The sequence below is a fragment of the Cibotium barometz genome, chromosome 33 (assembly GCF_041138505.1).
Source record: "Cibotium barometz isolate CiBa-2024 chromosome 33, ASM4113850v1, whole genome shotgun sequence".
In the NCBI taxonomy this organism is placed as follows: domain Eukaryota; kingdom Viridiplantae; phylum Streptophyta; class Polypodiopsida; order Cyatheales; family Cibotiaceae; genus Cibotium; species Cibotium barometz.
The window spans coordinates 10,388,971-10,461,059 of record NC_141078.1 but is presented as its reverse complement, the minus strand read 5'-3'; the positions used below and the strand labels follow the sequence as shown (position 1 = coordinate 10,461,059).

Here is a 72,089-nt window from a genome sequence, read left to right as displayed (position 1 = left end):
TCCGTCAGCAGTTGCAACTTTATCAGTTAGGTCTCCACGACCTTAATCACAAGACGGTCAAAATGCTTCCCCAGCATTCTTGACATAAAACAGCCATTTACAAACAGCATTTACAAACAGTTTACAAATACAGTTTCTATATTAACTCTCATTTTTCCACATTGTTCCTCATTAATCCACATTACTTATTCCACATTCCATTTATATGTGTACTCATCCAATCACCTCATTTTCCATCTCTTCACTTCAAATTCCTTCACATCACATATCATATATTCACATCCATATCCACATCCATACATCCACATCCATATCCACATTCACATCCACACATCCACATCTACATGCTTATCTCCATTTTCACATCTTCATTTATACATCCACATCCCATATCCACATTCATACATACACATCCATATCCACATCCATACATCCTCATCCACATCCACATTCACATCCATACATCCACATCTACCTGCTTACCTCCATTTTCACATCCTCATTTATACATCCACATCCCATATCCACATTCATACATACACATCCATACATCCACATCTACATCCACATACATACATACATCCACATCCACATTCACATTCACATACATCCACATCCACATTCCCATACATCCACATTCCACATTCACATCTATACATCCACATCTACATTCACATTCACATACATCCACATCCCCATTCCCATTCACATCTATACATCCATATCTACATCCACATACATACATACATCCACATCCACATTCCCATTCACATCTATACATCCACATCCATTCACATCTATACATCCACATCTACATCCACATTCACATCTATGCATATATACCTTCATGCATATATCCATTTTCACGTTCATACATCCACATCTACATTCACATTCACATACATCCACGTCCACATTCACATTCACATCTATACATCCACATCTACATCCACATTCACATACATCCACATCCACATTCCCATTCCCATTCACATCTATACATCCACATCCATTCACATCTATACATCCACATCTACATCCACATTCACATCTATGCATATATATCTTCATGCATATATCCATTTTCACGTTCATACATGCACACTCCCATCTCCACATCCACACATCCACATACATACATCCATTTCCACATTCCCATTTATATAACCCCATATACCTTCACATCTAATCTTTTACATCACATCCATTCTCGCCCTATCACAACCCATATACATCTTATCCTATCACATACACTTCTTACCTCATCCCCCCATACACATCTTAATTCATCTTATCACCTCCTAACTTATTTCATAAGCATCTTATCACCTCTTATCACACCTCTTATCACATCTCTTATCACCTCCTAACTTATTTCATAAGCATCTTATCACATCTCTTATCACCTCCTAACTTATTTCATAAGCATCTTATCACATCTCTTATCACATCCTATCACATCTCTTATCTATTTATAGAATACAAGAGAATTCTTACATTTGATATAAGATTTCTTTACACATTTATTTATGAATAAATTCTATTTAAGGAGATTAATACTTTCAAAGTAAAAATCAATCTTTTATGCATCTTCCTATGCATAAATTTATTTTTAATGAAAATGACACTTTTGAATTAAATTTTAATCTTTTATGCATTTTTCTATACATAAATTCAATTTAGATGAGAATGACACTTTTGAATTAAAAAAAATCAATGTTTTATGCATCTTCTTATGCATAAATTCAATTTGGTAGGAATTACACTTTTAGAATAAAAAAAATTTCTCTTATGTATCTAAGTTAAGCATAAAATCCATTTATGAGGAAAATCACACTTTTAGTATAAAAAGAATATCTTTTATGCATACCTATATGCATGAAATTCAATTATGATAAAAGTCACACTTTTATAATAAAATAATCAACTTTTATGCATACCTCTATGCATGAAATCCAATATGATAAAAGTAACACTTTTGATATAAAAATTTTTCCATTATGCATACTTCTATGCATGAAATAAAAATGCTAAAAATAACACTTTTGATATAAAAATTTATCCATTATGCATACTTTTATGCATGAAATAAAAATGGTAAAAATAACACTTTTGATATATAAATTTATCCATTATGCCTAATATTAAAATTTAATTTCTCCATGATTGTAATGAAATTCTTTCAATTAATCTAGGATGATAATTCCTAGAATATGGTAGGAAGTCCTCTTTTTATGCTTTGGATGAGATTATTTTATGCATAATTTTTATAAAAATTTTGCCATAGCTCCGCTGCTATGACTGATAAATCTCAATTTTTCTAAGAGATAATGCTCCCCCCAGCATTCTGGTGTAAGACAGTTCTTTAAGAAAAGAGGGTTTCTATGCAAGCTTTCAGTTTGATTTTCTTTTAAATACAACGAGTATAACTTAGATCAGTATCCCCAAAACTTCTTGATCGAATTTTTGAATTTCATAACAGAATTCTTTGAATTCTCTAACCTTGATCCACAGATCAGTTCGAAGGGTCTCAAACTTAGTTTCAAATTTGGCGAGAGATTTGAGAGTATTTTCTTGAACTGGTCACATCTTCTTTCCTCGAAACTGACGAAAGAGTTTGGTCTTGGTCATAGTCTGATTCAAGGTTCGAGTCTAATAAGATTTTTCCGGAACTATCTTTCTCGAAAAGAGGGTGATATTTCAAGTACTATTTTACTGAATTTTTTTCTTTGAGTATTCACTTAACTGATTTCTAAATTAGTTACGAATTCCAATGAGGAATAACTTAATCATGTATTTGAATATTTCGATCTCGATAGATTTCTTGAATTTTCTTTTTACAATCCATGAGAGTATAAAATGATAGAAATTTCTTTCTTAGAGTATTTATTTATTCATTTATCAAATACTCATAGATATTAAACATAGAATTAAAGAGAAATCTAATTTTGATATAAAAATTCTTTATGCATCTATTTTTGCACATGAAAATCAACTTCAATGGGAATAACACTTTTAAAATAAAAAGAATTTCTTTATGCATCTATTTATGCGTAGGTCAACCCCACAAAAGCTCAAACCCTTCTCACACAATTGGATTTGCACTTCTAGCTTTATGGACTCCACTAGGCTGGGAGCTGCGGAGCTGCTTGTATTATAGCCATCTGTCTTTTCAAACTTTCCAGCTCAGACATGAACATTGCAACTGTACTGGAAGCACATTCCAATTGAAGCAAAGCATATCTCTTACTTTCATACTCTAGTTTTGTTGTCCTCTATGCTTCTTCCTTTTCAATCAACCTAAATTTCACCTTGGCAAGCATTGCCTCTATACTAGTAGCCCTATATGTTTCACAGGAGTTTCTTTGAGCTTCTTCTCTTTCACTTCTGCCCACAAATGGAGGAGGCTTGCCTTTTGATTGCTCTAACATTGAGCTCCTAGCAGTGGAATAATCTCTCAATGGCCCATTGGTTGTCCTCCAATTGTCCAACTTCCTATTTAGACCACCCATTTGGCCATGCACAATCACATTCTCGCCAAAAAGAGCCCATGCAATTTTGTGGCCCTTTGGATCATTTTTGGCTACTTCGCATTTTTCAGATGCGAATCACTTTGCAAACTTTGTTGTGAATCCCCTGGTATACCTTCTGGTAAAGCAACCGCCCGGCACTCATGTAATGTGAGATCCCTGTTCCCACCGAGCAACGGATTCAAGATACTGGCAGCGGAAGTAGCACTTCTCGCGCGGGACAGGGGTCCCACATTCGGGGCCTCGCCCACGGATATCCGGACAAGAGACTAATCCGTCGGTTTTTCCAAAACCGAACCCGGAAAAAACTTCCCTTACCGGAAAGCACGGGCGATTCCACCAGGATAATTTTTTTTCTCTAACGAAGACAAGATCATTTCTGATCAAGCTGATCCAATTGTATCTTCAAGATACTAGATCAGATCAAGGAAGAAACTTGCACTTGGATCATTGGGATCAACGCTTTTTTCCCCATTCAAGAGGCACAGCCGTTGATTCCTATCCATAGAACAATTTCTGTCCGGGATTTACTTTATCTATCGTATTAACAAAAGTTGAGTCTCGATTTATGGATCCATCAGTCCAGCCTAACCCCATCCGATCCCATGGGTTAGCCAACCGCCCAACCACTGTAGTGATGGGATCCAATTTGGAATTTGGTTAGGTTTTGTCCCGGGTACCAAGGAAAAGAGTTCCAAGGCCCCCTAGCCGGAAGTTCATGCAAACATAAAATTAGGCACACCACTTACACACCTAATATGAAATTGCCTTATTCTTAGCATCAGCTAACTTTAAAACAATCCTTTAATGAAACCATAGTACCACTGATCACAGTCTTCCAAATTATCCGGTTGATTCTCAAATTTCCCATCATTCCTTCATCATCAGAGTATCTATGGCATCATTGGCAACTAGAACGCTCACCACCTGTCCACTCAGAGGCCGTTTCCATAGTTCCTAGCCCATAATACTCGGCAATATAATCATTTATCAAGATGGACTCTCGTTGAAGATCAGCAAGATCAACCAACAGATCCATATAAAAGAGCCATGGACTCATCCGTTGAGGACCAGCAAGGTCAGTCAACCAGATCCATGCCCGGTTTCACAAAACAACTCTTACTCCTTGTTCCAATATCTTCCTCGACGCACGCGTGGGTATCCTAGGCGACCCAGAGCCCGAGCACCGTATGGTCAGCACCCTCTAGGATCCTTCGCAGGTGACCTAGCGCTTCACTCATAGGCCGCTTCCTTGGTCCCTCATCCACCGTACCGGAAGCTCACCATTTTAATCGAACCGAGGCTGGTCAAGACCTCGGTCGACCTTGCTACGCGAGACGTCCTCCATTGACTCTCCGTCAGCAGTTGCAACTTTATCAGTTAGGTCTCCACGACCTTAATCACAAGACGGTCAAAATGCTTCCCCAGCATTCTTGACATAAAACAGCCATTTACAAACAGCATTTACAAACAGTTTACAAATACAGTTTCTATATTAACTCTCATTTTTCCACATTGTTCCTCATTAATCCACATTACTTATTCCACATTCCATTTATATGTGTACTCATCCAATCACCTCATTTTCCATCTCTTCACTTCAAATTCCTTCACATCACATATCATATATTCACATCCATATCCACATCCATACATCCACATCCATATCCACATTCACATCCACACATCCACATCTACATGCTTATCTCCATTTTCACATCTTCATTTATACATCCACATCCCATATCCACATTCATACATACACATCCATATCCACATCCATACATCCTCATCCACATCCACATTCACATCCATACATCCACATCTACCTGCTTACCTCCATTTTCACATCCTCATTTATACATCCACATCCCATATCCACATTCATACATACACATCCATACATCCACATCTACATCCACATACATACATACATCCACATCCACATTCACATTCACATACATCCACATCCACATTCCCATACATCCACATTCCACATTCACATCTATACATCCACATCTACATTCACATTCACATACATCCACATCCCCATTCCCATTCACATCTATACATCCATATCTACATCCACATACATACATACATCCACATCCACATTCCCATTCACATCTATACATCCACATCCATTCACATCTATACATCCACATCTACATCCACATTCACATCTATGCATATATACCTTCATGCATATATCCATTTTCACGTTCATACATCCACATCTACATTCACATTCACATACATCCACATCCACATTCACATTCACATCTATACATCCACATCTACATCCACATTCACATACATCCACATCCACATTCCCATTCCCATTCACATCTATACATCCACATCCATTCACATCTATACATCCACATCTACATCCACATTCACATCTATGCATATATATCTTCATGCATATATCCATTTTCACGTTCATACATGCACACTCCCATCTCCACATCCACACATCCACATACATACATCCATTTCCACATTCCCATTTATATAACCCCATATACCTTCACATCTAATCTTTTACATCACATCCATTCTCGCCCTATCACAACCCATATACATCTTATCCTATCACATACACTTCTTACCTCATCCCCCCATACACATCTTAATTCATCTTATCACCTCCTAACTTATTTCATAAGCATCTTATCACCTCTTATCACACCTCTTATCACATCTCTTATCACCTCCTAACTTATTTCATAAGCATCTTATCACATCTCTTATCACATCTCTTATCACCTCCTAACTTATTTCATAAGCATCTTATCACATCTCTTATCACATCCTATCACATCTCTTATCTATTTATAGAATACAAGAGAATTCTTACATTTGATATAAGATTTCTTTACACATTTATTTATGAATAAATTCTATTTAAGGAGATTAATACTTTCAAAGTAAAAATCAATCTTTTATGCATCTTCCTATGCATAAATTCATTTTTAATGAAAATGACACTTTTGAATTAAATTTTAATCTTTTATGCATTTTTCTATACATAAATTCAATTTAGATGAGAATGACACTTTTGAATTAAAAAAAATCAATCTTTTATGCATCTTCTTATGCATAAATTCAATTTGGTAGGAATTACACTTTTAGAATAAAAAAAATTTCTCTTATGTATCTAAGTTAAGCATAAAATCCATTTATGAGGAAAATCACACTTTTAGTATAAAAAGAATATCTTTTATGCATACCTATATGCATGAAATTCAATTATGATAAAAGTCACACTTTTATAATAAAATAATCAACTTTTATGCATACCTCTATGCATGAAATCCAATATGATAAAAGTAACACTTTTGATATAAAAATTTTTCCATTATGCATACTTCTATGCATGAAATAAAAATGCTAAAAATAACACTTTTGATATAAAAATTTATCCATTATGCATACTTTTATGCATGAAATAAAAATGGTAAAAATAACACTTTTGATATATAAATTTATCCATTATGCCTAATATTAAAATTTAATTTCTCCATGATTGTAATGAAATTCTTTCAATTAATCTAGGATGATAATTCCTAGAATATGGTAGGAAGTCCTCTTTTTATGCTTTGGATGAGATTATTTTATGCATAATTTTTATAAAAATTTTGCCATAGCTCCGCTGCTATGACTGATAAATCTCAATTTTTCTAAGAGATAATGCTCCCCCCAGCATTCTGGTGTAAGACAGTTCTTTAAGAAAAGAGGGTTTCTATGCAAGCTTTCAGTTTGATTTTCTTTTAAATACAACGAGTATAACTTAGATCAGTATCCCCAAAACTTCTTGATCGAATTTTTGAATTTCATAACAGAATTCTTTGAATTCTCTAACCTTGATCCACAGATCAGTTCGAAGGGTCTCAAACTTAGTTTCAAATTTGGCGAGAGATTTGAGAGTATTTTCTTGAACTGGTCACATCTTCTTTCCTCGAAACTGACGAAAGAGTTTGGTCTTGGTCATAGTCTGATTCAAGGTTCGAGTCTAATAAGATTTTTCCGGAACTATCTTTCTCGAAAAGAGGGTGATATTTCAAGTACTATTTTACTGAATTTTTTTCTTTGAGTATTCACTTAACTGATTTCTAAATTAGTTACGAATTCCAATGAGGAATAACTTAATCATGTATTTGAATATTTCGATCTCGATAGATTTCTTGAATTTTCTTTTTACAATCCATGAGAGTATAAAATGATAGAAATTTCTTTCTTAGAGTATTTATTTATTCATTTATCAAATACTCATAGATATTAAACATAGAATTAAAGAGAAATCTAATTTTGATATAAAAATTCTTTATGCATCTATTTTTGCACATGAAAATCAACTTCAATGGGAATAACACTTTTAAAATAAAAAGAATTTCTTTATGCATCTATTTATGCGTAGGTCAACCCCACAAAAGCTCAAACCCTTCTCACACAATTGGATTTGCACTTCTAGCTTTATGGACTCCACTAGGCTGGGAGCTGCGGAGCTGCTTGTATTATAGCCATCTGTCTTTTCAAACTTTCCAGCTCAGACATGAACATTGCAACTGTACTGGAAGCACATTCCAATTGAAGCAAAGCATATCTCTTACTTTCATACTCTAGTTTTGTTGTCCTCTATGCTTCTTCCTTTTCAATCAACCTAAATTTCACCTTGGCAAGCATTGCCTCTATACTAGTAGCCCTATATGTTTCACAGGAGTTTCTTTGAGCTTCTTCTCTTTCACTTCTGCCCACAAATGGAGGAGGCTTGCCTTTTGATTGCTCTAACATTGAGCTCCTAGCAGTGGAATAATCTCTCAATGGCCCATTGGTTGTCCTCCAATTGTCCAACTTCCTATTTAGACCACCCATTTGGCCATGCACAATCACATTCTCGCCAAAAAGAGCCCATGCAATTTTGTGGCCCTTTGGATCATTTTTGGCTACTTCGCATTTTTCAGATGCGAATCACTTTGCAAACTTTGTTGTGAATCCCCTGGTATACCTTCTGGTAAAGCAACCGCCCGGCACTCATGTAATGTGAGATCCCTGTTCCCACCGAGCAACGGATTCAAGATACTGGCAGCGGAAGTAGCACTTCTCGCGCGGGACAGGGGTCCCACATTCGGGGCCTCGCCCACGGATATCCGGACAAGAGACTAATCCGTCGGTTTTTCCAAAACCGAACCCGGAAAAAACTTCCCTTACCGGAAAGCACGGGCGATTCCACCAGGATAATTTTTTTTCTCTAACGAAGACAAGATCATTTCTGATCAAGCTGATCCAATTGTATCTTCAAGATACTAGATCAGATCAAGGAAGAAACTTGCACTTGGATCATTGGGATCAACGCTTTTTTCCCCATTCAAGAGGCACAGCCGTTGATTCCTATCCATAGAACAATTTCTGTCCGGGATTTACTTTATCTATCGTATTAACAAAAGTTGAGTCTCGATTTATGGATCCATCAGTCCAGCCTAACCCCATCCGATCCCATGGGTTAGCCAACCGCCCAACCACTGTAGTGATGGGATCCAATTTGGAATTTGGTTAGGTTTTGTCCCGGGTACCAAGGAAAAGAGTTCCAAGGCCCCCTAGCCGGAAGTTCATGCAAACATAAAATTAGGCACACCACTTACACACCTAATATGAAATTGCCTTATTCTTAGCATCAGCTAACTTTAAAACAATCCTTTAATGAAACCATAGTACCACTGATCACAGTCTTCCAAATTATCCGGTTGATTCTCAAATTTCCCATCATTCCTTCATCATCAGAGTATCTATGGCATCATTGGCAACTAGAACGCTCACCACCTGTCCACTCAGAGGCCGTTTCCATAGTTCCTAGCCCATAATACTCGGCAATATAATCATTTATCAAGATGGACTCTCGTTGAAGATCAGCAAGATCAACCAACAGATCCATATAAAAGAGCCATGGACTCATCCGTTGAGGACCAGCAAGGTCAGTCAACCAGATCCATGCCCGGTTTCACAAAACAACTCTTACTCCTTGTTCCAATATCTTCCTCGACGCACGCGTGGGTATCCTAGGCGACCCAGAGCCCGAGCACCGTATGGTCAGCACCCTCTAGGATCCTTCGCAGGTGACCTAGCGCTTCACTCATAGGCCGCTTCCTTGGTCCCTCATCCACCGTACCGGAAGCTCACCATTTTAATCGAACCGAGGCTGGTCAAGACCTCGGTCGACCTTGCTACGCGAGACGTCCTCCATTGACTCTCCGTCAGCAGTTGCAACTTTATCAGTTAGGTCTCCACGACCTTAATCACAAGACGGTCAAAATGCTTCCCCAGCATTCTTGACATAAAACAGCCATTTACAAACAGCATTTACAAACAGTTTACAAATACAGTTTCTATATTAACTCTCATTTTTCCACATTGTTCCTCATTAATCCACATTACTTATTCCACATTCCATTTATATGTGTACTCATCCAATCACCTCATTTTCCATCTCTTCACTTCAAATTCCTTCACATCACATATCATATATTCACATCCATATCCACATCCATACATCCACATCCATATCCACATTCACATCCACACATCCACATCTACATGCTTATCTCCATTTTCACATCTTCATTTATACATCCACATCCCATATCCACATTCATACATACACATCCATATCCACATCCATACATCCTCATCCACATCCACATTCACATCCATACATCCACATCTACCTGCTTACCTCCATTTTCACATCCTCATTTATACATCCACATCCCATATCCACATTCATACATACACATCCATACATCCACATCTACATCCACATACATACATACATCCACATCCACATTCACATTCACATACATCCACATCCACATTCCCATACATCCACATTCCACATTCACATCTATACATCCACATCTACATTCACATTCACATACATCCACATCCCCATTCCCATTCACATCTATACATCCATATCTACATCCACATACATACATACATCCACATCCACATTCCCATTCACATCTATACATCCACATCCATTCACATCTATACATCCACATCTACATCCACATTCACATCTATGCATATATACCTTCATGCATATATCCATTTTCACGTTCATACATCCACATCTACATTCACATTCACATACATCCACATCCACATTCACATTCACATCTATACATCCACATCTACATCCACATTCACATACATCCACATCCACATTCCCATTCCCATTCACATCTATACATCCACATCCATTCACATCTATACATCCACATCTACATCCACATTCACATCTATGCATATATATCTTCATGCATATATCCATTTTCACGTTCATACATGCACACTCCCATCTCCACATCCACACATCCACATACATACATCTATTTCCACATTCCCATTTATATAACCCCATATACCTTCACATCTAATCTTTTACATCACATCCATTCTCGCCCTATCACAACCCATATACATCTTATCCTATCACATACACTTCTTACCTCATCCCCCCATACACATCTTAATTCATCTTATCACCTCCTAACTTATTTCATAAGCATCTTATCACCTCTTATCACACCTCTTATCACATCTCTTATCACCTCCTAACTTATTTCATAAGCATCTTATCACATCTCTTATCACATCTCTTATCACCTCCTAACTTATTTCATAAGCATCTTATCACATCTCTTATCACATCCTATCACATCTCTTATCTATTTATAGAATACAAGAGAATTCTTACATTTGATATAAGATTTCTTTACACATTTATTTATGAATAAATTCTATTTAAGGAGATTAATACTTTCAAAGTAAAAATCAATCTTTTATGCATCTTCCTATGCATAAATTCATTTTTAATGAAAATGACACTTTTGAATTAAATTTTAATCTTTTATGCATTTTTCTATACATAAATTCAATTTAGATGAGAATGACACTTTTGAATTAAAAAAAATCAATCTTTTATGCATCTTCTTATGCATAAATTCAATTTGGTAGGAATTACACTTTTAGAATAAAAAAAATTTCTCTTATGTATCTAAGTTAAGCATAAAATCCATTTATGAGGAAAATCACACTTTTAGTATAAAAAGAATATCTTTTATGCATACCTATATGCATGAAATTCAATTATGATAAAAGTCACACTTTTATAATAAAATAATCAACTTTTATGCATACCTCTATGCATGAAATCCAATATGATAAAAGTAACACTTTTGATATAAAAATTTTTCCATTATGCATACTTCTATGCATGAAATAAAAATGCTAAAAATAACACTTTTGATATAAAAATTTATCCATTATGCATACTTTTATGCATGAAATAAAAATGGTAAAAATAACACTTTTGATATATAAATTTATCCATTATGCCTAATATTAAAATTTAATTTCTCCATGATTGTAATGAAATTCTTTCAATTAATCTAGGATGATAATTCCTAGAATATGGTAGGAAGTCCTCTTTTTATGCTTTGGATGAGATTATTTTATGCATAATTTTTATAAAAATTTTGCCATAGCTCCGCTGCTATGACTGATAAATCTCAATTTTTCTAAGGGATAATGCTTATCATTTAGAAAATAATTAAAATAATCTCTAATTGGATTATCAATCCATAATGGATTGAATCATTAATATACATAAACTAAAAGCATAGAAAAAAGCCATTAATTTGGCCTCAAGCATAGCTTAATCTTGGGTTAAGGAAAAGCTTTATGAAAAGCTTGATTTGGATTGAGAACGGTTCATGAGTATGACCATTTCTTGAGTGAGAGAGAGAATTTACATAAAAATCATTAGAATTTAAACATAAATGAAAATTAACTTCAATAGCATTATGTAACTCTTCACTACTATTCAAACTTCAATAGCATTAAAAAAAAACCATACCAATTAAACTTCTCAAGCTTGAGAGGGGTTGAGAAGAGAGAAACATTGAGAAATTATAGAAAGATCAATATTCACTAATTACCTTACAACTTGCTTGATTCTTTGTTCACGGTAGAGGCCCCCAACCAATCAATTGGTTAAGTATGTTGATGGAGCCACTAATGGGGATTGAAGAAAGAGCGAAGCTCCAAAAACTAGTGAATTATTAAATGAATTCACAGTTTCTGGCTTAGGTGGAGTAGAGTAACGATGCATAAACACTATATATCTTTCAACAAGGGGGAGGCTTCTATTTATAGGAAAAATTGAGCTCCTAACCAAACAAACTGATTCTAGAATTTTCTAAATCAGTTTGGTCAATATTTGACCATTTTTAGGTCAGTTAAGCTAGCTTTTTGGAACTAGACTTAAATGAGGAGAGAGGAGAGATGAAATATCTCAATTTTTATGAGTTTAAAACTCATTCAAGCATGTGAAATATGCACCTCGTTTAAAGAACTCCCTTTCCTTACATATGTCATATTTTTAATATTGCTCATAGTTTTTTACTAATAAACCTTGTACATTTTCAACTCTTCATCTTATGTGAAATATGCACCTCCTTTAAAGAACTCCTCTTCCTTACATATGTCATACTTTTAATATTGCTCATAATTTTTTACTAATAAACCTTGTACATTTTCAACTCTTCATCTTATGTGAAATATGCACCTCCTTTAAAGAATTCCCCTTCCTTACATATGTCATATTTTTAATATTGCTCATAGTTTTTTTACTAATAAACCTTGTACATTTTCAACTCTTCACCTCATGTGAGCATTTACTCATTTTTGGGTATTTTCTTTTTACAAGTTGGATTTATCTCCTCCCTACACATGGATTGATGCTATTGGTCCATAGGAACCTTAATTGGACCATAGTCTAAAGATTTCTGAAAATCTAGACCCTTAGGCTAAGGTTCTTTATAGCTATTTTCAATTAATTCCAATTGCACATTGGAAAATTCTTTTTGAATTTCTGTTTCAGGGGAACTCATCTGAATTAGAAGAGATATTTTTCTATCCAAAAATATTCAAAATCTGAATATTCTCTCTCTAGAATATTTTTCTCTCTCTAGGCTAAAACAGATAGAAACAAGGTCTTTATATTTCTGAAGAGGGATTGATCACAGGGAAAGATACTAGACATCAAAAAGGGGATGGGGGAGGAATCTTACATGTAAAAACTTTGGGTGAACCATGGTTGATAAAATCTTGGTACCCTTTTGGTGGCTGGCATTGAAGACCGTCAACCACTGACTCTCTGGAATATCCTTTCCACTGAGATGTATTGGAAGCTTGCCTATCAAGCTGAGTCCATACTCAGCGTTCAACTTCTTTGCCTATCTTGGGCTGCCTTAATATCTTTACAGATTGATTGCATTTGCTGGTCCATGTCATCAAGCATTTGTCTGGACATTTTGACTTTGATCAATGGGTCGGACCAAGTCAACGATGTAAGGCAATCTTGTCCATACAGAGCTTTTAATGGGCTCATCCCAATGCTTTGATGATAAGAAGCATTGTAAGTAAATTCAACCAAATGCAAATGGCTTAACCACTTCTTGGGTTCCCTACCACAGTATGACTGAATGTTAAAAGGGCTCAGAAAGAGACAAGCTATTTATGTCGTTAAGATGAATCTAGTAGATATAAAATGCAAGGCTAAAGAACCAGAGTGGTTAAGTGAGTATGCTGATGTGTTCTCTGAAGAGCTGACTGAGATGCCTCCATCTCGTGAAGTAGATCATGAGATCGAGTTGACCTTTGGAGCTCAACCAGTAGCCCAGTGTGCATACAAATCGATAGTCCCTGAAGCCATAGAACTTAAAGAAAATTTAAGACAATTTTTATAGCACGGATTCATGAGACCCAGTGTCTCACCTTGGAGTGCGCTCGTTCTCTTTCAAAAGAAGAAAGATGAAACATTAAGACTCTGTATATTGACTATAGAGGATTAAATCAATTAGCAATTAAAAATAAGTATCATATCCCTAGGATTGAGGAACTTCTGGATCGGTTAAGTGGGATCCAAATGTTCACAAAGATAGATCTCAAATCCGGGTACTACCAGATCAGAATCAAGGAACAGGACATCCCAAAGACAGCATTCAATACTCGCTATGGGCATTATGAGTTCACAGTCATGCCATTTGGATTGACTAATGCCCCACGATGACGTTTAATCATCTTTTATGCAAGATATTCTCAGAGAATACTTGGATGATTTTGTTCTTGTCTTCTTTGATGATATCTTGGTATACTCAAAGAATGTTGCAGATCATGAAGATCATGTGCACAAGGTCCTTGAAATCCTAAGGAAACACTAACTCTTTGCAAAAAAGAGCAAGTGTTCTTTCTCTGTTGACCACGTGGAATACTTGGGATTCATAGTGTCAAAAGATGGGATTTCTTCTGACCCCGCAAAGATCCAAGCAGCCGTAGATTGGCCGGAACCCAAGACGATAAAGGAAGTCAGAGGATTCCTAGGATTAATCGGATAGTATAGGATCTTTATACCCAGGTATGCTTAGATAGCATCCCCTTTAACTAACCTACTCAAAAAGGGTACCCTATTTCAATGGACTTTCAATGGACTACAATGTGTCAGAGTGCCTTTGATAAACTGAAGACACCCTTAGTAACCAACCCTGTCCATAAATTGCTAGATTTTACCAAACCCTTTGAGGTAGTTACTGATGCCAGTGGGTTTTGCCTTAGGTGGTGCTCTTATGCAGGAAGGTCATGCAGTGGCCTATGAATATAGAAAACTCAGAACACATGAGAGAAATTATGCCGTCCATGACTTGGAGTTACTCTCAGTAGTTTATGCTCTAAAGTTGTGGAGACATTATCTTTTAGGACAAAGGTTCACCTTGATGATTGACAGATCATCAAAGTCTGAAGTGGATCTTCACCCAAAGGGATCTCAACATGCGTCAAAGGAGATGGATGCAAACCCTGCATGAATTCGATTTTGAAATTAAGTATCGGCCAGGGAAAGAACATGTGGTGGTAGATGCACTCAGCAGAAAAGCCTCCTTGAGTGGTGTCAAATCCATTGATCAATGAAGCAAGGGATAAGATCATGCAAGACAAATTCTTTACCCCTATCGCTAACCTTCTGATGCAGGAAAGTAAGACTCCTCAGGAAATGAGTCAAGTTCTTGGGTACAAATTGGATGAAGGATGCATGTATTATAATAATCGGCTATGCATTCCCAATGATGAGGAAGTAAAGGGAAGGATTCTGAGAGAAGCCCACAATAGCCTGATAGCTGGACATCAAGACTTTATAAAAACCTATATGTCTAAGAAGAAAAGCGTCTCTGGCCAAGACTCAAAAAGGATGTACTTGATCATGTGCGGGAATACTTAATGTGTCTGAGAGTCAAGGTAGAGAGAGTCAAGATGCCAGGAAAACTGCACCCTCTAGACATTCCACAGATGAGATGGGAATGTATCAGTATGGACTTTGTCACTGGATTACCTTCAGTGCAATCAGGTTACAACTCCATTTTTGTGGTAGTTGACAGGCTAACCAAAGTTGCCCATATGATTCCAGTGGAAGAAACATACACTACAGTGGATGTTGCCAGAGTTTTCCTTAAAGAGATCTTCAAATTGCATGGCTTACCTAGAAGGATAGTAAGTGACATAGATCCCAAATTCACATCGAAATTCTGGACTGCATTCTTCAAAGCAGTAGGCACTTTCTTAGATCTCAGTATAGCCTATCACCCCGAAACAGATGGCCAGACTGAAAGAGTGAATCACGTAATAGAAGATAGAAGCCTTGACTAATTGTAGCACTGGGGATCTAGAAATTTCTGTTCCTTGAACTTTATTCCCATGAAGGTCAAGGAAAGAGATGGTTCCATTGTGACAATGAATGTCAGACTGATTCTTATGGAGCCAATCCATTCCAAGGATTCCATCATAGATTCCCAAGGGTAGAACTCTGAACTGACACTCTGTTACGTTCCCATCTAGACTAAACTGAATAAGGTATGTCTCAAGGTGTGTGAAAAGAATCTTTGCAACCACTGGCCAATTCCACTTGCATAAGTCTCCCTAATTTTTGATTTAGGACTAACTTACGTAGCCGACATGGGGGAAATAAAAGAATGAATACCTGCCTGAATCAATCAAAAGCTTGAATTGCTTACCCTGGTACTCTGCTGGAGTCTGGAGGACTGAAAATTGACGGTTATTCCCCTGTTGCTCTATTGCGACATAGATCTGTCCTTTTTCTTTCTCCACTTCCTCAGCCATAGTGACGGCCCTAGGTGCTGCAGTTTGAGGTGGAACTCTCTCTCTTTGGTTTCCCCAATTCTAGGAGGGAGTTTAGAGACTGCTTTGCATGGAGGCTGCAGGCTGAGCTGGCACTCTTCTGAGGTTGCCCTGATTTTGGCGCGGGGAACCCTGATTGGACTGATACAAAGGAGTCTATCTCTGAACTCAGGGACCCTGGCTTCCTTGGCCCACAGAATGAGATGGGAAATCCTTGAGATGGTGCCCAAACCCCTCACATCCGCCGAAGCACCTATTCTCACTTCGAAGCTCTTCCCTTTGCATTCTTGAAAGAGCCGGAGCTCTTGAGAAAGAGCTTAGAGGGAAAGGTCTTCCTTCATTCCTGAAACTTCCCGACTCCAGATTTTGGCTGGGACCTTGGTGTCTCTTTGGAGAGGCGGAAGGTTGGAAGAACTTCCCGGTGTGTGGAATCTCTTGAAGGATGAGGGAGCTGGCTTTGGCGGGACTTTAACGATGAAGGCTTTGGCGAAGGCCTTCGCCATTCTTACCACTTCAGCCATAGAATTTGGCTTGGCATTCTTGACCAAGGTGTCTAAAGGTTCGTTCATTCTCCAAATGAACCTGGCCATGAGTTGCTCTTCGTCTAGCGGTGGTGAATACTTGAGGAGAAAAGCAAATGCGTGGTGATACTCTTCAATGGTTTTGCTCCCCTCGTTTTGCTCTGAAAATTCCTTTATCTTGGTTTCTTAAAATCCAGGGGGACAAAATCTCTTCCTTAGATAGGCTTTACGATCATTCTAGGACTGGGTATTCCTATCGAGATGGTTAGTGTCGCAATGGTTTCTCCATGCCACCTTGGCTGTTTCCACAAATCTTAGCCTAGCGAGAGCCATTTTTCTCCTCTCGTTGTATCCAGTGACATCAAAATATTCCTCCATTGGCTCGACCCACTTCTCGAGAGCCTCTCCCAAGTTCTCCCCTTCACCTTTGAAGGGTCCTGGCTTAGTTCTATGAAGAGCCTTGCAAATGTCAGGGTTAAGCTCTTCTTCATCAGTGAGAGGATTTGGCTGACGGCCACGATTCCCTCGCCCCTCAGGATTCTACCAAGAATGATACATTATTAAATTTTTGTTTTGATTTTGTGAAAGAGATCCTAAGACTTAAGAGGTTCGAAAAATAATTTCTTAAACAAGATAAACGATCTTATTGGAGATCTATGACATATGTCTAAGTAGCAGATTTTCTTTATCAATTCGTCATATAATAAACAACCACTTATGCAACAGGGAATTTTTCCACAAAACATTTCTTTATTTATATAAAGGTTGCAATATGTACATAGAGCATCTCAGCTCTAGAAAGTCAAAATCTCCTCGGGAGAGATGCATAAGACGGCGATACTGGGCTATAGACATGCCCAGATACAAATGTTCCCTTACTGATAAGGGAGCTACTATCTTCTACTTAGAATAAAGCGATTAAGAAGTCTGTAGAGATATGGCAAGAAAGTCTCAAATCTCGAGGGGTAGGCTGATATAAAATAACACCATGTATCACTTTTAGCCTCATCACAATCATGACCAATATGATATTTTACCTCAGCATCACACGCTGGTCGCAAGAGGCGTGGACATATTGCCCTCCAAACTACTTGTGCTGCCATCTCTCCGCTAAGATTGGGAAATATAAATACTCGAAATTGTCTGCAAGTCTTGCTCGGCTTATTTGAGTTGTATAGCGGAAGAGTTGAGATGCTCGAAGGTGAAAGGAATCATATCTTGTGAGTGACTGGCTGAGATCGGGAACACTAGATAAGTGTGAAACATCCATCTATAAAACCAAATTCTTTGATTAAAAATCTTCATTAATGAAGCTTAAGGAATGAAAATACAATACGTAAATACTCTTTCTCAGTTTTTATTATAAATTTCTCATAAGAATTCATTTGTCCTTATTAGCTTTCAACAAAGCTCTGATACTAGCAATGAGACCCCTGCCCCCTCCGTGATGGCCCCTCTGAGTGCGCTGGCAGCGGATGCAGCATCAGCCTCTCGTATGGGGCAACAGGGATCCACACTCAAGGCCTCGCCCCCACGGATATCCGGACAAGTGATTGGCCCGGCGGTTCCTGCGAAACTAAGCCCGAAAAAACGTCCCTCGCCCGAAAGGGACGGGCGATTCCACTAGGGAAATCATCTAACGGGAGAATTGATCTAACGAGTCAAAGTCTTCACTATCCAAACTGATCCAACCGAACCCGAAAGTCACATGGTCAGATCAAAGAAGAGACTTGCACTTGGTCCATAGAATCATCGCTTTTTTTCTCCTTTAATATGAGGTACAACCACTGATTCCCTTCCACAGAACAAGGGTCTTCGTAGGACTTAATCTAACTAACGTAACTAATCATAACTTATTTGTATCAGAGGAATCCCCCGATCTAGCCGCCTAGCCAACCACCCAACCACTACATTGGTGGGATTCCTTTATAAAAATTTGGTTATGTTTTGTGCGCGTACCCAGGAAAAGAGTTCCCAGGCCCCCTAGTCGACGTTTCAAGCAAAACTTAAAAGGTAGGCATACCACGTACACACCCAACATGAAATTGCCATTATAATAGATTTGGTTGTTTTAAAAACAATCTTTCAGTGAAAATCCTAGTATTGCTTATCATAATCCTCCAAAATATTGAGTCCATTATATTACAAAATATATCATCCAGACTCTCCGTTGAAGACAAGCTGGTCAACCACAGCGAGACAATATCAAGTTCAGTTCACAAAAGTCATTCTTCTCAGTTTATCAGAATCTTCCTCGACATACGCATGGGTGTCCTAGCAACCGCGAGCCCGTGCATCACCTCGTCAGAACCCTCTAGAATCCTACTTAGGTATTCTAGCACTTCACTCAGGGACCGCTTCGTCGGTCCTCGCCCATTGTACCAGAAGCGCACCATTTTAACCATACCGAGGCTGGTCAAGATCTCAGCAGGCTTTGCCCCGCGAGCGACATCCCTCAACAACTCCCCGCTAGAGCTGTTGCAACGAGTCTCTTCTTAGTTAAACACATACTAAATGCTTCCTCCCAGCATTCTGGCGTAAAACAATCCTTTAAAAGAAAACAGAGGTTCTATGCAAGTAAAATTCCTGGTTTCAGATTGGTTCCACAAAACCCTTTTTCCTTAATCCACATTTTCTTAATCAGAGTCATTGATCTCTCATTAGGATAATCTACCTATCATCTGACTGAATTTCCAACTGGATTCTTGGTGATTTCGGTCAAGGAAAAACTATATCAATTCAACGGTAGTCTATTCTTTGTATTAAGAATTGGAATTGGTCACGAGGTTTTTGCTTGATTCAGATCGAGAGATGGGCAAATAGTTTATTGGCTATCCCTCTCATAGTAGTCATGGTCTACAGTCATGGTCTAACCAAAATTATTCGGTTTACTTCTAACTTTGATTCCAAGGATTTTCTTCAGATAAACATCTATTGAACTTCTAACCATAAGAAAATTCCAACTTTATGAATTTCATTCCTTCCTAACTATAATAGATTAAGAAATGGTTCTATATGAGAATATCTAATTTTTATAAAATTACTCTTCTTCCATTTAATCTAATTTGGAAAAATATCAATTGGGTGATTTATCCACATAAAATATCTAGGGATATTCTTTCTACCAATTTAATTTATCAACCCTAATTCTCTAGGTGGAATTATGGTGAAAATTTCTCTTTTGTCACCAACTTTTAATTTAAACCTTTCTCTACTTAAATACCACAAAACTTCTTCTCTTAATTAAATACAAATATCCATTTTTTGAATATGCTTAAAATTTCACTTTTCGTATTTAAATGATTGAATTCCAAATGTCATAGGAATTCCTCTTTTATCCATAAATTTTTTTAAATCTAAAATTCCTCTTCTCTTTAATTAAAATAAAAATAGCCATTATTTCAATTATGCCAAGAATTCCACTTTTACCATTTAAATGATTTAATTCCAAATGTCATGGGAATTCCTCTTTTATCATTTAAAATTTCTCATGCGTAAAATAAATTTATCTAAAATTTCTCTTAAAATTAAATAAAAATATCCATTATTTTATTTATGCCAAGAATTTCACTTTGATCACTTAAATGATTGAATTCCAAATGTCATGGGAATTCCTCTTTTATCATTTAAAATTTCTCATGCATAAAATCAAGTTATCTAAAATTTCTCTTAAAATTAAATAAAAATATCCATTATTTTAATATACCAAAATTTCTCTTTTTTCATTTAATTACATGGATCTCCATTATCATGGGAATTCCTCTTTTTGCATAAATAAAACTACCACAAATTTCTCGTCTTTAATTAATTATTTATGCATAAACACTAAAATTTTGTTTCATGAAAATCGTTCTTTTAGCATAGGATGTCCAATCCTAGAATATGGTAGGAATTCCTCTTTTAGCATTATGCATAAAAATAAGATATGTATTATTTTCTAAAAATTTTGCCATAGCTTTGCGGTTATTACTGTGATAACTTTTAATTTTTCTTAAAAACGAATAAGACATTGCAATACAATTATGATAGAAGATCTATTCTTAAACTTAAATTTAAATTATGAAATTAAATCATAAATTTATCCATAATCATAAACTTAGTTATGATTATTTCTACTAGATTATGCTATTTCTAATATTCCTCTTTTCTCAAAATGATAGGATTATCTCTTTCACATTTAGAATCACTTAAAGTAGTTTTTAAACTACTTATACATAATTTAAAAGAATTTATCATTATTTTGTTATCATAAAAGCATAAAATTACCATTTTCCTATCCTCTAGCTTTACAAGCTTAGAGTTTGGTTCTGAATTAAGAATTTATCAATGAGAAGCATTCTTTTCCTAAAGAATTAGCCATAGGAATGACTATTCTTCTTGGAGAGAGAGATAAACATAAAAAGCATTCTAAAAAATAAGCATAAAGATTAAATTTTTTTGATTACTCCATTAAAAATCTTAGGAAAAGCTTGATTTGCATTAAAAACAACTAATTAGAAACTTCTCAAGCTTGAGAGGGGTTGACAAGTGAAATCATTTGAGAATATTAACAAAAGCCATAAAATTCCTTCCTACCTCAAGGTTTGGTTTGCTTCTTTATCTTGAAGTGAAACCCCCAACCAATCAATTGGTTTAGTAAGTTCAGAAGAAAGCTCCAAGAGTTGTTGAAGAGAGAGAGAAGCTCCAATCTCTCCAAAAGTAGAGGATTTTTAAGGGATACTAGAAAATACGATTATTTTAATGTAATACTGGCATGGTATAGCTCACAAATGAGAATACAAAAGAATGAGGGTCTATTTATAGGTGAGGCAGGCCACTAACTGAGTCCAACTAAGTTCTAGAATTTTTCAGCTTCAGTTTGGCTGAATTTGGATAAGATTTGGACCAATTTAGCTCCCACTTTGATCCAGGAGAGAGGAGAGATAAAAATATCTCAATTTTTTTGAATTAAAAACCCTCCCACACATGTGAAGGAGGCGCCTATCTCAAAGGTTCCCCTCTCCTTACCAGGGTGTCAAAAATTCATCATTCCTCCAAAATATCTCATTTTTTTAGTAATATCTCTTAATTTTTAACTTAAAAACCTTGTACTCAGTGCACTCTTCATCTTATGTGAGCAATTACTTTTCGGTATTTTCTTTTATTCATTGGATTTATCTCACCATCCCAACACTTGGATTAATCCTATTGGCCCATAGGAACCTTAATTAGACCATAATCTAGAAATTTCTGAAAATCTAAACCCTTAGGCTAAGGTCCTTTATATCATTTTTATTTGATTCCCAATGCACCTTGGAGAATTTATTTTGAACTTCTATTTCAGGGAAATATATTTTTGATATTAGGAGAATTTTTATATCCAAAAATTTCTCAATATTAAATTACCTCTTTCTACAATCTTTCTTCTCTCTAGATAAAAATAAGAAAAAACAATATTTTCTTGTATTTTGAAATACGGAATGATTACAGGGGATTTAGGTAAAAGCTTATTCATTATTCAGGCGGCTGAGGAGGAATCTTACAGGTGAGATGCGAAGGGGTATGGGTTGCCACCCTTTGAATGCATTATTAAAAGCCTAAGGTTATTTGTGGTAGGTTCATATGCATATCTATGGAGTGCTGCATGCACTCGGTGGCTAACACTGGGCACTTAGTGGACGGATCTTGAATCTGAGACTCGAACCCACAAAACATGACAGGGTCATGTGAAGGTTGTGCACATAACATGTACATGTGAAACCATGCTATATCATATAATATGAATGCATAGAACCATGAACCAATGAGAAGATCCATACTCCAAAGATGTGGAGTGAAACGTAAGAATCAGCATGACGCATCAACAACTGTAAAATAGGCCAATAATAGCCTATCTCCTCTAAGAAAAACATATAGATGTAGATCCTCCAACATCCCAAGGTGGCACAACACCATGAAAATGTGTCGAATCACATGGTGAAATATCATCACCATAAAACCATGCCAAATAGGATCTCAGCATCCACATCAAGAACTCATGGATGGTCGGATCATCCATCAAGGAAAACACAATGGAACTACCATGATCCACCATACTCAATAGAGAAACAAGAGTATGCTCCTCCAATAGAACATCATCTAGAGCATTGTCAAGGAATGATCATCATAGCTATGATCCACATAAACATCAACATGAAGAACTATATGCTCATCACATGAATGTGAGCATAAATCCACACCAACAACCAATGAAAATCCATCCATAGAAGTATCATCACCATCATGAAGAGAACCACAAGTCAACACATCATCCATGCTCAATGCATGATCCATAAAAATAGCAGAAATCTACTCCATCCTCCATGTGTGTGGCCAAGCACCATCAACATCAAAGAATATGAACAAATAGAACTATAGGTGAATAATATCCTCATGATAACAGCATAGGAAAATCCATGCTCTCTTGTTGCCACACATCATCCATAAGCATATGCCATAATATAAACCATCTTGAATATGAGAGACCATGGCATGGATAGGCAAATCAGCCCCATCATGCCTCATAAAAGAATGGGATAAACCCTCCATCACATGTAAAAATACATCAACATGGATCCCATCATACATGGAAACACCATGAAAATTGGCATGGACTATAATAACATCATGGAGATCACCATCATGTGAATGATCATCACATACAAGAGCATAAGGGAATCTTCATCCTTCATGAATCATCATGAGAGTATCTGCATCTGGAACATCCTATGCTCAACATGCACATCGTGACCAAGAATAAGAATCAACGTATTATCATCACGATGAGCAATAGAATCCAAGAACTCCATAATCACTATATGAGAACCATGACAAACACCATTATCATATAAGAGAATATCATGGAGATCCATGTCCTATGAACCTAGAATATCATCAATATGATCGTCATACACATGCATCATAGGCCCAATCAATGGAACCTCCTAATCCGGATCATGAGCATCTACAGCCTGGAAAATAGACTCAATGAGAGCCTGCACATCTACAACATTGCTATCCAAAGCTAGCTCCTTAGGATCATCATCAAGAACTAAAGTATCCATGTGAGAAACATCATCCTCATGAACCATGAGAGAAATAGCATCATGAAGCACATCACCTACCAAAGGATCATCATGAATCACATCATCTAGAGCATGTAGAACATCTACACATGTAGATGTAGGAGCAACATCCATAATCACACTATCATCATAAACATGAGAAGAAACCTGGCTATCATCAACCATATCTGAAATGGAAGCATGTGGCACTATCGACTCCACTGAAAATGAATCACACACACTCCTCCTCTCCATGAGAACGTCAGCCAGGGAATGACCACAACATCTATGTGGTGCCGTCATAACAAGAGACTGCACTCTATGCACATCGTTACAACATTGTTGACCATCTGTCAAACCCTGGGACCCATCTGATGCAAAGCTAGGGACATCTGAGAACTCCTCCTGGCATTTCTTACCTTCCTGGTTCTCCCATACACCCTCAACCTCCACCATATCCATCCCAACATCATGACGAACAATGCCAACATCCTCATCACTCTCATCTGAGTCAGAATCACTCTCATATGCCTCCTCTAACACCTCCACTACTGGTCTTAAAATCTCTATCCTCCTCAAGCTTGAACAAAACTTTCGTCTATGCCCCTCATGATCAAGATGCCACTCATAAGCACATGAATAATGCTCTAATTTTCCCCTAGCTTTCTCCATTCTCCTAGATGATGATGTTGCTCTCCTCAAAGATTTAACGATGCTATATAACTCCTCCACAAGCTCGGCCATGCACCATTTTCTACAATCCTTCCCCTTAGGAAAAGGCTCACACAAATATGGGCATGCTTTGATTCTATGATCCTTCCCAAGGCAAATGTCAATTTATTTTTTCCTTCCTCTTCTGCCCCATTATGATGATGAGGAATGTGGGCCCTCACACAAACAATGCACCACGTCGATGCGAGACTCGACATGCACATTACAAGGAGAGCTTGGTGCTATATCGAGGTCCATGCAATGCACGAAATTGAGCTGCCCATACAAGTCAATATCAAATATGGAGGCAAGAAAAGAGACATGCTAGTAAACATTGTTATTCAATTATTTCTCCTCTCCCCAATTTTGGAAATGAGTAACTAAGCTTATGCTTAATTATGGATAGTCAAAAGAACCTTTGATTTTCGGACTTCTATGGAGTTCGGATCTCTCCATTTTAGACTCAGCCCTCCAAATCGAATCAGGCCCTCGGACTCCGGATCAGATCGTGGACCCCTGAAATCGGATGTCGGACTACCTAGGCTTGGCCTTCCAACTCAACTTTTCAGGCATTGGACTTTGGCTCAGATCCACTACCACTCGGATCTCTAACTCCAGATTTCAGGCTATGCCAGAGATGTTAGATTAGAGGAATGCGCTTGTGCTGCTTCTGCTGCGGCCGGCCATGGTCGAGAAAACGGTCTCCAGAGTTTCATAAAACAGTGACTTCGACCACACACTGCCTACCACCAATCCACCCTGAAGATCCGTAGATGGTCACCCCAGTAGAAGCAAGATCCTACTGCCGAATTCGAGATGAGATGGGTGTGACTACTATCTCAGAACATCTGGTAGCCTGTGGTATCGCAAACAGAACACATCCAGAGTAGTTTTCCAGTGTGCGACGGACTAGAAAATCGTTGATACCACCTTAGCTGGATGATGGGGCTGGTCACTTCTGGCATCGTTGTTGTACCATGCACTCGGCTCATCTCTCTTCGTATCGACCCAGGATAAAACCTAACCAAATTCCTAATTGGATCCCATCACTACAGTGGTTGGGCGGTTGGCTAACCCATGGGACTGGATGGGATTAGGCTGGACTGATGGATCCGTAAATCGAGACCCAATTTCTGTTTAGTTCGATAGATGAAGTAAATCCCAGACAAAAATTGTTCTATGGAAAAGAATCAACGGCTATGCCTCTCAATGAGAAAAAAAGCGTTGGTCTCTATGATCCAAGTACAGTCTTTTTCCTTGATCTGACTATGGGACTTACGGGTTCAGTAAGATGAGCTCAGTTAATTAAGGCTTTTGACTACGTTAGGGAAAAGTTATCCTAGTGGAATCGCTCGTGTTTTCTGGGTAAAGGAAGTTTTTTTGGATTCGGTTTTGGAAAAATCGATGGATTAGTCTCTTGTCGTCCGGATATCCGTGGGCGAGGCCCCGAGTGTGGGACCCTGCCCGACGCAAGAAGTGCTACTTCCGCTGCTAGCACCCTTGAAATTGTTGTGCAGTGGGGATAGGGATCCAGCCGTAACTACCTGTCAGAGGAAGGCGTTGTCGTGCTGTGGCACATCCATGTAGTGAAAGAAGCTCACAGACCATCCCATATGAACTCAGATGCATGGGCATGAAGGCAGTATGATTAGTCAAGGTCATGGCCATGGTCCTGACTAAATGAGTATTGATGGCAGTGAAAATAATGCGGGGATAGCAAATGTTAAATGAGGCCAAATGAGTCTTTTTGATGTTATGCATGGGAACAGCCCCTAAGCAAAGATATGGTGTAAAGGAGCCATAAAGAATGTGATACTTATCAATCCAAGAAAAATGGGAGAAAAATGAGGGCAGTGTGGAATTTCAAAACGGAATAAACGTGTTTTCAGCTGAAAAAGGTGTGGAGAGGCCTGATTTGCCGGCAGGATCCTGAAATAACCAGGCGGGAGCAGCGTTTCAGGGACCCGGCCGTCGTGGACGACATCAGGGCTCGCCTACTCGAAGTGGAGGCTCCCGCCCCGGCAAGCAGGTGCAGCTCTCAGAGAATGAGATCCGGCAGCTCTGCTCTACCTCCAAGACCATCTTCATGCAGCAGCCCAACCTGCTGGAGCTCGAAGCCCCGATCAAGATTGTGGTGACATTCATGGACAATACTCTAATCTGTTGAGGCTTTTGATTATGGTGGTTTTCCGCCACAGGCCAATTATCTATTTTTAGGAGATTATGTTGATCGAGGCAAGCAAAGCCTTGATACAATATGCCTCCTCCTTGCTTATAAAATCAAATACCCAGAGAACTTCTTTCTGCTGAGGGGTAACCATGAATGTGCTTCAATCAACCGAATCTATGGTTTCTATGATGAATGCAAGAGGCGATTCAATGTAAGGCTGTGGAAGGCATTCACTGAATGCTTTAACTGCCTACCCGTGGGCAGCTCTCATTGATGAGAAGATACTGTGCATGCATGGTGAGCTTTCTCCTGATTTGAGTAGTTTGAATCAAATAAAGAGTATTCCACGTCCCACAGATGTTCCGGATCAGGGATTGTTGTGCGATTTACTATGGTCTGATCCAGACAAAGACATCTCAGGTTGGGGTGAGAATGACAGAGGGGTCTCTTACACTTTTGGGACTGATAGAGTAAATGAGTTCCTGCAGAAGCATGACCTGGCTCTCATTTGCCGGGCACATCAGGTTGTAGAGGAAGGCTATGAGTTCTTTGCAGAGAGGCATCTGGTGACCATCTTTTCTGCACCAAATTATTGCAGCGAGTTTGACAATGCTGGGGCCATGATGAGCGTGGATGAATCCCTTATGTGCATTCCATTACTAGCAGCAGCTTTCCACTTAAATCTGCAGGTGGAGTAGTCCAGGGAGTTGGAAGTAATCATGGACAAATTTTAGTAGAGAAAGATTGGTTGTGTTTGTGGAGCTCCTAAGGGTGGCTTACATAGTGTCAATTGTCCTTATCTTTTCACGTCATCTGGAAGTATGTTGCTGAGGAAGACCATGATCATCTATGTCTTTTTAGGAAGCCTGTGAATAGTAAAGGTGACAGGTTTCTGTGAGCCTGTTGGCTATGGTTTAAGGTGTTTATGGGATTATGAGCTCTCTTTGCTCATGGTTTTATTGTGATGATGTTTATATAAATGTGGTGCCCTTTGAAGTTCAACCACATACTCTCACAGCCAGAAGTCTCGCGCTTTCCCAGCGACACCACCCACGTCACGACAGCTTTTTGGTGAATCCGACGTGAAATTGCTGGGGTGAGAGTGTGGTGAAATTCCCGTGAACTATGTATGTGATGATTTCAGCATATGTATGAGGCAGAAAACCTTGATGGCCTATGATCTAGAGGGTATTCCTTAAGGGTACAGGCAGCAGAGCCTGTATGATTTGTTGGTACCATTTGACCCAGGTGGATTAGGGAAGAAGAAGGATTACAAGGGCTTATGACACTTGTTCACCCCAAGAGAAGGGGGTAACAAGGAGCTTGTATAGACTTGTAGTTCTCTCTTAGGACTGTAGAATGGGCAACAAGGGCTTGTGACACTCATCCTTCTCGACAGCTGAGGAAGGAGAGGAGCTTGCAATGACTTGATCCATTCCTGCCACTTCAAGGGCCTATGACACTCATCTATTCCAATAACCAAGGATAGAGAGGAGCTTGTAGCGACTTGAAGCTAACCCTTTGTCTCAAGGGCTTACGACACTCGACCTTTTTGATAGCTGAAGAAGGTGAGGAGCTTGTATTGACTTGAGGTCTTCCCTACAAGTTGCAAAACAGTTAGAATGCTCAAGAACTTATGAATGCCGGAAAGGTGGACACTTCTTTGTACTCTAATTGTCGGAATATCTGAAAGAAACTCTTTGAAAAACAGGGCTAAATGTATGCAATGATAATCTGAATGAATGGTTCGACATAGAGAAAGCCCAAAACATCAGAAGGATAAAAGGAATGCCAATGCAGAATGCTGTAGAATTGAGTGTATGAACATGGAGATTAAAGCTCTACTCGTTGTTCAGGAAAGCCATATATGATGGCATTATATGTACACATGGAATGCTCATTTGTAATACATGAATAAACTATGCAACCAGTTAGAGTCTTTGAAAAGAAGCTCATGGTGATTTGAAGCAGTACAGGGCATCGGTGGAAGGCGAAGGCTTTACTGGAAGGCAGACATGCCCACGACTACATCATCACACATGGGCACGAGCAAAGCCTGCTTCTGGTCAACCTTCTCTTGCACATGTACGGCAGCTGTGGTGCCCTGGATGAGGTGCACTCCCTGTTTGCCAGAATGCATCAGCTGGATCTCTTCGCTTGGAATTTCGCCATCAAAGCTCATGCTATGCATGGACATCACATTGAAGCCCTCCACCTAGTAGGGCAAATGCAGCTTCAAGGATTCTTGCCTCACAAGTTCATCTTCATTAGCCTCTTCACCGCTCTTACCCACCAATCCACCCTCAAAGCAGGCATGTGGATGCATGCTTGCATGTATGGCAGTGAATTTAAAATGGATGTTGCAGTGGGTACGGCTCTTATCACCATGTATGGCAATTGTGGGCAGCTAGAGTATGCTCAAAGAGAATTTAACAGCATGTCTCACCATGATTCCGTCTCTTGGACTGCTATGATTGCTACATATGCTCAATGTGGGAAAGGTAGTCATGCACTTTTCCTGTTTGATCTCATGATGTTGCATGGATTGATGCCAGATCTGGTCACCTTTGTTAGTGCCCTTGATGCATGTGCTGGCCATGGATCACCAGCTAAAGGTAAGCAAATACATACCCATATCTTGAGCTGCAGTTTTGAAGGGAGCATTGTTGTCGAGACTGCTCTTGTCAACATGTATGGAAAATGTGGCAGTCTAGTGGATGCACGTAAGATGTTCTATAAGATGCACAAGCGAAATGTGGTATCTTGGAATGCATTGATTGGATCACATTCACAAAATGGGAGGAGCCAGGATGCCCTCCAAGTCTTTGGGCAAATGCTACAAGAAGGCACATTACCTAATAAGGTCACATTTGTAAGCACTTTTGATGCATGTGCCAGTGCTGTGGCCATAGCCACAGGCAAGAAGATGCACGCTTGCATCATGGGAAGTGCCTTTGAGCAGGATATTGTCATCCAGACTGCCCTCGTTAACTTGTATGGAAAATGTGGCCGATTTTCACATGCGTGCAGAGTTTATGAAAATATGTCGGAGCGTGATGATGTGACACTCATCAGCATGATTTCGGCATGCGCCAACTGTGCAGCCCTATCTGAAGGCAAACAGCTACATAAATATATTATTTGCAATGCATCTGAATCTAACATTGTTTTAGGGACTGCCCTCATAAACATGTACAGCAAATGTGGGAGCATCAAAGATGCTCAGAGGGTGTTTGATAGGATGCCCAAGCGGAATGTAATCTCGTGGAATGCAATCATTGCAGCTTATTGTCAAAATGGATTGGGTAAACAATCACTTTCACTCTATGAGCAAATGCGCTTGGACAACATGAAGCCAACTTCAATCACCTTTCTTAGTGTACTTTCTGCATGTAGCCATGCCGGTCTGTTAAGAGAGGGTTGCCGTTGCTTTGATGCCATGAAACAAGATCATGAGATCATGCCAAATGTTGATCATTATAACTGCATGATTGACCTCTTTGGAAGGACAGGCCGGCTGGTTGAGGCAGAGGAGTTGATTATTAATATGCCACTTGAACCGAGTGTTGTGTCATGGACCACCTTGCTGAGCGCATGCCGGAAGGAGGTAAATGTGGTGCGAGGAGAACGAGCTGCATTTCGCCTCTTCGATATGAATCCAGAGGACACTGTACCTTATGTCATGTTAGCAAACATATATGCTGCAGCTGGCAGGGGGGATGATGCTGAGAAGGTGATGGCTATGATGAGGGAAGAAGGTTTGAACGAGGATGATGTTGGCTTAACCATGCAAGATGGGCAATACTACGATGCAATGCTATCTTTTGCAGATATTCTCGACACGCATGGGGAATCTAGAAACACAGTTGTGGACTGCTCTGAGAACAATCAAACTGTATCTTATGAAAGTAAAAGCTGTGAGAATTTCAACTAGGGGGATGCCAAACCAACACTTGTGCAAGTTGCATTAGCTGGCAAAGAGAATGGAGATGGAGTTTTAACAACCCTTGAAAATAGGCTTCTTATGAGCAGGATGATCAATACAGGAAATTCAACCAGTCAGGAAAGCCTTGATGAGAATGTGGGTTCAGAGGATGAAAAAGCTGAAGATAACGTGCCAAAATTTGATAAAGATGAAGGCAAATCAGTATAAATTTGAATGAAGATTAGCCTATATAGCAACTTGGTGGCACATACCGGAGGATGTGCAGGTTTAGAGGGGGTGGATGTCGTGCTGTGGCACATCCATGTAGTGAAAGAAGCTCACAGACCATCCCATATGAACTCAGATGCATGGGCATGAAGGCAGTATGATTAGTCAAGGTCATGGCCATGGTCCTGACTAAATGAGTATTGATGGCAGTGAAAATAATGCGGGGATAGCAAATGTTAAATGAGGCCAAATGAGTCTTTTTGATGTTATGCATGGGAACAGCCCCTAAGCAAAGATATGGTGTAAAGGAGCCATAAAGAATGTGATACTTATCAATCCAAGAAAAATGGGAGAAAAATGAGGGCAGTGTGGAATTTCAAAACGGAATAAACGTGTTTTCAGCTGAAAAAGGTGTGGAGAGGCCTGATTTGCCGGCAGGATCCTGAAATAACCAGGCGGGAGCAGCGTTTCAGGGACCCGGCCGTCGTGGACGACATCAGGGCTTGCCTACTCGAAGTGGAGGCTCCCGCCCCGGCAAGCAGGTGCAGCTCTCAGAGAATGAGATCCGGCAGCTCTGCTCTACCTCCAAGACCATCTTCATGCAGCAGCCCAACCTGCTAGAGCTCGAAGCCCCGATCAAGATTGTGGTGACATTCATGGACAATACTCTGATCTATTGAGGCTTTTGATTATGGTGGTTTTTCGCCACAGGCCAATTATCTATTTTTAGGAGATTATGTTAATCGAGGCAAGCAAAGCCTTGATACAATATGCCTCCTCCTTGCTTATAAAATCAAATACCCAGAGAACTTCTTTCTGCTGAGGGGTAACCATGAATGTGCTTCAATCAACCGAATCTATGGTTTCTATGATGAATGCAAGAGGAGATTCAATGTAAGGCTATGGAAGGCATTCACTGAATGCTTTAACTGCCTACCCGTGGGCAGCTCTCATTGATGAGAAGATTCTGTGCATGCATGGTGGGCTTTCTCCTGATTTGAGTAGTTTGAATCAAATAAAGAGTATTCCACGTCCCACAGATGTTCCGGATCAGGGATTGTTGTGTGATTTACTATGGTCTGATCCAGACAAAGACATCTCAGGTTGGGGTGAGAATGACAGAGGGGTCTCTTACACTTTTGGGACTGATAGAGTAAATGAGTTCCTGCAAAAGCATGACCTAGCTCTCATTTGCCGGGCACATCAGGTTGTAGAGGAAGGCTATGAGTTCTTTGCAGAGAGGCATCTGGTGACCATCTTTTCTGCACCAAATTATTGCAGCGAGTTTGACAATGCTGGGGCCATGATGAGCGTGGATGAATCCCTTATGTGCATTCCGTTACTAGCAGCAGCTTTCCACTTAAATCTGCAGGTGGAGTAGTCCAGGGAGCTGGAAGTAATCATGGACAAATTTTAGTAGAGAAAGATTGGTTGTGTTTGTGGAGCTCCTAAGGGTGGCTTACACAGTGTCAATTGTCCTTATCTTTTCACGTCATCTGGAAGTATGTTGCTGTGGAAGACCATGATCATCTATGTCTTTTTAGGAAGCCTGTGAATAGTAAAGGTGACAGGTTTCTGTGAGCCTGTTGGCTATGGTTTAAGGTGTTTATGGGATTATGAGCTCTCTTTGCTCATGGTTTTATTGTGATGATGTTTATATAAATGTGGTGCCCTTTGAAGTTCAACCACATACTCTCACAGCCAGAAGTCTCGCGCTTTCCCAGTGACACCACCCACGTCACGACAGCGTGCTCCCATGAGGAGACGGCATGAGCTTGTCGGCTATGTCAACTCTAGATGCACGAGCCATTCACCAACTGACGAGATTGAACTTGGATTCTTTGCCATCACAAAAGTTGATTGATAGCATCGCCTTCATCATGAAAATCAACCGCTTGTCTGAGACTTCCTCACCCTTCCATTGTAATCGTGGTCGCCAAGTGTTAAAGGGAAAAGCCTTCAACAGAATTTAAAAGGGCACACACAGAGAAATGATATGAATCACGTACGAGAGAGAGAGAGAGAGAGATTGAACGCCATTGCTGCTATATTATTCATTAGTGTTTTTTTTAAATACAATAATGATGGTAGTTGTGCTTCTATGCACATGAAGGTGAAAAGGTGACATGTGAAGGGGTATGGGTTTCCACCCTTCGAATGTATTATTAAATGCCTAATGTTATTTGTGGTAGGTTCATATGCATATCTATGGAGTGCATGCACACAGTTCACATATGGCATTGCCACCATCACACCTGTCAGTACTCTATGATTTAAAATAACTCAGCCTTTTCAAAGCAAACACACTATTTTGTATGCTAGCCATGCAAGCTAACCCTAATCTTCTCGAGTAGGAGGATCCTCGTGGCTGGTTAGATGCACTATCATCTCAAGGAAAATGTCATCACTACTACTGCCTGGCCTTTTCGACCTGAAGTGCCTAAATAATTATTTTAACTTTTTCAAAATATGTATTTGCACACACTTGGAATTATCAAGTCTATAATTAGCAAATTTCCACAGAATTCGTGGTTGTGATAAAAAATCACGGATTTGCACACACTTAGAATTATTATCAAGCCTACAATTACCAAACTTACACAGAATCGGTGGTTGTGATATAAAAACTCACGGATGTGTGATATTTATTCCTAGTTTTATATAGCTACTGTTGAAATATGCAAGTGAATGGATGTGTGCAAGAACAAGCCCTTAGCAAAAGACTGTAAAAGGGAGTCTGTAATTAAGTGGGTAGTAGTGAGAAGGTGAGAAGAATTTACTAATGAGAGAATCAAGGGTAGCATGAGTGAATATAAGGGTGTGGAAAGATTCTAGGAAAAGGTGCCCCTAGATGTAGGGGAGGTGGCACAAATCAAGAAGAAATCAGTGGGATTAGATGCTTGGCATCTTGTGGATGTAAAACCTATAAATTGAGGCATTAGCCTAATGATAAATTGCTGGTTTTTGAGTATCCATGCCTTTATTAAGTTATTCGTTAATTGTGCACTAATCTCATCTTAATCATCTTCTAATTACTTGCTACTCATGTTGATTCTTGTATTTGATCCACCATAGCTCATCATCTTGCTCGCATTTTAACATGGTATCAGAGCCAAGCTTAGGATTCATCTGATTTTTGAGCCTAATTACCTTGCTAATTACTCTACTAATCATAATTAGGAGTTAATCTATTTTTTTAAGCTCTTTTCAACTAACTTTATGCAACCCCAGCTGGTGGAGGGGCTTGATCTTCCTCCAGCCATCAAATTAGGCAAAAAACCTTTAGCCATAGCTAGCTAGCTAGCTCCCCCACGCATTAGCCCATCACTTCAATTCATCAAACCACCGAGAAGAGCTGCAGAAACTTGTGATTTTGTCGACACCCTTTTTGTAAGATTCCTCCCCAACCTCTCAGGATTTCTAGTATCTTTCCCTGTAGTCAAATCCCTCTTCAGAAATATCAAAGATCTTGTTTCTACCTGTTTTGGCCTAGAGAGAGAAAATATTCTAGAGAGAGATTATTTAGATTCTGAATATTTTTGGATAGAAAAATTTCTCATCCTATTAATATAAGTTCCCCTCAAAGAGAAGTTCAAAAAGATTTCCAGAAAGTGTATTAGAAATCAAGTATAATCTGCTCAAGAGGCATTATCTTGAGGGTCAAGATTTTTTTGAAATTTTAAATTAAGGTTCCTATGGGCCAATAAGATCAATCCATGTGTGGGGAGGAGATAAATCCAATTTGTAAAATACATTTTCCAAAAATGAGAAAATGCTCACATAAGATGAAGAGTTGACTATGTACAAGGGCTATTAGTAAAAAAACTATGAGTACTACTAAAGAAATGAGATATTTTGGGTATAATCATTCCATTTTGACACATATGTAAGGAAGGGGAGTCCCTTCAAGGAGGCGCCTACTTCACATGCTTGAATGAGTTTTAAACTCAAAAATAATGTGATATTTTTATCTCTCCTCTCTCTTGGATCAAACCGAATCTAGTCCAAATTCAACCAAACTGAAATCTGGAAAATTCTAAAAATCAGTTGGTCTGGGTTAGAGCCTCCCTCTCGTATAAATAGAACTTGAGTCTTTGTAAAAAAATATGAGAATTATACCATGCCAAAATTATGCTGAAATAATGCTAATTTTTACTATTCTCTAAAGTTCTCTCCAAATTGAAGAAATTGGAGCTTCTCTCTTTCTTCAATCTCCATTGGTGACTCCATCAGCACACCAAACCAATTGATTGGTTGGGGGCCTCTACGTGAACAAAGAATCAAGCAATTTGTAAGGTAAATGGTGAATTTTGATCTTTTCTATAAATTCTCAATGTTTCTCTCTTCCCAACCCCTCTCAAGCTTGAGAAGCTTAATTGGAATGGTTTTTGAATGCTATTGAAGTTAATTGATGAATGGTAGTAAAGAATTACATAAATTTCTATTTATGATTATTTTTAATGGTTTTTATGTAATTTCTCTCTCTCACTCAAAGAATGGTCATTCTCATGACCTATTCTCAATCCAAATGAAGCTTTTCATAAATCTTTTCCTTAATCCAAGATTAATCTATGCTTGAGACCAAATTAATGGCTTTTTTCAATGCTTTTAGTTTATGTATTTCATGAATATTGATGGTTCAATCCATTATGGGTTAATGATCCAATTAGGAATCATTCTAATCATTCCCTTAATGTTAAGCTTTATCCTTTAAAATAATTGAGATTTATCAGTCAATCATAGCAGAGCGGAGCTATGGTAAAATTTTTGTAAAAATTACACATAAAATAATTTCATTAAAAGCATGAAAAGAGGACTTCCTACCATATTCTAGGAATTATCATCCTAGATTAATTGAAAGATTGTAATCATGGAGAAATTAATTTTTTATGCTATGCATAATTGACAAATTAAGAAAAAGAGGATTTTTAGTAATTAATTTTTATGTTAAAAAGAGTAATCCCCATCCTATGAGTATTCTTAAAGGGTTATTTTCAATCTAGACATAGAAAAATGTATACTAGAAATATTTTATTATAAAAGTGTGATTTTCATCATAAATGATTTTATGCATAAATTAGATGCATAAAAGAAATTCTTTTATATCAAAAGAATGATTTTCATCATAAATCATTTGTATGCATAAAAGATTTTTTTAATTAAAAGTGAGATTTTCATCATAAATGGATTTTATGCATAAATTAGTTGCATAAAAGAAATTCTTTTATATCAAAAGAATGATTTTCATCATAAATGATTTGTATGCATAAACATATGCATAAAAGATTTTTTTATATTTAAAGTGAGATTTTCATCATAAATGGACTTTATGCATAAATTAGATGCATAAAAGAAATTCTTTTATTTCAAAAGAATGATTGTCATCATAAATGATTTGTATGCATAAACATATGCATAAAAGATTTTTTTATATTAAAAGTGAGAGTTTCATCATAAATGGATTTTATGCACAAATTAGATGCATAAGAGAAATTCTTTTATTCTAAAAGTGTAATTCCTACTAAATTGGATTTATGCATGGAAAGATGCATAAAGAAATTCTCATCAATTTTGATTTTATGCATAGAAAGATGCATAAAGAATTTTATTTTTAATTCAAAAGAGTTATTTTTATCAATTTTGATTTTATGCATGGAAAGATGCATAAAGAGTTTTATTTTTAATTCAAAAGAGTTATTCTTATCAATCTTGATTTTATGCATAGAAATATGTATAAAGAATTTTATTTTTAACTCAAAAGAGTTATTCTTATCAATTTTGATTTTATGCATAGATAGATGCATAAAAGATTTATTTTTATTCTAAAAGTGTTAATTTCATTAAGATGAAAATTTATGCATAGAAAGATGTATAAAAGATTTATTTTTATTTTGAAAGTATTATTCTCATTAAATTGGAATTTATGCATAGTAAAATGCATAAAAGGATTATTCTAAAAGTGTTATTCCTACTAAAGTTGTCTTTATGCCTAATAAGAGGTGTATGAGATGTGCTAGGATGTGATAAGAGGTGTATGAGATGTGCTAGGATGTGATAAGAGGTGTATGGGAAGTGATAGGATGTGATAAGATGCATATGGGAAGTGATAGGATGTGATAAGATGTGTATGAGAAGTGATAGGATGTGATCAGATGTGTATGAGATGTGATAGGATGTGATAAGAGGTGATGTGATAGGATGTGATAAGATGTGTATGAGAAGTGATAGGATGTGATAAGATGTGATAGGATGTGATAAGAGGTGTATGAGATGTGATAGGATGTGATAAGATGCCTATGGGAAGTGATAGGATGTGATAAGATGTGTATGAGAAGTGATAGGATGTAATAAGATGTGTATGAGATGTGATAGGATGTGATAAGAGGTGTATGAGATGTGATAGGATGTGATAAGATGCATATGGTATGAGTTAGGATGTGATAAGATTAGTTAGGATGTGATAAGATGAGTTAGGATGTGATAAGATGTGTATGGGATGAGGTAAGAAGTGTATCTGATGGGATAAGATGTATATGGGTTGTGATAGGGCGAGAATGGATGTGATGTAAAAGAATAGATGTGAAGGCGTATGTGGTTATATGAATGGGAATGTAAAAATGGATGTATGGATGTGGATGTGGATATGAATGTATGAATATGGATGTGTATGTATGGAAGTGGATGTATGAATGTAGATGTGGATGTATGAATGTAGATATGGAATGTGGATATGGATGTAAGAATGTGGATGTATGTGAATGTGAATGTGGATGTATAAATGTGGATGTAGATGTGAAAATGGATGTATGGATGTAGATGTGAATGTGGATGTATGGATGTGGATGTGGATGTGGATGTATGAATATGGATGTGGAAATGGATGTATGGATGTGGATGTGGATGTATGAATGTGAATGGGGATGTGGATGTATGAATGGGGATGTGGATGTGGATATGGATGTATGAATGTGGATGTAGATGTGAAAATGGATGTATGAATGGGGATGTGGATGTGGATATGGATGTATGAATGTGGATGTAGATGTGAAAATGGATGTATGAATGTGGATGTAGATGTGAAAATGGATGTATGGATGTAAATGTGGATGTGGATATATGGATGTGGATGTGGATGTGGATGTATGACTGTGGATGTGGATGTGGATGTATGACTGTGGATGTGGATGTGGATGTATTAATGTGGATGTGAAAATGGATGTATGGATGTAGATGTGGATGTGGATGTACGAATGTGGATGTGTATGTGGAATAATGAATGCGAATATTTATGTGAATGGATATGATGTCGATATGAGCGAATGGATGAGATGAGATGTCATGTGAATCAGAATGTGAATGAATGATATAAGATGTGAATGAATGAGATGTAATGAGAAATGGATATGATGAGACGTAATGTAATTTAAGAAAGTTAGGAATGGATGTTATGTGAAGTGAATGAATCTGATGTGATGGGATGAAAAATGATGTATCTGGTTAAGAATGGATACGCATATGATTGGAATTGGGTTAAGCAATATGGATTGATGTGGAACAATGTGGAAAGACGAGAGTTCAATATAGAAATTGTATTTGTGACCTGTTTGTAAATGACTGTTTTATGTCAAGAATGCTGGGGAAGCATTTTTACCGTCTTGTGATTAAGGTCGTGGAGACCTAACTGATAAAGTTGCAACTGCTGACGGAGAGTCATTGGAGGATGTCTCGCGTAGCAAGGTCGGCCGAGGTCTTGACCAGCCTCGCTTCGATTTAAATGGTGAGCTTCCGGTATGGTGGATGAGGGACCAAGGAAGCCGCCTATGAGTGAAGCGCTAGGTGACGTGCGAAGGATCCTAGAGGGTGCTGACCATATGGTGCTCGGGGCTCTGGGTCACCGAAGATACCCACGTGCGTCGTGGAAAATATTGAATCAAGGAGTAAGAGTTGTTTTCTAAAACTGGGAATGGATCTGGTTGGTTGACCTTGCTGCTGGTCCTCAAACAACGGATGAGTCCATGGCTCTTTTATACGGACCTGTTGGTTGATCTTGCTGATCTTCAACGAATATTCCATCTTGACTTTTATAAGTGATTATATTGCCGAGTACTATGAGCTAGGAACTATTGAAAAGGCCCCTGATGAGTGAACAAGCATTCTGGTTACCAATGATGTCATAAGTACAGCGATGAAGGAATGATTGGAATATAAGGATTCAACCAGAGATTTTGAAGATTGTGATCAGTGACTCAATGGTTTCATTAAAGGATTGTTTTAAGATAGCTGATACAGAGAGAGAGAAAAAAAAGGCAATTTCATATTGGGTGTGTAAGTGGTATAACTAGTTTTATGTTTGCATGAACATCCGGCTAGGGAGCCTAGGAACTCTTTTCCATCGTACGTGGGACAAAACCTAACCAAATTCCTAATTGGATCCCATCACTACAGTGGTTGGGCGGTTGGCTAACCCATGGGACTGGATGGGGTTAGGCTGGACTGATGGATCCGTAAATCGAGACTCAATTTCTGTTTAGTTCGATAGATGAAGTAAATCCCGGACAAAAATTGTTCTATGGAAAAGAATCAACGGCTGTGCCTCTCAATGAGGAAAAAAGCATTGGTCTCTATGATCCAAGTACAATCTTTTTCCCTGATTTGACTATGGGACTTACGGGTTCGGTCAGATGAGCTCAGTTAGTTAAGGCTTTTGACTACGTTAGGGAAAAGTTATCCTGGTGGAATCACCCGTGTTTTTCGGGTAAAGGAAGTTTTTCCGGGCTCGTTTTGGTTTTGGAAAAACCGATGGATTAGTCTCTTGTTCGGATATCCGTGGGCGAGGCCCCGAGTGTGGGACCCTGCTCCACGCAAGAAGTGCTACTTCCATTCTGCTAGCATCCCTGAAATTGTTGCGCGATGGGGACAGGGATCTTACAGTTGGTATCAGAGCCAATTTGGCTAATGAGGATCAACCGAGAAGCCAAATATGTCAAAAATTTATCAAGAAGCACTAAAAGGTTGTAATTGTGTGATGAAATTCATACAATTTGATATTCAAACTGAGATTCGTAAATTGGTGATTGGGTCTTCAGATGGAAGTACCGCAATTATATGGAATCCCTGACTTGCTTGAGGCCTAGACATGATGGTATCTACCTTATAGTTCCAAGAACCATGACTACCCGTAATAACGAGGGTATAACTGCAGCTCTTTACTGGCAGTATATACGAGTAAATCTAAGACTTGAAATTATAAGCATTAATGCTGTCCAGATGATGAATTCGAATGTGGTTGATATGATTTTTAAATTCTGGTTGTGAACTGATGAGTTGATTTGGATTCTAATTGAAAAAATGATGATTCTTGAAATTTGGTTGAAATGTAATAAGCTGAGCAAAACCACAATGAGGATGAATGGGACGAGTCCCTATGATGATGTTCATAACTGGAATGATGTTAATAACTCCAACAAATTACTATGAGATTAGTGGATTGTGCTGTGACAGATTGCTGCTATTAACACTTGACCTAGTGGATCAAGTTAAAGGAGGTCAAATTAAAATCTGCATAAATGAAAAATTTCCATGAAGGACTGTTTAGATAGAAATTTCGGTCTAATGGACCATTATTGTGATAAGGAATTGAATGTTATGATCTAAGTGAATTGTTATTTAATAATGAGTTTTATATAAGGGATCTTTATCCCAGGATTCTGTTTGGGTTCACCAAAATATAAGGAACCCATAATCAGTTGGATCTTAAGAAAAAGAATTCTCCTCTGATTGCGAGATGAGGACATCTTGTGTTTTTTAAGTGGGGTAGAATGTAAGATTCCTCCCCAGCCTCTCAGGATTTCCAGTATCTTCCCCTGTAGTCAAATCTCTCTTCAGAAATATCAAAGATCTTGTTTCTACCTGTTTTGGCCTAGAGAGAGAAAATATTCTAGAGAGAGAAAATCTCTCTTCAGAAATATCAAAGATCTTGTTTCTATCTTGTTTTGGCCTAGAGAGAGAAAATATTCTAGAGAGAGATTATTTAGATTTTGAATATTTTTGGATAGAAAAATTTCTCATCCTATTAATATAAGTTCCCCTGAAACAGAAGTTCAAAAAGATTTCCAGAAAGTGCATTAGAAATCAAGTATAATCTGCTCAAGAGGCATTATCCTGAGGGTCAAGATTTTTTCAAAATTTTAAATTAAGGTTCCTATGGGCCAATAAGATCAATCCATGTGTGGGGAGGAGATAAATCCAATTTGTAAAAGAAATTACCCAAAAATGAGCAAATGCTCACATAAGATGAAGAGTTGACTATGTACAAGGGTTATTAGTAAAAAACTATGAGTATTACTAAAAAAATGAGATATTTTGGGTATAATCTTTCCATTTTGACACATATGTAAGGAAGGGGAGTTCCTTCAAGGAGGCGCCTACTTCACATGCTTGAATGAGTTTTAAACTCAAAAATAATGTGATTCTCTCCTCTCTCTTGAATCAAAACCGAATCAAAAAGGAACCAAACTAGGTCCAAATCTAGTCCAAATTCAACCAAACTAAAATCTGGAAAATTCTAGAAATCAGTTGGTCTTGCTTAGAGCCTCCCTCTTGTATAAATAGAACCTAAGTCTTTGTAAAAAAATATGAGAATTATACCATGCCAAAATTATACTGAAATAATGCTGATTTTTACTATTCTCTAAAATTCTCTCCAAATTGAAGAAATTGGAGCTTCCCTCTTTCTTCAATCTCCATTGGTGACTCCATCAGCACACCAAACCAATTGATTGGTTGGGGACCTCTACCATGAACAAAGAATCAAGCAGTAAGGTAAATGGTGAATTTTGATCTTTTCTATAAATTCTCAATGTTTCTCTCTTCTCAACCCCTCTCAAGCTTGAGAAGCTTAATTGGAATGGTTTTTGAATGCTATTGAAGTTGATTGATGAATGGTAGTAAAGAATTACATAAATTACCATTTATGCTTAATTTTAATGGTTTTTATGTAGTTTCTCTCTCTCACTCAAAGAATGGTCATTCTCATGACCTATTCTCAATCCAAATGAAGCTTTTCATAAAGCTTTTTCTTAATCCAAGATTAATCTATGCTTGAAGCCAAATTTTATGGCTTTTTTCTATGCTTTTAGTTTATGTATTTCATGAATATTGATGATTCAATGCATTATGGGTTAATGATCCAATTAGGGGTCATTCTAATCATTTCCTTAATGTTAAGCTTTATCCTTTAAAATAATTGAGATTTTTCAGTCATAGCAGCGGAGCTATGGTAAAATTTTTATAAAAATTACACATAAAATAATTTCATTCAAAGCATGAAAAGAGGACTTCCTAGCATATTCTAGGAATTATCATCCTAGATTATTTGAAAGAATTTCATTGTAATCATGGAGAAATTGATTTTTTATGTTATGCATAATTGACGAATTAAGAAAAAGAGTATTTCTAGTAATTAAATTTTATGTTTAAAGGAGTAATCCCCATCGTATGAGTATTCTTAAAGGGTTATTTTCATTCTAGATATAGAAAAATGTATACTAGAAATATTTTATTATAAAAGTGTGATTTTCATCAAACAAAATTTTATGCATAAATTAGATGCATAAAAGAAATTCTTTTATATCAAAACAATGATTTTCATCATAAATGATTTGTATGCATAAACATATGCATAAATGATTTTTTAAATTAAAAGTGAGATTTTCATCATAAATGGATTTTATGCATAAATTAGATGCATAAATAAAATTCTTTTATATCAAAAGAATGATTTTCATCATAAATGATTTGTATGCATAAACATATGCATAAAAGATTTTTTTAATTAAAAGTGAGATTTTCATGATAAATGGATTTTATGCATAAATTAGATGCATAAAAGAAATTCTTTTATATCAAAAGAATGGTTTTCATCATAATTGATTTGTATGCATAAACATATGCATAAAGGAGTTTTTTATATTAAAAGTGAGATTTTCATCATAAATGGATTTTATGCACAAATTAGATGCATAAGAGAAATTCTTTTATTCTAAAAGTGTAATTCCTACTAAATTGGATTTATGCATGGAAGAATGCATAAAGAAATTATTTTAACCCAAAAGTGTTATTCTCATCAATTTTGATTTTATGCATAGGAATATGCATAAAGAATTTTATTTTTAATTCAAAAGAGTTATTCTTATCAATCTTGATTTTATGAATGGGAATGTAAAAATGGATGTATGGATGTGGATGTGGATATGAATGTATGAATATGGATGTGTATGTATGGAAGTGGATGTATGAATGTAGATGTGGATGTATGAATGTAGATATGGAATGTGGATATGGATGTAAGAATGTGGATGTATGTGAATGTGAATGTGGATGTATAAATGTGGATGTAGATGTGAAAATGGATGTATGGATGTAGATGTGAATGTGGATGTATGGATGTGGATGTGGATGTGGATGTATGAATATGGATGTGGAAATGGATGTATGGATGTGGATGTGGATGTATGAATGTGAATGGGGATGTGGATGTATGAATGGGGATGTGGATGTGGATATGGATGTATGAATGTGGATGTAGATGTGAAAATGGATGTATGAATGTGGATGTAGATGTGAAAATGGATGTATGGATGTAAATGTGGATGTGGATATATGGATGTGGATGTGGATGTGGATGTGGATGTATGACTGTGGATGTGGATGTGGATGTATTAATGTGGATGTGAAAATGGATGTATGGATGTAGATGTGGATGTGGATGTACGAATGTGGATGTGTATGTGGAATAATGAATGCGAATATTTATGTGAATGGATATGATGTCGATATGAGCGAATGGATGAGATGAGATGTCATGTGAATCAGAATGTGAATGAATGATATAAGATGTGAATGAATGAGATGTAATGAGAAATGGATATGATGAGACGTAATGTAATTTAAGAAAGTTAGGAATGGATGTTATGTGAAGTGAATGAATCTGATGTGATGGGATGAAAAATGATGTATCTGGTTAAGAATGGATACGCATATGATTGGAATTGGGTTAAGCAATATGGATTGATGTGGAACAATGTGGAAAGACGAGAGTTCAATATAGAAATTGTATTTGTGACCTGTTTGTAAATGACTGTTTTATGTCAAGAATGCTGGGGAAGCATTTTTACCGTCTTGTGATTAAGGTCGTGGAGACCTAACTGATAAAGTTGCAACTGCTGATGGAGAGTCATTGGAGGATGTCTCGCGTAGCAAGGTCGGCCGAGGTCTTGACCAGCCTCGCTTCGATTTAAATGGTGAGCTTCCGGTATGGTGGATGAGGGACCAAGGAAGCTGCCTATGAGTGAAGCGCTAGGTGACGTGCGAAGGATCCTAGAGGGTGCTGACCATATGGTGCTCGGGGCTCTGGGTCACCGAAGATACCCACGTGCGTCGTGGAAAATATTGAATCAAGGAGTAAGAGTTGTTTTCTAAAACTGGGAATGGATCTGGTTGGTTGACCTTGCTGCTGCTGGTCCTCAAACAACGGATGAGTCCATGGCTCTTTTATACGGACCTGTTGGTTGATCTTGCTGATCTTCAACGAATATTCCATCTTGACTTTTATAAGTGATTATATTGCCGGGTACTATGAGCTAGGAACTATTGAAAAGGCCCCTAATGAGTGAACAAGCATTCTGGTTACCAATGATGTCATAAGTACAGCGATGAAGGAATGATTGGAATATAAGGATTCAACCAGAGATTTTGAAGATTGTGATCAGTGACTCAATGGTTTCATTAAAGGATTGTTTTAAGATAGCTGATACAGAGAGAGAGAAAAAAAAAGGCAATTTCATATTGGGTGTGTAAGTGGTATAACTAGTTTTATGTTTGCATGAACATCCGGCTAGGGAGCCTAGGAACTCTTTTCCATCGTACGTGGGACAAAACCTAACCAAATTCCTAATTGGATCCCATCACTACAGTGGTTGGGCGGTTGGCTAACCCATGGGACTGGATGGGGTTAGGCTGGACTGATGGATCCGTAAATCGAGACTCAATTTCTGTTTAGTTCGATAGATGAAGTAAATCCCGGACAAAAATTGTTCTATGGAAAAGAATCAACGGCTGTGCCTCTCAATGAGGAAAAAAGCATTGGTCTCTATGATCCAAGTACAATCTTTTTCCCTAATTTGACTATGGGACTTACGGGTTCGGTCAGATGAGCTCAGTTAGTTAAGGCTTTTGACTACGTTAGGGAAAAGTTATCCTGGTGGAATCACCCGTGTTTTTCGGGTAAAGGAAGTTTTTCCGGGCTCGTTTTGGTTTTGGAAAAACCGATGGATTAGTCTCTTGTTCGGATATCCGTGGGCGAGGCCCCGAGTGTGGGACCCTGCTCCACGCAAGAAGTGCTACTTCCATTCTGCTAGCATCCCTGAAATTGTTGCGCGATGGGGACAGGGATCTTACAGTTGGTATCAGAGCCAATTTGGCTAATGAGGATCAACCGAGAAGCCAAATATGTCAAAAATTTATCAAGAAGCACTAAAAGGTTGTAATTGTGTGATGAAATTCATACAATTTGATATTCAAACTGAGATTCGTAAATTGGTGATTGGGTCTTCAGATGGAAGTACCGCAATTATATGGAATCCCTGACTTGCTTGAGGCCTAGACATGATGGTATCTACCTTATAGTTCCAAGAACCATGACTACCCGTAATAACGAGGGTATAACTGCAGCTCTTTACTGGCAGTATATACGAGTAAATCTAAGACTTGAAATTATAAGCATTAATGCTGTCCAGATGATGAATTCGAATGTGGTTGATATGATTTTTAAATTCTGGTTGTGAACTGATGAGTTGATTTGGATTCTAATTGAAAAAATGATGATTCTTGAAATTTGGTTGAAATGTAATAAGCTGAGCAAAACCACAATGAGGATGAATGGGACGAGTCCCTATGATGATGTTCATAACTGGAATGATGTTAATAACTCCAACAAATTACTATGAGATTAGTGGATTGTGCTGTGACAGATTGCTGCTATTAACACTTGACCTAGTGGATCAAGTTAAAGGAGGTCAAATTAAAATCTGCATAAATGAAAAATTTCCATGAAGGACTGTTTAGATAGAAATTTCGGTCTAATGGACCATTATTGTGATAAGGAATTGAATGTTATGATCTAAGTGAATTGTTATTTAATAATGAGTTTTATATAAGGGATCTTTATCCCAGGATTCTGTTTGGGTTCACCAAAATATAAGGAACCCATAATCAGTTGGATCTTAAGAAAAAGAATTCTCCTCTGATTGCGAGATGAGGACATCTTGTGTTTTTTAAGTGGGGTAGAATGTAAGATTCCTCCCCAGCCTCTCAGGATTTCCAGTATCTTCCCCTGTAGTCAAATCTCTCTTCAGAAATATCAAAGATCTTGTTTCTACCTGTTTTGGCCTAGAGAGAGAAAATATTCTAGAGAGAGAAAATCTCTCTTCAGAAATATCAAAGATCTTGTTTCTATCTTGTTTTGGCCTAGAGAGAGAAAATATTCTAGAGAGAGATTATTTAGATTTTGAATATTTTTGGATAGAAAAATTTCTCATCCTATTAATATAAGTTCCCCTGAAACAGAAGTTCAAAAAGATTTCCAGAAAGTGCATTAGAAATCAAGTATAATCTGCTCAAGAGGCATTATCCTGAGGGTCAAGATTTTTTCAAAATTTTAAATTAAGGTTCCTATGGGCCAATAAGATCAATCCATGTGTGGGGAGGAGATAAATCCAATTTGTAAAAGAAATTACCCAAAAATGAGCAAATGCTCACATAAGATGAAGAGTTGACTATGTACAAGGGTTATTAGTAAAAAACTATGAGTATTACTAAAAAAATGAGATATTTTGGGTATAATCTTTCCATTTTGACACATATGTAAGGAAGGGGAGTCCCTTCAAGGAAAGCGCCTACTTCACATGCTTGAATGAGTTTTAAACTCAAAAATAATGTGATTCTCTCCTCTCTCTTGAATCAAAACCGAATCAAAAAGGAACCAAACTAGGTCCAAATCTAGTCCAAATTCAACCAAACTAAAATCTGGAAAATTCTAGAAATCAGTTGGTCTTGCTTAGAGCCTCCCTCTTGTATAAATAGAACCTAAGTCTTTGTAAAAAAATATGAGAATTATACCATGCCAAAATTATACTGAAATAATGCTGATTTTTACTATTCTCTAAAATTCTCTCCAAATTGAAGAAATTGGAGCTTCCCTCTTTCTTCAATCTCCATTGGTGACTCCATCAGCACACCAAACCAATTGATTGGTTGGGGACCTCTACCATGAACAAAGAATCAAGCAGTAAGGTAAATGGTGAATTTTGATCTTTTCTATAAATTCTCAATGTTTCTCTCTTCTCAACCCCTCTCAAGCTTGAGAAGCTTAATTGGAATGGTTTTTGAATGCTATTGAAGTTGATTGATGAATGGTAGTAAAGAATTACATAAATTACCATTTATGCTTAATTTTAATGGTTTTTATGTAGTTTCTCTCTCTCACTCAAAGAATGGTCATTCTCATGACCTATTCTCAATCCAAATGAAGCTTTTCATAAAGCTTTTTCTTAATCCAAGATTAATCTATGCTTGAAGCCAAATTAATGGCTTTTTTCTATGCTTTTAGTTTATGTATTTCATGAATATTGATGATTCAATGCATTATGGGTTAATGATCCAATTAGGGGTCATTCTAATCATTCCCTTAATGTTAAGCTTTATCCTTTAAAATAATTGAGATTTTTCAGTCATAGCAGCGGAGCTATGGTAAAATTTTTATAAAAATTACACATAAAATAATTTCATTCAAAGCATGAAAAGAGGACTTCCTAGCATATTCTAGGAATTATCATCCTAGATTATTTGAAAGAATTTCATTGTAATCATGGAGAAATTGATTTTTTATGTTATGCATAATTGACGAATTAAGAAAAAGAGTATTTCTAGTAATTAAATTTTATGTTTAAAAGAGTAATCCCCATCGTATGAGTATTCTTAAAGGGTTATTTTCATTCTAGATATAGAAAAATGTATACTAGAAATATTTTATTATAAAAGTGTGATTTTCATCAAAAAAAAATTTATGCATAAATTAGATGCATAAAAGAAATTCTTTTATATCAAAACAATGATTTTCATCATAAATGATTTGTATGCATAAACATATGCATAAATGATTTTTTAAATTAAAAGTGAGATTTTCATCATAAATGGATTTTATGCATAAATTAGATGCATAAAATAAATTCTTTTATATCAAAAGAATGATTTTCATCATAAATGATTTGTATGCATAAACATATGCATAAAAGATTTTTTTAATTAAAAGTGAGATTTTCATGATAAATGGATTTTATGCATAAATTAGATGCATAAAAGAAATTCTTTTATATCAAAAGAATGGTTTTCATCATAATTGATTTGTATGCATAAACATATGCATAAAGGAGTTTTTTATATTAAAAGTGAGATTTTCATCATAAATGGATTTTATGCACAAATTAGATGCATAAGAGAAATTCTTTTATTCTAAAAGTGTAATTCCTACTAAATTGGATTTATGCATGGAAGAATGCATAAAGAAATTATTTTAACCCAAAAGTGTTATTCTCATCAATTTTGATTTTATGCATAGGAATATGCATAAAGAATTTTATTTTTAATTCAAAAGAGTTATTCTTATCAATCTTGATTTTATGCATAGAAATATGCATAAAGAATTTTATTTTTAATTCAAAAGAGTTATTCTTATCAATTTTGATTTTATGCATAGATAGATGCATAAAAGATTTATTTTTATTCTAAAAGTGTTAAATTCATTAAGATGGAAATTTATGCATAGAAAGATGTATAAAAGAATTATTTTTATTTTGAAAGTATTATTCTCATTAAATTGGAATTTATGCATAGTAAAATGCATAAAAGGATTATTCTAAAAGTGTTATTCTTACTAAAGTTGTCTTTATGCCTAATAAGAGGTGTATGAGATGTGCTAAGATGTGATAAGAGGTGTATGAGATGTGCTAGGATGTGATAAGAGGTGTATGGGAAGTGATAGGATGTGATAAGATGCGTATGGGAAGTGATAGGATGTGATAAGATGCATATGGGAAGTGATAGGATGTGATAAGATGTGTATGAGATGTGATAGGGTGTATGAGAAGTGATAGGATGTGATAAGAGGTGTATGAGAAGTGATAGGATGAGGTAAGATGCATATGGGAAGTGATAGGATGTGATAAGATGTGTTTGAGATGTGATAAGATGTGATAAGGTGAATATGAGATGTGATAGGATGTGATAAGAGGTGTATGAGATGTGATAGGATGTGATAAGATGCGTATGGGAAGTGATAGGATGTGATAAGATGTGTATGAGATTGTGATAAGATGTGATAAGAGGTGTATGAGATGTGATAGGATGTGATAACCTGCGTATGGAAAGTGATAGGATGTGATAAGATGTGTATGAGAAGTGATAGGATGTGATAAGATGTGTATGAGATGTGATAGGATGTGATAAGAGGTGTATGAGAAGTGATAGGATGTGATAAGATGCATATGGGATGAGTTAGGATGTGATAAGATGAGTTAGGATGTGATAAGATGTGTATGGGATGAGGTAAGAAGTGTATCTGATGGGATAAGATGTATATGGGTTGTGGTAGGGCGAGAATGGATGTGATGTAAAAGAATAGATATGAAGGCGTATGTGGTTATATGAATGGGAATGTAAAAATGGATGTATGGATGTGGATGTGGATATGGATGTATGAATATGGATGTGTATGTATGGAAGTGGATGTATGAATGTAAATGTGGATGTATGAATGAAGATATGGAATGTGGATAAGGATATGGATGTAAGAATGTGGATGTATGTGAATGTGAATGTGGATGTATGAATGTGGATGTAGATGTGAAAATGGATGTATTGATGTAGATGTGAATTTTGATGTATGGATGTGGATGTGGATGTGGATGTATGAATGCGAATGGGGATGTGGATATGGATATGGATGTATGAATGTGGATGTAGATGTGAATGGGGATGTGGATATGGATATGGATATGGATGCATGAATGTGGATGTAGATGTGGATATGGATGTATGAATGTGGATATGGATATGGATGTATGAATGTGGATGCAGATGTGAAAATGGATATATGAATGTGGATGTAGATGTGAAAATGAATGTATGGATCTAAATGTGGATGTGGATGTATGGATGTGGATGTGGATGTGAATGTGGATGTATGACTGTGGATGTGGATGTGGATGTATTAATGTGGATGTGAAAATGGATGTATGGATGTAGATGTGGATGTGGATGTACGAATGTGGATGTGTATGTGGAATAATGAATGCGAATATTTATGTGAATGGATATGATGTCGATATGAGCGAATGGATGAGATGAGATGTCATGTGAAACAGAATGTGAATGAATGGTATAAGATGTGAATGAATGAGATGTAATGAGAAATGGATATGATGAGAAGTAATGTAATTTAAGAAAGTTAGGAATGGATGTTATGTGAAGTGAATGAATCTGATGTGATGGGATGGAAAATGATGTATCTGGTTAAGAATGGATACGCATATGATTGGAATTGGGTTAAGCAATATGGATTGATGTGGAACAATGTGGAAAGACGAGAGTTCAATATAGAAATTGTATTTGTGACCTGTTTGTAAATGACTGTTTTATGTCAAGAATGCTGGGGAAGCATTTTTACCGTCTTGTGATTAAGGTCGTGGAGACCTAACTGATAAAGTTGCAACTGCTGACGGAGAGTCATTGGAGGACGTCTCGCGTAGTAAGGTCGGCCAAGGTCTTGACCAGCCTTAGTTCGATTTAAATGGTGAGCTTCCGGTATGGTGGATGAGGGACCAAGGAAGCCGCCTATGAGTGAAGCGCTAGGTGACCTGCGAAGGATCCTAGAGGGTGCTGACCATACGATGCTCGGGGCTCTGGGTCGCCAAAGATACCCACACGTGCGTCGTGGAAGATATTGAATCAAGGAGTAAGAGTTGTTTTCTAAAACCGGGCATGGATCTTGTTGGTTGACCTTGCTGCTGCTACTGCTAGCCCTCAACAACGGATGAGTCTATGGCTCTTTTATATGGATCTGTTGGTTGATCTTGCTGACCTTCAATGGAGATTCCATCTTGACTTTTATAAGTGATTATATTGCCGGGTACTATGAGCTAGGAACTATTGAAAAGGCTCCTAATGAGTGAACAAGCATTCTGGTTACCACAATAATGATGTCATAAGTACAGCGATGAAGGAATGATTGGAAATAAGGACTCAACCAGAGATTTTGAAGATTGTGATCAGTGACTCAATGGTTTCATTAAAGGATTGTTTTAAGATAGCTGATGCTGAGAAAAAAAAAAGGCAATTTCATATTGGGTGTGTAAGTGGTGTGACTAGTTTTATGTTTGCATGAACATCCGGCTAGGGGGCCTATTGGGAACTCTTTTCCCTCATACCCGGGATAAAACCTAACCAAATTCCTAATTGGATCCCATCACTACAGTGGTTGGGCGGTTGGATAACCCATGGGACTGGATGGGGTTAGGCTAGACTGATGGATCCGTAAATCGAGACACAATTTCTGTTTAGTTCGATAGATGAAGTAAATCCCGGACAAAAATTGTTCTATGGAAAAGAATCAACGGCTGTGCCTCTCAATGAGGAAAAAAGCGTCGGTCTCTATGATCCAAGTATAGGCTTTTTCCCTGATCTGACTATGGGACTTACGGGTTCGGTCAGATGAGCTCAGTTTGTTAAGGCTTTTGACTACGTTAGGGAAAAGTTATCCTCGTGGAATCGCCCGTGTTTTCCGGGTAAAGGAAGTTTTTCCGGGTTCGGTTTTGGAAAAACCGATGGATTAGTCTCTTGTCCGAATATCCGTGGGGGAGGCCCCAAGTGTGGGACCCTGCCCCGCGCAAGAAGTGCTACTTCCGCTGCTAGCATCCCTGAAACTGTTGCGCGGTGGGGACAGGGATCTTACAGTTGGTATGAGAGCCAATTTGGCTAATGAGGATCAACCGAGAAGCCAAATATGTCAAAAATTTATCAAGAAGCACTAAAAGGTTGTAATTGTGTGATAAAATTCATACAATTTGATATTCAAACTGAAATTCGTAAATTGGTAATTGGGTCTTCAGATGGAAGTACCGTAATTATATGGAATCACTGACTTGCTTGAGGCCTAGACATGATGGTATTTACCTTATAGTTCCAAGAACCATGACTACCCGTATATACCGAGGGTATAATTGCAGCTCTTTACTGGCAGTATATATACGAGTAAATCTAAGACTTGAAATTATAAGCATTAATGCTATCCAGATGATGAATTCGAATGTGGTTGATATGATTTTTAAATTCTGGTTGTGAACTGATGAGTTGATTTGGATTCTGATTGAAAAAATGATGATTCTTGAAATTTGGTTGAAATGTAATAAGCTGAGCAAAACCACAATAAAGATGAATGGGACGAGTCCCTGCGATTATGTTTATAACTGGAATGACGTTAATAACTCTAGCAAATCACTATGAGATTAGTGGATTGTGCTAGCAGATTGCTGCTGTTAACACTTAACCTAGTGGATCAAGTTAAAGGAGGTCAAATTAAAATCTGCATAAGTGAAAAATTTCCACGAAGGACTATTTAGATAGAAATTTCGGTCTAATGGACCATTATTGTGATAAGGAATTGAATGTTATGATCTAAGTGAATTGTTATTTAATAATGAGTTTTATATAAGGGATCTTTATCCCACGATTCTGTTTGGGTTCACCAAAATATAAGGAACCCATAATCAGTTTGGATTCCTCCTCCCTAGCCTCTCAGGATTTCCAGTATCTTCCCTTGTAGTCAAATCCCTCTTCAGAAATATCAAAGATCTTGTTTCTACCTGGCCTAGAGAGAGAAAATATTCTAGAGAAAGATTATTTAGATCTTGAATATTTTTCAATAGAAAAATTTCTCATCCTATTAATATAAGTTCCCCTGAAACAAAAGTTCAAAAAGATTTCTAGAAAGTGCATTAGAAATCAAGTATAATCTGCTCAAGAGGCATTATCCTGAGGGTCAAGATTTTTTCAAAATTTTAAATTAAGGTTCCTATGGGCCAATAAGATCAATCCATGTGAGGGGAGGAGATAAATCCAATTTGTAAAAGAAATTACCCAAAAATGAGTAAATGCTCACATAAGATGAAGAGTTGACTATGTGCAAGGGTTATTAGTAAAAAACTATGAGTATTACTAAAAAAATGAGATATTTTGGGTATAATCATTTCATTTTGACACATATGTAAGGAAGGGGAGTCCCTTCAAGGAGGCGCCTACTTCACATGCTTGAATGAGTTTTAAACTAAAAAATAATGTGATATTTTTATCTCTCCTCTCTCTTGGATCAAAACGAATCAAAACCGAATCAAAAAGGAACCAAACTAGGTCCAAATCTAGTCCAAATTCAACCAAATTGAAATCTAGAAAATTCTAGAAATCAGTTGTAGAAATCAGTTAGTCTTCGTTAGAGCCTCCCTCTTGTATAAATAGAACCTGAGTCTTTGTAAAAAAAATATGAGAATTATACTATGCCAAAATTATGCTGAAATAATGCTAATTTTTACTATTCTCTAAAATTCTCTCCAAATTGAAGAAATTGGAGCTTCCCTCTTTCTTCAATCTCCATTGGTGACTCCATCAGCACACCAAACCAATTGATTGGTTGGGGACCTCTACCGTGAACAAAGAATCAAGCAATTTGTAAGGTAAATGGTGAATTTTGATCTTTTCTATAAATTCTCAATGTTTCTCTCTTCTCAACCCCTCTCAAGCTTGAGAAGCTTAAGTGGAATGGTTTTTGAATGCTATTGAAGTTAATTGATGAATGGTAGTAAAGAATTACATAAATTTTTATTTATGCTTAATTTTAATGGTTTTTATGTAATTTCTCTCTCTCACTCAAAGAATGGTCATTCTTATGACCTATTCTCAATCCAAATGAAGCTTTTCATAAAGATTTTCCTTAATCCAAGATTAATCTATGCTTGAGGCCAAATTAATGGCTTTTTTCTATGCTTTTAGTTTATGTATTTCATGAATATTGATGATTCAATCCATTATGGGTTAATGATCCAATTAGGGATCATTCTAATCATTCCCTTAATGTTAAGCTTTATCCTTTAAAATAATTGAGATTTATCAGTCATAGCAGCGGAGCTATGGCAAATTTTTTGTAAAAATTACACATAAAATAATTTCATTCAAAGCATGAAAAGAGGACTTCCTACCATATTATAGGCATTATCATCCTAGATTAATTGAAATAATTTCATTGTAATCATGGAGAAATTGATTTTTTATGTTATGCATAATTGACGAATTAAGAAAAAGAGGATTTCTAGTAGATAATTTTTATGTTAAAAAGAGTAATCCCCATCGTATGAGTATTCTTAAAGGGTTATTTTCAATCTAGATATAGAAAAATGTATACTAGAAATATTTTATTATAAAAGTGTGATTTTCATCAAAAAGAATTTTATGCATAAATTAGATGCATAAAAGAAATTCTTTTATATCAAAAGAATGATTTTCATCATAAATGATTTGTATGCATAAACATATGCATAAAAGATTTTTTAAATTAAAAGTGAGATTTTCATCATAAATGGATTTTATGCATAAATTAGATGCATAAAAGAAATTCTTTTATATCAGAAGAATGATTTTTATCATAAATGATTTCCGAAGATACCCACACGTGCGTCGTGGAAGATATTGAATCAAGGAGTAAGAGTTGTTTTCTGAAATCGGGCATGGATCTGGTTGGTTGACCTTGCTGATGGTCCTCAACGGATGAGTCCATGGCTCTTTTATATGGATCTGTTGGTTAATCTTGCTGATCTTCAACAGAGATTCCATCTTGACTTTTATAAGTGATTATATTGCTAGGTACTATGAGCTAGGAACTATTGAAAAAGGCCCTTGAGTGAACAAGCGTTCTGGTTACCAATGATGTCATAAGTACACCGATGAAGGAATGATTGGAAATAAGGATTCAACCAGAGATTTTGAAGATTGTGATTAGTGACTCAATGGTTTCATTAAAGGATTGTTTTAAGATAGCTGATGCTGAGGAAAAAAAAAGGCAATTTCATATTGGGTGTGTAAGTGGTGTGACTAGTTTTATGTTTGCATGAACATCTAGCTAGGGGGCCTGGGAACCAAGGATTTCACTGACATAAACGAGAACATGTGAACATGTTAATAACACAAAAAATCTTGTGATCACATGTTATATTCACAAAGCTTTCACAAGGGCCTAAAAAAGTTATCTTTGTCGGACATAAAAAATCTTCTTAGGTGGCCACTAACCTGCTACTATGTGAAGATGGTAACATGAGAACATGTGAATAGCTTATTCCCATATGTAGCCAAGCTTTTAAGGGGTTCCCAAATGGAAAGTGACCTGTTATTTTGTGAACGGTAAATGAGAACATGTGAATTACTTGTTCACATGTGTTATTATCACAAAAAATCTTGTGATCACGTGAATATTAAATCCCTGCTGGGAACTCTTTTCCCGCGTACCCGAGATAAAACCCTAACCAAATTCCTAATTGGATCCCATCACTACAGTGGTTGGGCGGTTGGCTAACCCATGGGACTAGATGGGGTTAGGCTAGACTGATGGATCCGTAAATCGAGACCCAATTTCTGTTTAGTTCGATAGATGAAGTAAATCCCAGACAAAAATTGTTCTTTGGAAAAGAATCAACGGCTGTGCCTCTCAATGAGGAAAAAAGCGTTGGTCTCTATGATACAAGTACAGTCCTTTTCCCTGATCTAACTATGGGACTTACGGGTTCAGTGAGATGAGCTCAGTTAGTTAAGGCTTTTGACTACGTTAGGGAAAAGTTATCCTGGTGGAATCGCTCGTGTTTTCCGGGTAAAGGAAGTTTTTTCGAGTTCGGTTTTGGAAAAACCAATGGATTAGTCTCTTGTTCGAATATCCATGGGCGAGGCCCCGAGTGTGGGACCCTGCCCCGCGCAAGAAGTGCTACTTCCGCTGCTAGAACCCCTGAAATTGTTGCGCAGTGGGGACAGGGATCTTACACCTTTTTTGGAGAAAATATCAGATCTACACTCATTCAAAGTGAATCAAGCGAATTTCTCTTAGCCCCATGGGTTTTCAAGGCTGCTCTACAAGCCTATCATCTTAGATTTCAGAAATTCCTCAAGGAGAAGTGGAATCAAGCTCTGCATCAAATCTGCAAAGTGACTTTGGTAAAACAATGATTAAGCATTCAATGTTTGGTCAAATCTTTTGTTTTTGGGCTTGATCCTCTACTAGACTAACTACTATTAATGCCCTTGAAGGTATTTGACCTCATTTGAACTCTAAGGCACCAGATCTGGCCTTCCCGTACACTCTATTTTCTACACACATAATAGTGGATTATTTCACTAATTAATGATTAATTAGCACTAATTAATGATTAATTAGCACTAATCACTTTTTTGGTATAATTGATTGTTCAAAATTAGCATTGGGTATCTGATACAGATCTCTATCACTTTAGATTGTAATTTGAAGTTGGTTTGATATCCCAACCATCCAGTACAAATCAATTATCTTTGGATGTATGTAATTTTTGGTGTATTCATGCTTGTAAATCTGTTGTAATCATCATTTAACGCCAAAATAGAGTTGTGAAATGGTAGACACTGCCCTTGAGTCTTGAATTGGATCAAGAGGTAAGACCCCCTTCACATCATCATGAGCACTGCACAAGAAATAGCTAAGTTCAACGGGGAGCAGTTCCATACATGGCGAACAAAGACCATGTGTTTGCTCATGAGGAAGAATCTATGGGGACTAGTTGAGGGAAGAGATGAATGTCCAGAGGAGAATTGGGAGAATGAGTGGAAGAACAGAAATGAGAAAGCATTCTACACCCTCGGCGGAGGCCTTGAACGAGGTCGAGGACAAGGAAGAGGCAGGGGAGGAGGAAGGACCTTCACTTGCCACAACTGTGGGAAGACAAGACACATGGCTAGAGGCTGCTCTACATCAAACCAAATGAAGAAGGATCGACATCCGTAAACTTCATGGAGACTCCTAAGGGAAGAGGAATCAGGCCATCTTTTCTGAGAGAGAAAGAGAGAGAAACCCCACAATCCAATGTAACCTACCCCAATAGAGTAAAACCACCTCTGATCCACTGATAATGTAGGCCATGTGGTAGATGTATGAGTGAACACTTTGGTCAAGGTAACGGACACTTGTAGTAGCCTTAGAGACATAGAGAGAGAGTGTCAGGGACTATGAGCTCCGGCTTGAGGCACTAGTCATAGGCTACCAAGTGAGAGGGAAACTTGGCATAAGGTCGAGGTGTGCTAGAGTTATTCACTTGAGGGGAGGTGTTGAAATATGCAAGTGAATGGGTGTGTGCGCGAACAATCCCTTAGCAAGAGACTTTAAAAGGGAGTCTATAATTAAGTGGGTAGTAGTGAAAAGGTGAGACGAATCTATTCATGAGAGAATCAAGGGTAGCATGAGTGAATATAGGGGTGTGCAAAGATTCTAGGAAAAGGTGCCCCCCCTAGATGTAGGGGAGGTGGCACAAATCAAGAAGAAATCAGTCGGATTAGATCCACAAGATGCTTGTGGATGTAAAACCTATAAATTGAGGCATTGGCCTAATGAGAAATTGTTGGTTTTTGAGTATCCATGCCTACATTAAGCTATTAGCTAATTGTGCACTAATCTCATCTTAATCATCTTCTAATTACTTACTAATCATATTGATTCTTATATTTGATCCACCATAGCTCATCATCTTGCTTGCATTTTAACAGCTACCCCTAGTGTGTAGAAGAAACTAGAAAAACCCATGATCACTTTTTCTATTGATACTTAAGATATCAATTGATATGCAGGGTTCAGAGTCACGATCGTGATCCTCTACAGAATCATCGGTGAATGATCCTCACCCAAACAAGTCTAATTAATGTTTAAATGAGATTCTTGATACCCTTAATAACAGTTTCAGATGTCTTTCTTATCAAATTCTCAATTTTTGTCACTGTGAGGTGATGTGGTAATAACCATGAGCATGATTCTTAGGGGTGATTGATGTGGTCGTACTCACACAATGAATGTGATTGATAATCACATGCCCTTATCCATGATCCATGATCCATGATTATGATTGGATAGGATGAAATTTGTTAGAGATAAGGTGCCTTTAATGCATAATCTCAGGGTTGGTGGGGAAAGCTAGATTTTTTAGAGAATCATTGCGTCAAAAATCACTGGCATGATTCTATAGACTGTAGAATCATGACAACATAATTCCATAGGTTTCCAAAAATCATGATGCAAATCTTAATCTTTCTAATTTAAATTTTCTAGATTGTTCCTCTTTACAATATGAATGTTCAAATAATATCATGCAAAAGGATCAATGGCTCTTTATTTTTTACATTTTTAATATTTTTAAAAAATGTAGTAAATGGGTGTTCCCTGTATAATCATGGCATGTTGGTTATGGAGTTACCACCATGAAAACAATGCAAAACAATAATTTCAAATGCTAAAATTAAAAAAAACAACCCTTCTTTTTCTCTTTTTTTTTCCCTCTTTTCTCACAACCTTACCTATAATTTCTCCTCTTCTCAACCAATCACATAGCTTCAAGAAGTCATGTTAAAGGAAAAAAGACTTGTAAGAAGATGATAAGGAGTGCGAAAAGAGTGGAAAAGAGACTCGTGGTTCCCCAACAGGTAGCGGGGCGGGTGCCAAAAATGTTACATGGTGCACTATCACTCTCCTATTGTAATGGACAATTCTTACCTTAACACACGTCGTGGGAAACTTGCCGACATCTACCAAGATCATACCTCTAAATAATCCTAGCTAAATAGTGGTAGCTAGCTCCAATCAGGCTACCACTCTTCTCACAAGGACAATCACTCCTCTCCACCCTCAAACTCGTAAACACAAGCATAAGAGGAACATGCACCAAGAATTAGGATCTCTCTCCTCATAACTCTCTCTCTTACACCATAGACACAAGACAGGAAGGAGAAAATGCTACACTGGATTTGGCACAAAAGCGATATTGTGCCTTGCATTATGACAATGTTGTTATTTATACCACTAGCCATTAGCTAGATTTGGGTGCCCAAAACTTAAAGAAAGATGAACTATGTGATTATAAGATACATAGTTTAGTGGCATTGTTAACTCTTCTCATAATTACAATGTTTGTAGTGCCATTTCATATGACAATTATTAGGTTATCTAAAAAATGGGGTTAACACCCGCATATAGGAATTTGAATCTTGCTATGATGTCTCCTCTAAAGTGTCCTCTAGGGACTCCTATGTGCGCTTGTTCTAGAACATTAACATACTCATCCTTCCCATATGAAAACAATGTCTTTAGACACTGTCTCTTCCTCTTCTGAAATGAGGGTTTAAGGGATTGCTCTACTAATTGGCATTTTTTCCTTAGGGACATCCAAGTTGAAAGATCCCTATCCCCTCCGCGCAACGAACTTGGGGGTAGCGGAAGTAGCACTTCTTGCGCGGGGTAGGGCCTCTCACTCGGGGCCTCGCCCACGGATATCCGGACAAGAGACTAGTCCCTCGGTTCTTCCAAAACCGAACCCGGAAAAACTCCCCCACCCGGAAAGCACGGGCGATTCCTCCAGGATATTTTTACTCTAACGTAGTCAAGAGTCTTAACTAACTGAACTAACTTCATCCCAATCATTGTTAAGGTAACTAGGTATATGGAGTCCATGGCCATAGAAGAGGCTTATTGAATGAAAATATTTCTCTAGATTCAGATAGAAAACCAACGATCCAAATGATCAAATTTTTGACTATAGTAAGTACTACAATTTATCAATTTACTTTATTTTGATCTAACAATTCAATTTAGAGTTATAGACTTTGCAAGAACACAATTTTTAGTTTATAACGGTTAGATTTTGAGCCATGAAAAAGATAACACTTGTCGTTTTGAAAAATTGATGGAAATTTGGATTCTACATTCAACTTTGTTGACAAACTGGATTATGGAATCCAAAAATCCATAAACAGACTGACAAATTTGAACAAAAAAGGAAAAATTTCAGTTCATAAAATAGACATAAATTTCACTTTTATCAAGTGAAAATTTTAGTTTGGCAATAATAGACAAAAATATTTGTTGGTAAAAAAAAATACCGTCACCAAAAAAAAACTCCATTCGATGAACTGAAATTCTCATTAATGGAAAGTTCGATCCTTCGATAGATATTTTTTGTGATGTTGAAAACTTAGATTGGATTGATGGAAAAAAATTCGATTCACATAAATTTTCATTGATTTAAAAATTTCCATGACAGATTGAAATTTTTGTCCGGTGAAAATTTCAATCCATCAACGGAAATTTTCATCAATTTTTGTCAACAAAAATTTCAATCTATCTCGACGACGGACATTTGGATTCAAGAATCCAAGTGCATTTTGGAAACCAAATTCTAATCGAGATGAAAAAAAAATTCGTCGATGAATTTTTTTTCCTATCCAAGAAAACTTTTATCCATTGAGACGGACTAAATTTTCCATCCAATATAAGTGAAATTTTCGTTCATTATGGACCAAAAATTTCAATTTTTTGGATGAAAATTTCACTTTCATGATAGAAATGTCAGTATGTCACGGAATTTTAGACTCTAGAATCCGCTTTGTCGACAAAGTGGATTCGAGAATCCAAATTTTCAAAACAACAACTGTTGCCATTTTCATGGCTCAAAATCTAACTGTTATAAACTAAAAATTGTGTTTTAACAAAGGCTGTAACTCTAAATCAAACTGTGAGATCAAAATAAAGTAAACTGATAAATTGTAATACTCACTACTATCTAAAATTTGACCATTTGGATTGTTGGATTTCTATCTAAATCTAGAGACATCTTTGCTTTCAATAAACCTCTTCTATTGCCATGGACTATTTCTTAGATAATGCACTAGTCCCACGTAAGAGAGTTTTATTAAATTATATTGGGTCTAAAAGTAATGTCAATTTTACCACCGATTAATTTGTGGATAGCATGCTACGTACAACATGCATTCAGAAACGTGTATTGGTATAAAACGTATCCATGCTCAAGGGAAAGTATCATCTAGAGATGCTTAAACAAAGCAAAAAAGGAAAGAAAAGTGGAATTCATCGACATGTAATCATGCTTAATTTACATGATATAGAAATTCTTTTGTATGGATTTGACTAAGAAAGTTTTGCACACTTGCATTAGAAAACAATTGATATTTTAAAGCAAAAGGTCCAATGACTCTCCTAGTTGATTGGAAGAGTTTCTTATCCTTTGTAATTTATCATGTTTTCCAAATTGAAGAAGAGAACTCTTTTTTCGATTAATAATATTGGAAATTTTTAGGTTTACAACAACAAAATGTAAGTAATGTTTTATACATTCTTTTTTCACAAAATTAGTGGTTTTTTTTAATGTTTGAGATGAAAGTGTGTCGTTTGTCCCCATAAATTTGAAAAAGGTACATTTTTTGGTTTTTTTTCAAAAATGGACTTGAGTTGTCGTTTATATGATTTTGTTGTCATTTTTCATGACTCATTGTTTAGAGTGACTTCTCTCCATGGGATGATAATGGGAGAATCTCAAGCACGAATGATGGTTTGACCAAAACTTGAAATCCAAGGAGTTGCACACGAAGGACACCTCTAGTACTTATGTACAAATTTTGTCTTTCTAAGAGGAAAAAGCTAAAATATCTACACCAAAGCACTATAAGCATCCCAAGGAAAGGATGGTAGTGTGTCAAGTAAAGGCAAGATTTCCACCATAGAGTGAACCTTTAAGAACCAGTACCCTCATATTCATCAATGTTGGGTTCTCGAATGATGATTGTGAAATGCATAGGGATCCTATGATAGTTGTTAAAGTCATAGGGATACTATGATGACAGTGATGGCTTTAGGAGATACTGCGTCTATATCTCCATCTGAAGCACACCGCCATAAGAGGAGTCTATCACAAGAACTATATCCCAGCAAAAATAACAATAGAAGGCACCAGAACACCTAGCCACTATCCCTTGGTTCTCAACTTCCCCAATGGGATACTTTAATACCCTCCCAGCCTCCCTAAACAATCTAGCACCTGACTCAGGTTGTCCTCTAAGGTCTGATCTACCACCTAACAACCTCTCCCGATCATAGTTGACATCTAGATGACTAAACTCATCTCCATATGATGTAGAAGTGCTAAGATTATGCCTCTGAAGTTATCTATTTGTATCCTGTCAGAAATATGCTCTCCAGATGACTAAACTCAGGTTGTCCTCTAAGGTCTGATCTACCACTAACAACCTCTCCTGATCATAGCTGACATCCAGATGACTAAACTCATCTCCAGATGATGTAGAATGCTAAGATTATGCCTCTGAAGTTCTCTATTTGTATCCTGTCAGAAATATGCTCTCCAGAGTCCCAAAGTGTCCTCCATGGTCAGATAGCTCCAAATCATTATCTTATAACCCCTCAAAAATAAGTAGCTACCCTCATCTGACCATTGTCTGAACATAAACTCTCTTGGCCCTCAAACAAGGCAACTTCTGTCTTTCTTCTACTTTCATAATTGGATGGCTTACTCTAGTCCAAAATTGATCCTCCAGTATTATCTGTTACGATCTTCTAACATCTGCGAACTTATAGTAGGCACACTCCCTAGACCTTCCTGACTATCCTACCAACCCTTCTCTGACCACCTCCCGACTATACCAGACTAAATTCTTCCTTAGAATTCAGCCACAAAACCTTCTACCTCCGAGGTCTACAATAATTTTAAAATTCTCCAAAATGTCCTCTCATAGCTATAAACCCCCAAAAGTCTTTTAACTTATCAAGATATCGCCTCACAATATAAGACACCCAATCTTTCTCACATTTTTCCTCAGACACATCCAAAATAGTCAACTAGGGCACATAATCACTTCCCCTCAACTAGTACTAGTTAGAAAAACATCCCTATACCACGTGCTCATCATTATGATGGCCAGCTGCTCTGCTGACACCCAACTGACCCTATACCTCCCAACAGATTTTGATTGAGTGAGTTGTGAATGAGTCAAAACTGACTCAAAATCAACATCCAAATATCAAGCCAATACACCCCAATGGTTCATGTCCATCAACTCATGCAAAACACCACCATATTGCAACAATACATCAAAACAAAAGTCTCTGTATCCACTCACAATAGACACATACCAACCTCTTAAATTTCATCAGATAGACAAAGAAACTTCAAGGTCTCAACATCCCTAAGACATAGGGATATCAACAATAAGACAAGAAACAAGAGCAAGGGGGAATCCACAACAACAAGATTGTCTCATCTCTTCAATATTACAAAACCAAACACAAGAAGGCTCTGCAACCACATTTGCAGGCAACGACCAAGCACACATATAAGGAATTGAGCAATCTTTGGATAGGTTTAAGTTCCAACAGAGCTGCAACAAGGAATCCTAAAGCATTAAGCCTCCTACAAGATCCTCTGTCACATCTATGCACTCTCTGCTCTGAACAAACCCAAATCTCCTCAAATCAGTCTCATTGTGATCCACATGAACCAAAAAGAAACAACAATTGCTATCGAAAACAAAACCTTGGGTCTCCTCCCCTTCTCAATGTTCTCCCTTCTTCACCAATATCTTCCAATTGTTTCCCAATTCTCCAATTCACCCAAATGTCCCCCACTATGTTGCGCCTTACAGCAGCTATTTCTTTTTTTGTCAGCTACCATGCCGCCATATGCACATGCAAATGTTCTAGGTCCACTTCACTACAGCAATTAATGGTTGTTTACTTGAGGTTGGTGACCATGCAGCATCCCTTTTCCTAAGGTCTTCATATACGTACTCTATTTGACTTATTATTTTCATGGGGTTTGGGCAGGAACCTCCATTGCGCATATTCTTTGGTCCAAGAAAAATCCTATCATTATTTGCAAAACCCCTCCCTTTGTTAGAGAACTTATGCTCAACCACTTATTTGAAAAAACCTATTATAAATCCTACAGATAGCTCAAACTCTGGTTGATTCTCCACCTGGATCAAATGGGCACAAAACCCTCTTCCAAAGCAATCTAGCTGCATTGAACCATTCCCTAGGTCAAAGACCTGTAGACTGTTAGAAGAGAAATTTTTTAGCCCTGGCTTCATCATCCACCTGCATTATCCATGCAAGCTTACTGTCCAGCTCCCTCCAAACCCTGCACTATTGTCAACTCAAAAACCACACATCTGAGAATAGTTTGTAGCTCTCTGTTCCCCCATCAAACTGTTATTCCATTCCTCCAACACACCTTCATCATCACAAAAGAACATCTCAGCCACATCTTTTATACTATCATCATCCAAGAAACCCACATCAACAACCTTTTGCTCTTCTTTGTTAGCATCCTCAGCCTCTTCTTTTCACAAACTTCTCACATCATCAAAAACTTCATCATTATCAACATACAATCCAACATCCACATAGGCATCATCTTGCTCACTATCACCTCAGTCCATGGGCACTTCATGAGTATCATCCAAAGTATCTTTCTGGCATATATCAGAAGCATGGTCCTTCTTGGAGTTCATATCAGCACATATAAAATATATCAGAGCATCATCCAAAATTGTATTCATCTCAACATCATCTAGACCCACAGATTCATCATCATCCTCTAGGGTGTCTTTCAATAAAACATCCACATTACTATCCCCACCACTATCCAAATCTTCAATAGCATCTGATTGCTAGTCCATGCCAGCATCTTCATCATCATTTGTGTTATTAGAGAAACACAACTTTGATAGACTCTCTTCTTCATACCCCATCACTTCACCAGTCATACCTGAAGTCTCCATATCTATATTTTCTGAGATGAAGTATTCTCAACTCTAGTTCCCGTAATATTTCCGACACACCCCGAACTACTACATCTAAACTAGTCTAGAAGGGTTGGAAAAGAAAAAGACTGCAAGAATAGAGCCCTGTTAAAAGCACTATTCCCCAAGACAAGTAACAAAGAAGGTATGGGTGCCTAAAAAACAATCAAGTCAAAAACCTAACCTCACTATTTATGATTGCAAAGTTGATATTAAGTGGGAATGATGGCCACACAAAAGTCCATGATGCCCATTAAAGATGTGGTTGGGAAGCCACAAGAACCTTCCCAACTCAACTTCACACAACACACCAATCAAATGGGGTAAAATGGGTGAATTTCATAATTCCTTTCCCCAAGGGCAAAACTAATTAAAAAAATAGGTGAATCTATTATAATATAGCCAAAACATGATCTTTTAGAGAGAGAGAGAGCCCTTACAGGGGCCCTTTTTGAGTCCATATTTTTTCTACTGTTGTTTACGCTCGTGGATCATATTACTTGGAAAAGTATGGTTCCCTCAACATGTGGAGTGCCCAAGGTACAGAGAAGTCACATTATAGGGCAAAGGGAATCTATTTCAAGAACACTCATCATGGTGGAGAGGTGACATGAACAAATTATCTCATTGAAATGTTTGATTGATTTTTTCGATACACATTGAGTAGAAGCTTATTGAAGGAGAAAGCAAAGGCATCTCCAATTGAAAAAGCAGTCCAACTCCACATTAAGGAGACCAATATGGCTAAATGGAACCAAAGTAGTGGGCCAACACGCCATGCTGCATGGCATGATAGAATGGCTAGAAATGGCAAATTTTGGGTGAAACAACATTAAATTGTAAAGGACTTTTTTTTTCGTTTCACACTAAATTGCCATTTTTGAAAATTTGAACTAATGGTGAAGTGCCTATCATACGACTATATGGCCTCATTTTTGTCATTTCACTTTCACTCTCCTCACTTTCTCACCCATGGCTCAAACTAAGAATACTACATGTGTAAAGTACCTCCTTGGCATGCCAATGCTGCCTACTAGTACTAGCAAGCGTCCTCGTGATCCCAATAGTATGGAATCATCAACTGACAATGAGCAAGATCAAGGTCCTCCACCATAGGAAGGAAAAAATATTCCATCTCCACAAAGGCAACGTGCTGGGAAGACCCTCCCTACCAATATAAATCCCCTTCTAACAGGAGAGGAAGTCCAAGCAATAGGCAGATGACAAGGAGGCTCTACAAGTGAGGGGAGCATGCCTGGTATTTTATATATACAAGAACCACCACAATAACAGTTAGTAGAGCCTCCACCACAACCTTGTCATGGCCGCCCCAAGGGACCTGACTGGAAGAAAGCTCCTCGTCCTCCAAGGCCTCAGAACCCGAATGTGCCTCCACGTGTACGAAGGAGGAGAAGGAAATATGGATTCAAGGCCCTTACCTTAACCAATCCTCCCCTATTGCTACCATAGCCAGTTTTCTTGTATACATCTCTAAAGTGGAATCATTTTTATAGTACACTTTCCTCCACCTATCTTCAAATTCTTCACTGCTAATAGAATCCTTTAATATTTCTACCTCTCTAGTGGGACAAAAAGGTAGGATAATGAGATGTTGTAGGATGTAAATGGATGTGATGAGATGTGAATGGGATAGGATAGGATGTAAATGGATGTGAATGGGATGTGATAGGATGTGGTGTGATGTAAATGAATGTGGATGAGATGTGAAGTAAATGGATGTGAATGTGAATGATGAGATGAGAATGAAATGTGAGGTTATGAGATGAGATGTAAAGTAAATGTATGAGGATGAGATGTGAAGTAAATGGATGTGGATGTGATTGATGTGATGAGAATGAGATGTGAGGTTATGTGAAAGAATGTGATGTAAATGAATGTGGATATGAATGATGAGATGTGAGGTTATGTGAAAGGATGTTATGTGATGTAAATGGATGTGGATGTGGATGTGAAAGGATGTGATGTGATGTAAATAGATGTGGATGTGGATGTGGATGAGATGTGATGTGGTGTAAAGGGATGTGGATGTGAATGTGATGAGATGTGGATGAAATGTGATGTGATGTGAATATATGTGGATGTGAATGTGAATGTATGGATGGATGTGGATAGACGTGCATGTAAATGACTGAATGGATGTGGATGAATGAGATGGAATGTCTATGGATATGATACGATATGGATGTGATGTAATGTGGATGGAATCAATGAGATATGATATGGATAGACGTGGATGTGATGTAATGTGAATAGAATATATGTGATGGTATGGGAATGCAATGAATGTGATGGATATGAATAGATGCGATGAGATGTGAATGTGACGTGATGTAAATAGATGTGAATGGATGTGATGTGATGTGATGGAAAATGGATGTGATGTGCTGTGATGTGAATGGATGAGATGTGATGTAAATAGATGTGAATGGATGATATGTGATGTGAATGAATGTGATGTGATGTGAGGTGAATCAAGATAGATGTGAATGGATGAGATGTGAGAATCCAGATAGATGTGAATGGATGTGATGTGAATCAGGGTAGATGTGAATGGATGTGATGTGATGTGAATCGGGATAGATGTGAATAGATGAGATGTGATAAGAATGGATGTGATGTGAATCAGGATAGATGTAAATGGATGGGATGTGATGTGATTTAGTGATGTGGATCAAGGTAGATGTGAATAGATGAAATGAGATGTGAATGGATGTAATGTGATGTGATGTGGATATGGGTAGATGAGAATGGATGAGATGTGATGAGATGTAATATGATGTGATCGGATAGGAATGGAAGAAGGACGATGAGAAGACATATGATTGGATGTGGATTAAGTAAAGTGAATTGATTTAGAAGAATGTGGAATAACGAGAAATGATGTGGAACAATGTGAAAAGATGAGAATTCATTAGAAACTATATTTATGACCTGTTTTTAAATGACTGTTTTATGTCAAGAATGTTGGGGAAGCATTTTGACCGTCTTTTGAATGAGATCGTGGAGACCTAAGTGATAAAGTTACATAACAGCTGACAGAGAGTCACTGGAGGACGTCTTGCATAGCAAGGTCAGCCGAGGTCTTTGACCAGCCTTGGTTCGATTTAAATGGTGAGCTTCCGATACGGTGGATGAGGGACCAAGGAAGCGGCCTATGAGTGAAGCGCTAGGTGACTTGCAAAGGATCCTAGAGGGTGCTAGCCATACGGTGCTCGGGCTCTGGGTCGCTGAAGATACCCATGCGTGCGTCGAGGAAGAAAATGGAACAAGGTGTTAGAGTTGTTTTTTGAACTCGGGCATGGACCTGGTTGATTGACCTTGCTGGTCCTCAACGGCCGGATGAGTCCATGGCTCTTTTATATGGATCTATTGGTTGATCTTGTTGATCTTCAATGGAGAGTCCATCTGGATTTTTATAAGTGAATATATTTTCGGGTACTATGAGCTAGGAACTATTGAAAAGGCCCCTGAGTGGACTGGTGGGGTGAGCATTTAGGTTGCCAATGATGCCATAGGTACACCGATGAAAGAATGATTGGAAATTAGAATTCAATTGGAAATTTTGGAGGATTATTATTAGTGATACTATGGTTTCATTAAAAGATTATTTTAAAGACAGCTGAATTTGTGAAACAGGCAATTTCATATTGGGTGTGTAAGTGGTGTTACTATCTTGAAGTTTGCATGAAGTGCCAGCTAAGGGGCCTAGGAACTCTTTTCCCTGGTACTCGGGGTAAAACATAACCAAATTCCTAAATGGATCCTATCACCTATAGTGATTGGGCGGTTGGCTTACCCATGGGACTGGATGGGGTTAGGTTGGACTGATGGATCCCTAAAATGAGACTCAATTCTGTTATGGTACGATAGATGAAGTAAATCTCGGATAGTCTTGTTCTATGGAAAAGAATCAACGGCTGTGCCTCTTGAGATGAGAAAAAAAACGTTGGTCTCTATGATCCAAGTGCAAGTCTCTTCCTTGATTTGACCATGTGACTTACTGGGGCATCCAAGAATGGCCCTAGGGCCATTCTTTTCATGCATAACAAATGTAAGTAAGGACCATTCTTACATGACCCCAAGGCCTCATATATCCACCATTTTACTTTAAAATGCATCACAGTGCATGAAATAGTGGCCATGGGGACATCCAAGAATGACCCAAGGGCCATTCTTGCATGACCCCAAGGGGCCATGGGTGCATCCAAGAATGGTCCTAGGGCCATTCTTTTCCATGTACATGAGGAAAAATGGCCCTGGAGCCATTCTTGCATGACTCCAAAGCCTCAAAGTCATTTTTGGGATGGCCATGGGGCATCCAAGAATGGCTATAGGGCCATTCTTTTCATACACAACAGGTGTGAGGACCATTCCTACATTATGCCATGGCCTCATATATCCACCGTTTTACTTTAAAATGCATCACAGTGCATGAAATAGTTGCCATGGGGGCATCCAAGAATGGCCCAAGAGCCATTCTTGCACGACCCCAAGGGGCCATGGGTGCATGCAAGAATGGTCCTAGGGCCATTCTTTTTCATGCACAACATGAGGAAGAATGGCCCTAGGGCCATTCTTGCATGACCCCAAGGCCTCAAGGTCATTTTTGGGATGGTCATGGGGCATCCAAGAATGGCCCTAGGGCCATTCGTTTCATGCTCAACAGGTGAAAAAATTCTCCTAGGGCCATTCTTGGATGACCGTAGGGCCTCAAGGTCATTTTGGGATGGATATCAAGGCATCCAAGAATGGCCCTAGGGCTATTTATTTCATACCCAGCATGTAGAAGAATGGCCCTGGGGCCATTCTTGCATGACCCCAAGGCCTCAAGGTCATTTCGGGATGGCCATGGGGACATCCAAGAACGGCCATAGGGCCATTCTTTTCATGCACAATAGGTGGAAGAATGACCCCAAAGGCAATTCTTGCATGACCCCAAGGCCTCAAGGTCATTTTGCAATGGTCATTGGGGCATCCAAGGATGGCCTCTTTACATGCGCAACAGGTGGAAGAATGGTCATAGGGCCATTCTTGCATGACCCCATGGCCTCAAGGTCATTTTTGGGATGGATATGGAGGCATCCAAGAATGGCCATTCTTGCATGACCCCAAGGCCTCAAAGTCATTTTGGGATGGCCATGGGGACATCCCAAGAATGGCCATAGGGCCATTCTTTTCATCAACAATAGGCGGAAGAATGGCCCTAGGGCCATTCTTGCATGACCCCAAGGCCTCTCAAGGTCATTTTGGAATGGCCATTAGGGCATCCAAGAATGGCCCACCAAGGGCTATTCATTTCATGCACAACAGTTGTAAGGCTATCATGCACAACAAGAATGGCCCTAGTGCCATTCTTTTTATGCACAACAGGTGTAAGGACCATTCTTACATGACCCCAAGGCCTAAAATATCTACCATTTTACTTTAAAATGCATCACAATGCATAAAATAGTGGCCATGGGGGCATCCAAGAATGATCTTAGGACCATTCTTTTTCATGCACAACATGAGGAAGAATGGCCCTCTATGACTTTCAAGAAGGCAAAAAGCTACATCGGATCCATCTCTTCATTCAGACCAAAGACAACAAGGAGTATTTTGGAGGGTAGGGGATAGGTCAAGGCAATGAATGTTTTTGTGGTAGATTTGCATCAAGAAATCAAATGCATTGATGTTGAGACCCATGGTGATCTCACGTACCAACTCTCTCCCACTGCATATAGGAGGGATCGTATGAGGGCTGATCAAGAGGACTCTATGTTCTCTAGAGGGTGGAACCTAACTATAGAGAATGTCTCCGACAGTACTTTCAATGCTTTCACTATGATACTATAAAAGAAAGTAACAAAGAGAGATGCGGTTTCTCGAGCTGGTGTCTTATCAAAAAGATCAAAAAAGTCAAAGGTACAAAAGGTGGCCACAACTTTAGAGACTCGGGGCTCCACTCTAACCATTTCTAACCTAAAAGATCTAGGTAAGAAAGGAAAAAAGGTGAAGGATTCCCCCTTAGGAGGGATGGAGCAGTATGCACAATAGTTTCCTCTGGGTTTATATACTGAGTACGAAATTCCCGTGGAGAATTGTTTGGTAGCACCCAGCCACACTATATGTCATTCCATGGACATTATCAAAGCAGAGGAAATTTGTGGATGGTTTGCTAGAAAGGTAAACAATCCTTGTTCATGTGCATACCTAACGCCTGCAACAACTGATTTTTGAAGGGATACACAAGCCACTAGCCAAGGAAGATCTAAGGACATGGGATGTTAGAAAATATGCATATTGGATCATAGATGGCCAGCATTCTATCTATGCTGCAAAGGCAATTGTATTAGAGGATAATCTTGATCTAAGCTTACTCTACTTGAAAGATGTTTATAGGTATCAAAAGGCTCGGATTGTTGTGAATGCACCTCCAAAAGTGACGGTGGCCATCTCCAAGATGTCAAATCTAGAGGCATAAGCATTATTCACGAAGCAACCCTATAGTGATATATTAAAGCACTTGAGAAGCCAGTACGAGAATTATAAAAAGCCTTCAAGACCAGCAGTTATTAGTGTCCCAAAGGGACACCCTTCTCGTGTAAATTGGAATGTAAGTCATTGTAT

At 37.7% G+C, this 72,089-nt stretch overlaps 1 pseudogene; it reads left to right on the top strand.

Annotated features, from left to right (window-relative positions):
• Nucleotides 1-31,298: 31,298 nt before the first annotated feature.
• LOC147619284 (serine/threonine-protein phosphatase PP1 isozyme 3 pseudogene) lies at nt 31,299-32,799 on the top strand (annotated as a pseudogene).
• The last annotated feature ends 39,290 nt before the right edge of the window (nt 32,800-72,089 follow it).